Consider the following 72,089-nt stretch of genomic DNA (forward strand, 5'->3'; position numbering starts at 1 on the left):
ATAAGTACAAATTAGTTCAAGTTTGTAAATCTTTGTAACAATAAGTTAAAAATTAGTTAAAATTCAGTATAATATTAGAAAAAAATAATATAAAATTAGTTGAATTTAGTTACACTAATTCATTTTAAATTAATTATGGTTGATGAAAACAAAGAAAATTTAGTATAATTGGATTCAATTTGTTTTACTACAATTTAATTCAATTTCGGTAAATATAGGTTAAATTTGTCAAATCAATTTTGGTAAATTAAGCAAAATTTAGTTGAAAGTAGTAAAATTTAGGTAAAATTGCATTTAGGCATTTTTAATAACTTTAAGTTGTAAAAAATAGCGAGGGAACGGAACACAGGTAAGAATCCATCGGAAAAGGATTGTTTTGAGATGAAATTCAAACGCTAATCAAAAGAGTTTACAACTGACGAAACTCTTGCCGAAGCGATATCGGCCGGCCCCGTCGGCGTGGCGTCCCTGAAGTAGTGAAATCTGCTGCAGCGAGATGGACTGCTTGGTCGCGGTTGATCCGCCGGGGAACAATGTGTTGGCCACAGACTGCTGCAGTGGCCACAGAATCAACTTCCGCTGGAAGATCTTGTTGCTTCGAGTCAGTTTGGTCTTGTGAAGGCGAGGTTCCCGCAGGGATTCCTTCAGCGATTTCGTGGCCTCCGGGCTGGTCGCTTCCACGGTAGTCGCCTCAAGTCCAAAACAGCCGGCCCCGGTTGCGTGACGTCACTGAAGTTGCTAGAGGTTGAATCTGCTGCAGCGAGTTGGACTGCTCGGTCGTAGTTGATCTCCCGGGGAACAATGAGTTGGCCACAGACTGCTACGGTGGCAGCGCAGAGAATTGTTTCTCTCCGGCGACCGTTTGGCTCAGCACCGACATACTGCGCTGGATGTTGGGGCAGGACGGACTGAACAAACTGCTGGACGGCCGGATTGGCATCTTGCGCTGCAGCGAGTTGACCAGCTCGACGGCGGTCGATCCGTCGGGGAACATTGAGTTGGCCGAGGCGACGGTGCGGAGAATCAGTTCGCTCTTGCAGCCTAGAAAAACTGCCTGCCGGATTGACAGTTGCCGGTTCGACGACCTGAGGTAGCGCGTTCAGCATGATACGGATTGGGCGCCAATGTTGCCGGGAGTTGGGTCAGGCCACGGTGGCCGTTTTGGTCGTCGGAGAAGCTGTGCGCCGCTTGGAAGAGGTGGCGGAGGAGCAAGCTGCCAACTCGTCCCGGTGTTCCACAGGCTGGAAAATCATCATATCTGTTGCCGGGGAAAGAAGCGCGTCATGTAATTATGTGTAATGTGATTAATCAATATGAAAACTTACCTTCAATTTCGCAAGCAAATCGATTAAATCGAAAAAAGCGCACCAACTGTTTTATAAACACGTTTGGAAAAACAAACAAAAATGTTTGACAGCTTGGGCGTTACGATAACTGAGGCAGTGTGCGTGCTGGCGAGTGCGAGTGGTATTGGTGTGAGTGAGCAACACAAAAATTTAAATTTTTAAGGTGTGTGTCTTTGCTTAAGCGTCTTAACTGGCACTGGCGAAGCACGACAATCGCCCGCTCCCCCCCCAAAAGTTAAAGTGGGCTACTGTATAGGATTGTTTACGTTTAGGTAGGTAAGTAAGTTGTTTAGAGAATTTGTTTTTCGATAATTTGGAGCTGATCAAATTATAAGTTTCGTATTTTTTAAGGCAAAAATGAAATAACATTTAACTAAACAAAGCAAAATGGATCAATTTGTTCGATCATATCTCAAGCAGTGGGAGTTAGAAGAACTTATTCCTAGATTTGAAGGTAAGCTTTAATTGATGTTGCATTAGAAAATCAATACACTCAACCCCCGGTGGTTGGTCACTTTTTCGTTTGACACTTTTTTAGTTTGTACCCCGTTGGTTGGTCAAAGTCAAACTAAAAAGTGACGAACTGTCACTTTTTACACGGCGCTCACGCACACTATCAAAACAAACGTTTGGTAGTGTGTGTGAACTCCGTGTAAAAGGGGTGTCAAACTAAAACGTGACCCCGTTCGTTTGACAACAGTTGGTGTCAAACCATCGGGGTTTGAGTGTTATGTTTTTTTAATTAAAGGGTATTATAATTATAACTTACTTAATATTTGTTTAGATGAGGAAATTAACGAAAGAGCCTTCAAATGTCTTTCCGATGATATCATTAGAGAACTGATACCAAAGTTGGGAAAACGTGCCATTTTCAGCTCAGCTTACAAAGAATTTCTAGAAAATGTGAAAACTAAACCCGAACCAAAACCCGAATCAGTAGATTGTAAAGTAAGTTTGACTAAAAACAAGTTTTATTCTTTTTTATGAAAATTTAAAATATTAAATTGTAGATTGAATCAACTTCATCCACGAGCATCAAACAAGAACAAGAACCATCCAAACTTGACGAAACTCCTGACCCTAGCCAAAATGCACCTTCCGTACTGAGCGAAGAAGATACGGAACTTCCAGAGCCCCACTCCACCTCTCCAGAACCACCACCACTTGCGGAAACCTTCAGCATCGCCCCGCTGACGGACCTGACCGACGTGGACCACGAGACGGCACAAGCCCTGCGAAAGCTGCTGGAGCAAAGTCCAACGGCAAGCCACCTGCGAGATAAGAAGTTTCTCACTCGATCCAGCCGGAATCTGCTGAGCGAGGAAATTGTTTACTATTTGTACTTTCAAAATAACGGAGCCCTGACGGAGGAGGTGTTGGTCAACTGGGCTAGGGCGGTGGAGGTGGTCTTCAAGGATGAAGTGGCCGCCATCTACTACAGAAAGCAGCGGGAAGGTGCCTCGTTAGGAACGGGGAAGTTGTGTGAGTATTATCAGAGGATGAAGTGAACTGAAATTTGTTAAACTTTTGGAATAAATTATATTTCTTTTGAACTTAACCTGACAATTTTAAACCTTTTATTTTATTATTATTTCTAATTTGGTTAGATAAACATCAAATGATGAGTTTAAAACTATTTTCTTTTTATATAAGAGTTGCATTTTCACACAAAATCTAGCACAAAATTCTGCCAAAGACAGAAGTCCAATCATCCAAATTTCTTAAAAAATTTTGTAGGTAATTATCAGAAATAGAAATGCACAATCATTGTAACTTTTTTTAAAATACAAAAGCTGTTTTTTTTATAAAGGCCATTGCAAATTTTTAATTCAAATTTCTTTCCCGCCCCTGTCTCTTACTTCAAAATTTCCTTTCAAAAATAAGTTACAAAACAATAATTATTGACGAAAATTCAAATTCTAATAGAAAAAACATATTGTAAATTATTCAGAATGCATTGTCATGGCTTACTAATGCAAATAAATAACAACTTTACTTATAAATTAAAAATTTATAAATTAAGAATGTTGATAACATAGAAAAGTATGAGACGAAAAAAACAGTTCATTGATATTTTGCACATGTTTTGCTAGCAGCATGGCTGAAATGATGTATGAAGCATTTTCTAATGCTTTTGAGCTTGAAGCTTGAAATTTGAATTTTAAGGACCTCACGAGTGACAAAAACTTTAAATACAATTTTGACCAGCCTTAACACAAACATCTCAAAAACAGTGCACATTATTAAAATTTCTTTTAAGTTAATTTCAACTGCAAATTTAATTTTAGGGTCATTCATAACCACGTGGCCATTTTTTTTGGAAAAAGTTTGTGAAAGGCACCTTTACATTGAAAAATAAGTAAATAATTTTGTTAAAATTGGTGATCTTCATGATAATATAAAAATATGGTAATAATTTGTGAATATGCCTTTAATTTTTCATTTGAAAAAAAAAAATTAGCAAGATTTTTTCATAATATTAACATTCTTTATTAAGATCAAAACCAATTTAATTACATGACGTGACCCTAAAAACTCCCTATTATTTGTATTTTTTTAAGCTGAAAGTATAAATAAATTTTAAGATACTTTTGAAGAACTTGTTATTAGAAATTTATTTTATCTGCTGCAAGTGAAAAATTTTCGGATAGAATCCGAAAGAGCATTCATGTTTTTGAATCGAACTCATTTTCATTGAGCAAATCATTACACTTTGAGAAGATTGAACTAATCTTGTTTAACTAATCTATTTTCTAAAATTTGTTAAAACTACTTGTTGAGAAACTCTGAACACTTCTTTACTATGCTCAGTATGATTACGTTCCATTTCGTTCGTATTAAATTCGTATTTTACATTTTACACAAAAAATCTTCCCCGTTGAAATTTTTTTCCCCATTTCAGGTAGATATTTTTTTATGTAGGTAACCACAGCAAAAATCACCTATTTATTTAAAAAAATAATAATGCACTAAAACACAACACAAAATGATAAACATGCTATTAGTTAAACTGAGTTCCGTGAGTGCCTTTAGTTTCGTTACGTCAACAGAGATGGGTACTCTTTTTTCATTATTACAAAAAGCTTAGGAAACAATTTGATTTGCTAATAAAACAAATATCTTCTAGATTATGAAAATAGAGTTTCTGCTTTGGTTTCGACCCAAAATGTGACAAACCTATTTTCAGCAATATTCTACCTACTTTAGAATATAGAAAAATCTACCGGCGTTTTTGACAGCTTGGTGAGTGCACACATGTGCGGTGAGTTACTCTATAATGTAGCCTTAAACTGAGTAATGAGAGTTAAAAACATTTGTACAGTTCCGTTTAACCCTTAAGGTACCTATTGTTATATTTTTTTTTTAAATTTATGAAAATCACTTAAACTTCCTTTTTGCAATTCCGTCGTGAAACTACTAACTACTTTCATTCTTGAGCGACGTAATAGCCTACTTTTCTGTACCAGAAATAACAGAATCGAATAGCAACACTTTTCAAAATGAATGCTGAAAAGTTCTACTTTTCAGCACAGAAATGGATGCTGAAAAGTTGAACTTTTCAGCACTTGTTTCGAAAAGTAACACTTTTCAACTTTTTTTTTGATTCAAGCGATTTATTGACAAAATACATGAAAATTTGACATACAATTTCACTCAATGGGTGTTTTTCGGAATTGCAAAAATGTTGTATGGAACTCGTTGCAAAACTTGATTTTTTCAGCACTCTTCGTATTTATCCAACTCGGTGAACCTCGTTGGATAAATGTACGACTCGTTCTGAAAAAATCCTCTTTTTGCAACTTGTTGCATAAACTACTATTGAAGCTGAAAGTATTACAAAATGCTGATAACATGGTTACAGGGATGCTACCGGCGACATTTTTTCATTATGTTCTATCGAGGTTTTCAAGCGAAGATGGCGTTCGAATGGTGAACGCCCGAAATGTCAAAATCACGCAGTGGTACCAACATTACGGAAAAAGTGTGCCATGACAAGACAGCCACATTTTTTTTCTAATGTTGGTGCTACTGCGCGATTTTGACATTTCGGGCGTTCACCATTCGAACGCCATCTTCGCTTAAAAACCTGGATGTTCTGGAGCAACATTTAAAAAAGGGCGCATAAGCATTTGACAGCTGGATTTTCTTTTGCAAATTTTGGAGCAACAGGCACTTATTTTAGTTGAGTGTAGCTGAGGAGGCAAATAAATGTTTCACACTTTGAATTAAATTTAATAGTTAAAACTGTGGTTCGAGATATTATTGTTGATGAAAAATTCAAAATTTTAAATCCCCAATTTGACACAAATATGATTTTTTAAAAGAACTATTTTTTTTATGAATTCATAGATCTAAACACATCCATGCTCGTGAAAAGTAGAAAATCCATCTTTTTCACGAGCTTACACCCTTACCAAAAATCATGATTTTTTGAGTTCCAAATCCCACTTTTCATACGATTTTTTGAGTTCAGGTACAGTCATCCCACATATTCGGAACACCCACAAATTCGGAACACTTTTATGATAATTTGTCAATAGCATGCCAAAAGTAGCTTTTCTGTCGACCTTACTATTTTTAGAACCTTCATTTGGACATTATCTTGCTATTTCACTAGTAAAAGTAGTACTTTTTGAACAAAAAACTTCATTCCAAGACTATTTTGTCTAGAGCAGCAAAACACCGCCTCCAAATGGCCTGTTTCATAATTGTGGGATGTTATTATGCCTCCCACAATTGTGGAACACCTGAGTTTAACTGATATTTTCACAAAAAAGTTATCAAACCATGTATAAAACATCACTAAGCTTGAGTTTCACTGGTTTCAGTGTGAGAAGTTATTATTTGGTAATAAATATGAACTCCTGGAGAGATCCAAAGTTTGTTTACATTCGTAAGAAAAAAGTGTTCCGAATTTGTGGATTTCAAGGGTCAAAGTAATTATTCAAAAACTTCATATAAAAGTTAAAATTTGCAGATGTTCGATACAGCATTCGAAAGATCGCAAGAAAAGCTTTCAAATGAAGGTAAAAGCGAATCTTTAAGTTCAATTATCGATTTGCTATGATTTTTTAAACATTGGCCGATCTGGAAACCGTTCCGAATATGTGGGATGACTGTACTACAACCATAAAAATGGTTATATGGGTTGAACTGAAAAATCGTATGAAAAGTGGGATTTGGAACTCAAAAAGTCATGATTTTTGGTAAGGGTGTAGTAATTAAGGTGTGAATAAATTTTTCAATGTTATAAATATTTCTCTACCCTAGTAACACTAGGCCATAAAAGCCTATTTAGGCACTTTGAGGGTTTTCAGAACCATGATATAACCTGTAAGTTTGAAAATGTCACTAAGGTAGCTCAATTCTTATTCATTTGTTAACAAAACTTGTGAAAAGAAAGAATGAGTAATGGAAATTGATAAATAGGTAAAAAAGATCCTACTTAGGATCCTTTACTTTACTATTTCATTCTGGTTAATTTGTTCAATTGCCTTGATCCTTATTTTGAGTGACTGTCATAATCCTGTAATTATTGTAGGCCCGATGGAGGTCGAACCACGGGATTGAAACTCGTCTGAAAAATCTGTATCATTTTCTCATTCAGAACAGTGGCGCCACGTGGTGGTAGCTGCCCTGTTTATTACACTGTGAAATTATCCATGGCCAATCCAAGGAACCAGAAGGTGACAAAAGAAATGTCCGTCCAAAATGGGTGCTGCAAAAAAACTTATTATTTTTAACAAATTTTCGTACAAATCAGCAACGAATTACAAGTTTGACAGCCGAACTACACTTAAAAGTTGGTTTTGTTATTTGTTTTTGCAAAACCGCATATTTTTTACGAAAGTGTCAAAAATATTCGTAATCACCTTTTGTCTCTTGGTGGCGCTTTGTGTTAGTATGTGTGTGGTCTACGTTTGCGGACGTGTACTCAGAGCACAGAACAGTGAGAATTAGCGAAAATGCTTCACTTTCTTCTGATACAAGTCGCCATATTGAAATTGCTTGAAGATTCATACCCGTGGTCGAACCGTCTACATCGGCCCTACATTCCTTACTGGGTTGTGAAATGACACTCATAACTTGAATGAAGGCAGTTGAACATCATCATGTGAACATGGAAAATTAGGTATGTCTCAAAAATCAATGTTCCGATATAAAAGTCAATGAACTTTCAACAATCATTCATTTCACAAGCAACGGCCTTCAAAGGGTCAATCTCACTCCACTCTTTTTTCTCTCTTTTAACTGCTCTCTTTGCTCTTCACTCGCTAGCGCACCATGCGCGCTCGCGGTCTAGAGCTCGCCGGTCGCATTGCCAAAGCATACTTACCTGGCATAGGGGTTACCGTGATCCTGAAGGCGGTTCCCCCAGGGCGAGGCCTTTCCATTGCACTTCGGTCGGGCTGACCCCTGCGATTATTCCTCATGTGAATAACTCGTATGCGCAATTTTTGGTAGCCGGGACGTGCGTACGCGCACATCCCGATCCTAATCTTTGAAAAAAAAAAACTTAAAGTAACTTCCTAAAAAAACAGCGAAAACTAACTTAAAGAAAAACACTCAAAAGATTCAAAGAAAGAGTTGGTAACTCTCCCGGCATCATGACACAGCAGCATGAGCTCTGGGAGGGAGGGAGAGAAGATTCTAGGAATGATACGAATCTTGGGATTCACTCACAGTTGCCGGGCGGAATGAGATTGTTGGGTGGTGGAATATTTAACGCAGCAAAAATATCCCTCTGAAATGAATCATCAAAACTGAGTTTATCACGGCCCGATGTCTTTTGGATTCTGTGTTCTTTTTTGCCTTGCAGATGACGACGATGATGGGGGTTTGGATTTTCTCTCGAGTTGATAATGAATTGGGAGGGGATTGTAGAAGGATTTCTGGGAAGATTGAAAAAATCATCATATTTGAAACAAAAATCATGGCTTGTGCTTTCAAGGGAGATCACAAGTTCTCAGATTCTTTTAACATACAATAAACAAACAAAAAAAAAACACAATTCTTATATGTTTTAAATCAATGCTGTGAAAAGCCTATCTCAAAATTATTTTTCAACACACAAAGCCTCATTATTTATTTCTAACTGTATTTCTCACAATTTCATCGCACACCAGTGCGCGCACATTTCTCCGGATGCTTATTACAATCCCCCCTTTCGAATGGGAATATCGTTTGAAAACGGAAAACGTGATACATTCTCTTGATCCACTCTTCTTTGACGAACTGACTGACTTGTCTACAACAGTCTTCATCTTCATCAAGCTCAAAGTCTGGATTCAAAGTCAGATTCTTCCCTCTCCCATCCCACCACCCCCTCCTCTTATTCGCCGGTCTGACCATCGAGCTTGATTGAGAAGAAACAATTGTGAGCCTGTAAGCCGCTTAAAACTCCAACCAAGAAACTCTTTCCATCTCTCCCCATGTGGCTGCAACTTCAACTCTATACCGAGTTTCGATTACGAAGTTACGAAGTCGGTTTTCACCAGATGGTTTTCTTGAAAAGTCGGACTTTTGTACTCTCTTTTTTCTTCGCTGCTATTATGTGATGTTTGACTCGCTGTGTGTGAATATAACGATGAATAGTCCTCCACCGTGTAGTACTGAGCAACCACGAAGAGGAGAAGGGCGCTTGGAAGAGCTTGTTCAGCAAACAACTCAAAAGACTCGAGCGTCTGGAGGAAGGGGAAGGCAAGAATACCAACTTGGAAAACATAGGCTAACCGACCGAGTGGATCGGTAATTTGCATTCACATGCGATCCGGCTACGATCGTGTAGTTTCTCGTATCATGAATATCATAATCGAAATGCTCATAAAATAAACCAGCTGCAGCCAGATGGAACGCAGTACAGCACATGATTCGATGGAGGAGTTGGAATTATTGAGAAGAAGTTTGATTTTTTTGAGTTTTTACCGTTTCAAGAATGAACACATTTGATATATGCACACTACGAAAAAAACGTGTAATTTTCGGTCAAATTAGATGCACATAACTGGAGCATCAAATTAGACGCAAAGCTGGGTCATATTAAACGTAATGTTACACGACTCAATAAATGTCGATAGTAGTGTAATATTACATTAATCGTAATTTTGGGTAGAAATTTTCCTATTGGAATTATGCCATTCTTATTGGACAACATAAAACGTGTTTATATATTATTAAATCAATACGTTTTTATTGCATCACATCATAATTTATCACATAATATTCCAAACTTGTCTTCTTTGTAACTTTTCTACGTTTTTCACCGAAACCGCTCCAGTACCCGCACAGCCTTTGTTATTCCACTACCAATTTTCCGGCACGCCATTTGCACCATGTTTGCCATCCCGCTGAAAATTGCCGTTTCGGTTCACTCCGGGAACATCTCTTCTCAAACTTTTTCAGAAAGAAGAAGCCAGAACCGTATTTTGCCTCACGTTCGAAGATGTCCGCTACCTAAACAAAAACGAAACGGAAAATGACAAAAAAAAAATATGAGTGATCTGTTTCACATCGCTTCAAGAAGATTAAACTCACCTCTTACAAATATTTTTGATTCCTTTTTATAGAAAATTGTAGCAGGTTACGATCAGTAAGATGAAAAAATTAAGAGAACCTGGACAAAAATTATTTTCTCAGCGACGTAAAACGTGGTTGACGTTTTGACGTTTCTTTATTCTGACAGACGTGCAGCGACAAAGGTGCGTGATATCGGGTTTTATTTGATGTAACATTACATCAAATTTAACGCTCCAGTTATGTGCATCAGATAAGGCGTAAAATTAGATTACATTTGATGTAATTTTAGGTTTTGGGCGATACAATAAAATACCAATGGGAATTTCATCGATTTACGTCAAAATAAACCCAATTATACATCGAAAATACGTTTACATGATTAATTAATAGGATTTATCAAAGATTACGTCGAATGTAATATCCCAATTTTTTTAGTGTGTGGGTCATTCCATCTGAAGCGGAACAGCATTTGAAAATTACCATCTCCGATTCTGCTCAAATTTGGCAGAGCTGTTGAGACTATCAAAACATGCAAAAATCCCCCTCCATTTTTGTACCCTCCCAAAAAATCGACTTTTTGGCGATTTTTGAGCGAAACCCCTATATTCAAACGACGATAACTCAGGAACCACACATCTTAGAGGGTCGGTCTAAGACTCAATTTTGAAGGAAATCGGACCTAGAATCCAATTCCGTGATTTAAATTTAGATTAAAATATTTTTTCCTACCTGTATTGCGCAATTGAAAACTTTAAATGGCCGTATCTCAAAACAGCCCTATTTATTTTTTAAATTTGACCTCACCATCGTATTCCCCGTCCAATTTTACATAAGAATCACTTATCGGCAGCAAGGAATATGTTTCGTTCCAGAGATATCGAATTTTAAAGTATTGAGTATTTGAGATTACCTAAATTAGCTACACTCGCTACATATGCTAGAAGCACTCAGTCGTGCTGATCAATAATTACTACCTGGTGTTCTGTAAGATGAATTATTTTTATAATTTTATACGATTTTGAGATAATCAATACCTTGAACAATCTATTGGGTAATTTTGAATGCACTGTTTTTCCTGATCACAGTGTCATTGAACCATATTAAGTAAAATTTGAACTTTTAATATTTATCTGCAAAAAAAAAAATCATTTTTCTATTGTTTTCATATTTTTCCTAATTCTTCATTCCTTCCCACTTAATCAAATTATTTCTTTTATTTGAAGCGAGAACAAATGTAGAGCTGGCTGTAGTAGATGAAATAATTCTCATGGGTTCTAGAACTTTTGCCATGTACGGTATCGAAATAGTGCCATTCAGCAAAAACCCCAAAATCTGATTTGAAAGATTGATCATATTAAAACGATTTTTATATTGTAAGCCAGTTTCATCTGAATAACTGATGTTTTTTCAATTCTGGTACATTTAATTTCAAAAACAAAACCATATACTTCTGATTCATGTGGACAGCACCTGTATCGTCTTCCAAGATTTCGAAATGGTTGACAAACAAAAAAAAAGGTTATTGTTCGGACGGTGTCGAAATCAACACCACTGAGGTTGATCTCAATCATTTGTATTTTTGTATTTTTGTATTTTTGTATTTTTGTATTTTTGTATTTTTGTATTTTTGTATTTTTGTATTTTTGTATTTTTGTATTTTTGTATTTTTGTATTTTTGTATTTTTGTATTTTTGTATTTTTGTATTTTTGTATTTTTGTATTTTTGTATTTTTGTATTTTTGTATTTTTGTATTTTTGTATTTTTGTATTTTTGTATTTTTGTATTTTTGTATTTTTGTATTTTTGTATTTTTGTATTTTTGTATTTTTGTATTTTTGTATTTTTGTATTTTTGTATTTTTGTATTTTTGTATTTTTGTATTTTTGTATTTTTGTATTTTTGTATTTTTGTATTTTTGTATTTTTGTATTTTTGTATTTTTGTATTTTTGTATTTTTGTATTTTTGTATTTTTGTATTTTTGTATTTTTGTATTTTTGTATTTTTGTATTTTTGTATTTTTGTATTTTTGTATTTTTGTATTTTTGTATTTTTGTATTTTTGTATTTTTGTATTTTTGTATTTTTGTATTTTTGTATTTTTGTATTTTTGTATTTTTGTATTTTTGTATTTTTGTATTTTTGTATTTTTGTATTTTTGTATTTTTGTATTTTTGTATTTTTGTATTTTTGTATTTTTGTATTTTTGTATTTTTGTATTTTTGTATTTTTGTATTTTTGTATTTTTGTATTTTTGTATTTTTGTATTTTTGTATTTTTGTATTTTTGTATTTTTGTATTTTTGTATTTTTGTATTTTTGTATTTTTGTATTTTTGTATTTTTGTATTTTTGTATTTTTGTATTTTTGTATTTTTGTATTTTTGTATTTTTGTATTTTTGTATTTTTGTATTTTTGTATTTTTGTATTTTTGTATTTTTGTATTTTTGTATTTTTGTATTTTTGTATTTTTGTATTTTTGTATTTTTGTATTTTTGTATTTTTGTATTTTTGTATTTTTGTATTTTTGTATTTTTGTATTTTTGTATTTTTGTATTTTTGTATTTTTGTATTTTTGTATTTTTGTATTTTTGTATTTTTGTATTTTTGTATTTTTGTATTTTTGTATTTTTGTATTTTTGTATTTTTGTATTTTTGTATTTTTGTATTTTTGTATTTTTGTATTTTTGTATTTTTGTATTTTTGTATTTTTGTATTTTTGTATTTTTGTATTTTTGTATTTTTGTATTTTTGTATTTTTGTATTTTTGTATTTTTGTATTTTTGTATTTTTGTATTTTTGTATTTTTGTATTTTTGTATTTTTGTATTTTTGTATTTTTGTATTTTTGTATTTTTGTATTTTTGTATTTTTGTATTTTTGTATTTTTGTATTTTTGTATTTTTGTATTTTTGTATTTTTGTATTTTTGTATTTTTGTATTTTTGTATTTTTGTATTTTTGTATTTTTGTATTTTTTGTATTTTTGTATTTTTGTATTTTTGTATTTTTGTATTTTTGTATTTTTGTATTTTTGTATTTTTGTATTTTTGTATTTTTGTATTTTTGTATTTTTGTATTTTTGTATTTTTGTATTTTTGTATTTTTGTATTTTTGTATTTTTGTATTTTTGTATTTTTGTATTTTTGTATTTTTGTATTTTTGTATTTTGTATTTTTGTATTTTTGTATTTTTGTATTTTTGTATTTTTGTATTTTTGTATTTTTGTATTTTTGTATTTTTGTATTTTTGTATTTTTGTATTTTTGTATTTTTGTATTTTTGTATTTTTGTATTTTTGTATTTTTGTATTTTTGTATTTTTGTATTTTTGTATTTTTGTATTTTTGTATTTTTGTATTTTTGTATTTTTGTATTTTGTATTTTTGTATTTTTGTATTTTTGTATTTTTGTATTTTTGTATTTTTGTATTTTTGTATTTTTGTATTTTTGTATTTTTGTATTTTTGTATTTTTGTATTTTTGTATTTTTGTATTTTTGTATTTTTGTATTTTTGTATTTTTGTATTTTTGTATTTTTGTATTTTTGTATTTTTGTATTTTTGTATTTTTGTATTTTTGTATTTTTGTATTTTTGTATTTTTGTATTTTTGTATTTTTGTATTTTTGTATTTTTGTATTTTTGTATTTTTGTATTTTTGTATTTTTGTATTTTTGTATTTTTGTATTTTTGTATTTTTGTATTTTTGTATTTTTGTATTTTTGTATTTTTGTATTTTTGTATTTTTGTATTTTTGTATTTTTGTATTTTTGTATTTTTGTATTTTTGTATTTTTGTATTTTTGTATTTTTGTATTTTTGTATTTTTGTATTTTTGTATTTTTGTATTTTTGTATTTTTGTATTTTTGTATTTTTGTATTTTTGTATTTTTGTATTTTTGTATTTTTGTATTTTTTTATTTTTGTATTTTTGTGTTGCATGTGTTTTACTTTGAAATAAACTCAGTTTAGCATAACTAATCACACTTTTGTTTTCGCACGTCATCCAAACGTCATCAAATCAACTCGCAAAGCTCCCATTCCAACTCAAGTTCAAATCGATAAATTCGTTATTTGGTGCAAAAACCTTCATCGCTTGCACAACTCGCTGCTGAACTCAGCAGAACTCAAAGTGCAAAATATTATTCAAAAATTGCCCTTTCCTCGCCGCAAAACTCCGCTCACACATTTCTGTATTGACGTCAAGCTTAACCTCAACCGACTTTGGCAGGTCTTCCATACTATAATACCTACTACAGCTACTACTCTGGCTTGGAAAACTGCTTCTTAAAAGTGGCTTGCATATGAAACACGCGCGCTGCTCGTCGGTCGTGCCTACAATTTCATTTTCATAAATATTAATGGATGCATGAATATTCCGAGGTGGAATACATGGAATAAATTGAATGCCGAACACTTTTTTCCCCCTCATTCCCTCGATTACCTGCTCTGTACCAGGTGCCCTTACAAAACCATCATCGCCAACCTGTTTTAAAAAGTTTTTTGTTCAGTTGCGATTGTGTTTGTGAGTTTGTACGTGTAGTGTGTGTGTGGCCTGAATAGTTCAAACGATTTTGTTGAAGTTTTATGTAGACCATATTTCCAACCTGTGTATCACACCATCATCGTCCTCGTCATCATCATCGTTGCCATCATCGCCGGTTTGTAATCATCGTCGGAAAATCAATAGCTTGGAACGGCGAGCCGACTGGTTGGGGAACTAAATAGATCGAGTTGTGTGTATTTTAAAGTGCTTTTGATGGCAAATTGTATTTCAGGGAAAAGGGGTGGTGATTTTCCCCTGCCGAGAAAGCTTGTATGGATGCACTGGACTGAGTGGTTGTGTGCGTGAATGAGTTTGCTTAATTTTTATTCGAATATTTAATGATTGATTTGGTTTCTAGAAGCTTTTGATGAATATATTAAGTTTATATGAATTTTCCAATTTAATCCAGTAATTTCAAAAAATTTGTTCTGTTGAAAAAAAATATGATTAAAACAGTTTCAAAATTAGGAGGCATTTAAATATTACTTTTCAAAAAGAATAAAATATAGAATTAAAATTGGGATATATGAGTGTGACCATGAGTGTGGCGATTGTCCACGCTCCATACATATTACTTATTTAGAAAATAAAGTGATTTTGTATATTTTTTTAATTTGCTGGGTAACAAAAGCAGAACCTTTTATGGATTTAAAATTAAAGGCCTATGCAAAGTTTATTTCTAAAGTTTTTTTAAAAGGTTCTATACTGCCCATGATCGCATAAATGTCCCATAAGCATTTTCATCACTTTTGAGTTATTGATGCAGTTTGGTTCAAAATCGTGTGCTCTTTCAAAAGAGCCTGTAACATCCAGTACTTTGTTCTAGAAATCAGGAGGAAATCCAGTTTTTTCGTGAAAACTTAACACGTATCCTTATGTGTGGGACAAACTTCAAATGCGTTTTTCTCAGCTTGCTGTTTTTGCATATGGGACATTTATGTGAACATGGGCAGTATAGAGCTGCACAAATTTGAGATTTTAATTTTTGTCCTCGCCTCCCAAGAATATTTTTCAAAAAATCGTTTTTTTATTCTTTTAAAACAACAAAATTATTTTTTCATTGCAAAAGCTTAAAAAAAATTTAAGCTATTTTTAATACTAAAAACACACATAACGTTGAATCATGCATTTTTTACCAAATCGACGTCATTGTGCTATCTTGTCGCACCCGCCATTCCGACGTTCCGAGAAAAACGCGTTTTAATGTTTGCCCTTGAATAAACAAAAACGAAAGCGCGCAATGTAAACAATAACAAACACGTTTTGTTTGGCTTACCATTCTGTGCATTGTCCGCAAGTTTGGTTGAAGTTGGTTGGTGGAGACCCGAGTTATAATTACAAATGTTTACGGTAGTCTAACTTGTACGTGCGTCAAACGCGTTCTGACCTGAAATCCCTTAGACCAGTTGTCGTAGTTACATCAATTTTCAGGGAGTGACAAGAGAGCACGACAAGATTGGAACTGCTTTCATATGAAAAGTGACAAAAATTTTCGGAGCTTTTTAGGTTTTCATTGAACATCTCAGGATTGTAATCGAATTTTGGGGATCTGTGAAGGTCAAAAGATGAGGCATTGTGAGCTGCACCAAATGACGTTCTTAACTCAATTCCCCACGAAAACAGCAAGATTCGAACAAAAACTTTTGTTTGGAGGTTTCTGGCCAAAATAATAAGACCCGTTTTTTGCCATTAGGGTGACCTACGCCACGTTAGGGTGGTTCAAAAATTGATCATTTTCGTCTATTTTCGCAAAAAACAAATTTTTCAAAGAGTCACCATTGCAACCAATTTTAGTTGTCTTGGACGCGAAAATGAAAAAAAATAACAGCTTTTTTCACTAAAACTGCGATAGCTTTAAAAATTAGGCGATGACTACACCCAGAACTGGACATCGTCATACGAGAGCATAAAGAGCACGATTTGGGAGTAAAATGGTACTGTGTGCGGACTGAGAGGATAAATCTCAAAATTACCGAGAGTACTTCACTCATGTATATCTTAAAAAAAAATTATCTATCAAAAAAAAAAAAAGTACCGGCACCGAGACTCGAATCCAAGACCTTCGGCATATTGAACCGTGCCTTTGCCGTATGGGCCACCATGGTTCGGTGACTAAGTGGCATTCATTTGTCCATATAAGCCACTCAAAAGGATGAACTGTTCCAATGAACGAATGAACACGCGAGAAGATTATACTCTCGCAAAATAGCACTTTCCTCACGTTTCTTTTAGTGAGGACTATCCCCTCGTTCTTTAACTTTGTGCGTAGGCTTAGTGATTTGTCAGGCTCCAAGATTGATAATTTCACGGGGACCCAAATTTTAAAACACCAAATTTCACGAAAATTTCAAGGAACATGAAAAATATTAAAATAATCTTGAAATGGTAATGTAAAAATCACATAAACCAATGTTCATGCTTCGTTTTATTTTATTTCTCAATAAACTTTCAATTTAGGTTACATTTTTAAAACAACCAATGCGGCATGGGTTTCCTATGTAAATTGGATATCTTGAATAATTAAGCGAGAAATGTTCTTTACCAATTCACGTTCAACACTGAAAGCTATCTTAATTATTATTTTTTTTGCTTTTTTAAGTCACGTAAGATTGTTCTTAACAAGTACTAATACAAATCAAGAATTTTTTAAAGGGTCCAATTAGCTATTGTATTTCATATGTTTATAGGGCCTATTCAAATAACTCTAGAAAGATTAAGAATTCAGTGAATTTATTGAATTATTCTTTATTTATGTTCCGTACCTAGATTTTTTTAAAAGGTTCAATAAGCTTTTGTGCTTCATACGTTTATATGACCTTTTAAAAAAATCTTGATTTTAATACAAGATTTAAGTTTTGTCTAGCCAAAATTTTGCCCAATACAAATATTTTTATAAGTTTTCATCTTTCTTTCAAAAAGGCAAAAAATTAATAAAATAACGGCAAACATAAAATAAAATGTAACTAAACCTTTAAAAAACAAATCGAGATCGGAAAAGAATGTTCAACATTAGCTAACAAAAAAAGGTTCCATTTATTTTTACACTAAAAATTTTAAAATTCCTTGAGAACCATCAATCCAAATCATCAAATATCGTGTAATTGAACATGACTCAGAAAAAACTTCAATGTTCTAAAGGGACCTGAAATATTCTTTTAAATTTTAAATCTTTAAATTAATATAGTAGTCTTAATTCCTTTTTGTTTTTTTTATTTATTTTTATTTTTATTTTTTTATTATTTTTTTATTACATAGGGCTTTGTTACCCGTGACTCTAAAATCTATTGGAAAATGTTATTTCTCTCTGAGATACCATATTTGCAGATATTTTAAGCTGGTTGCAGACATTTTTCCATAGCAGACTTTTTTCTGATATTTTTGAAACCCAAATTTCTTTCATTTTGCTTGGGATTTTCTTGGGAAAATGTATCACAGCTGATTTTGATTTGAGGACTTTTGCAGACACGCTGAAAAAAAATTGCCAAAAAAATTAAATTTTGCTTAGGTTGACTGTCAGACGCGCCTTAATAAGGAAGCGTTATTTAATTACGTAACAAAAATGTGGGGAGGGAAGTCAAAGTTCGTGTTACGCTCCATACATTTTTTTTAATTTGTATAGAAATTTTGTTACAAGGGGGGAAGAACGCTCCCAAAGCTGTAGTGGATTCAAATTTGCCGTGGTGAATTTCTGATAATTCAAATTGACCGTTAAGATGCTGATAAATGAATTTTAAATTCGATTTCCTACATCCGTATACCTGTGCTTTAACTATGGACGTACTAGAATTTTGTAGAAATGTGGTTTTTTAGAATCAATAATCTATGATTTTATAAATTCAGTCCTTTCGTTGACAAATTGCAAGTTTCACCCCACTTGATATCAACTCACTCAAATTGCACACCGTGTTCCCATTCCCTAACCCTATTGATACCGTTGTCACCGGTAATTTCATTGCAGCCAACTTGTAATTACATCCAGTTGTCGACTATGTCGCCGCCGTCCGTCTTCCTCGGAAGTAACAACTTGGCGCGCTCAAGCTCGAGCATGGCTTGTAATTTCTCCTTTTAAGTGAATATCTACCTGTCTATTCGCTCTTAATGCCCAAAGTACCCGATTCCCGTTGGCAACCTTTTTTTTAAATTTCCTAGAAATACAGGCCGCGCTAAACCAGCTCGTCAAACTAAAAAAAACCAAGCGAAACGGGCCAAGAATTGTCGATGGAAATACTAACTGTAATCCGAGATTATGCGCATTCCCCCTCTCTCTCTGTCTCGGGTCAGACCCCGCAGCCGTCGGTGCTTTCTTCGCCAAGGGGAATATAAAAATTGAACGCTCGTTTCTTTTTCGGTGAGTTTTGAAAATATGAGCATGACTCACGGACGAGAGCGCGCGAGTGCTCACGAGCGCAAGCGCTCGCGAAAGAGCGTTCGCTCACCCTGCCATCACTGGTCTCGCTCTCTCTTTTGGACTGTGGTACGCGGGGTGCGAGCGAGACGGCAGGCAAACAATGCGATCGGGAGAGGGGCTCTCTCAGGTTTTATTCTCTCGTTTTAAGTTTGAGAGATTTTCTGTTATAAACAAAACCTAACTGCTGAAAACACTTTGCTCGCGACGCGTTTCTTCAGTTTATACCGAGAGCTCGAACTTTTCACTGTGCCGTCCGCCTGACGTTTGCTTTAGTTTTGTTTTTTTCCGCATAAATGGAGTGCTGTGAAGTGTGATTACAACCGACTGCACATAACATAACATTTTTCGGTTCTCCGTTTTGCGCTCCGCGCTCGCACTCTCTTTCTATTATTATTTTGTTTCGCACGCGGGGCCTAAGCTGTCATTTTTCGAAATTATATCAAAAAGGAAACAACTTCAAAATAATTTCCTCGTGCAAGTGTGAGTGAGCAGTGTTTGAGCGTGTGGTATTGGTGCATGTGTGCACCGTGTGCAGTGTTTTGGGTGCACACTGTAATCCGGGTGGAATTACGGAATTTTCCAGCCAATTCGCCTGTCATTCCGCCATTATGGATACGTACGTCAAAAATCTACTCAACGGGTGGAACTTGCCGGAGCTGATCAAGGTGTTTCAGGGTAGGTGGCGCAGTTCACGGTAGCGGTCAGGGACTTCCGGGAAATCCGACACGTCGTCGGAACGGTTCCCACCCTCTTGAAAAAAATACAAACAAAGCTGTTTAGGTTTACAAAACCTTCGACAAGGGTAGCGCAAATTAAATTCCACCGAAACGACCAACTCGGTTTAGCTGTGTACGGTTGACGTCTGTCAACGGCGCGTGGTTTCTATTGTTCTCGTTGGAGTTTGGCGGGGGAGCTAGCGTGTCTAGCCCCTCGTTATTACGGCATAGATTTAATGGTTGGTTTAAGCGAGTTGTTCGGTTGGTTAAGCTTACACACACACACGTGCACCGGCATTGCCCCACGTGTATGTGCGAAGTCAGTGGTAGCGAATTGAGCCAGTTCGCAGCGTTGGGTACAAATATTATGGTTTCTATATTTTTGCTCTACCTTTCCATATTCGCTGACGCTTGGACTTTGCTGTGTTGAGCTGGTTTTGGAGTTCGGTGGCCACTCCGTCGAACTGTACCGTAATATATGTATTTCAAAGCCGGAGTCGATTGCATGGAACTTTATGGTGTAAACTTGCTCGAGAGTTTCTCCCGCTTTGATGTTTCTTTTTAATTGAAAATGAATTGGTAATGTTTACCACAGACAATCGGACGAACATCGATTTTAAAATCATTCATTCAATTATTGTAGTAGCAATTTTAAAAAGGTCAAATTTGCAATGATTTTAGTCTGTCAACCACTTGAAAACTAAACATTTCTACTAAACTGAAGGATACTGTCATACTCCGTTCAAGTTCCCCTCGATCAAAACACGAAACGCTTACTAAATTCCTAATCTGAGTCGGTGCTTTTTTCTTAGAACTCACTGCACTCATATCCCTTCTTATCGATGCACCACAACGATAACAAGCGGCGCCGCCGCCTCAACTGACCCGGTCATCCAAGGGGATGTGATTCAAACTTCCGGTTTGACAACAACCACCTCCTCAACCCCCTTTCAAATTCCAACACACACACTCCCCGCGAGAGAGGGAGATTGCAAGTCATGGTGGCGAGAGACAACGCCGCGCTCTCCGAAAAACGGACGCGCGTGAATCACTCCACGTGTGGTGAACCCCCCTCTCAACACACATGGAGGACGACGCCGACGACGCAGCTGAAAACCCAAAACAAGCCAAACGTCTAGTCATCCGTGACGAAGGCGCGAGAATCCTGTTGCCGGGATGAGTCTGGTTTCGCGCGAAATTCGTCAATGGATTCTCACGGTGGAAACTAATTATTTTGCAAAACTTTTGAGAGAAATTTTCTAGCTCTTTTGCTTGATCGAATTCATATATGAATGACAGGGATTCTGTCTGAATTCCATCGAGTTATCCAATTTTCACTTTTTAAAAAACTTATTTTTTAATACTATGGAATGAAAATGGCTTGCTCACTTCCGACTGTGATAATCGATTTCAATCGAAAAAAAAAACTTTTGAAGGCTTTAATGGAACGCAAAAGTGCTGATATGCCAACATTAGGAACCCAATGTAATTACATGGGGCCATCCATAAACCACGTGGACACTTTTTCTGAAATTGTCAATCGGTCTTGGGGTTCCACAAGACCCTAGTTAATATTATGAAGTTTAGCAAAGTACTTCAAAATTAACAAAGATTTTGGCCAAAGTCCGGAAGATTGAAAAAAGGGTGGTTTTTGCAAGAATCCCCGTCTTGTAATACATTTTTAGGAAGGTATTTGAAAGACCTTTCCAATGATCCAAAAAAGTGAAGATCTGACAACCCTACAACAGGTTATGAGTACTTAAGTGATATTTTAGTACCTTTTGGAGGCCGAATCTCAGATATTCGGATACATCATGCAACCTGTCATTAGATGGATAATTGAAAGAAGACTTTCAAATGAGCCTGAAATATTGCACAGTGATCCAAATTGCAAAATTAAGCCGAAAATGGCTTTTCCGAAAAATGGTTATGTTTTGGAGCTTTGGTGTTTTGAGAAAAGTTGTAGCAAATAGAAAGGAACAACTTTTGGTTTGGTTGAAAATTAGGGTGGTTCACGATTAGGGTGATTTTCAAAATCTAACTTTTTTGAAATCCATCAAATATTTTTGGGAATTTTCGGAAACTTTCAACGGACATTTTCAAATGAAGATATCTCGATTTTAAGAAAAAAAACGTTTCTTAATCCACCATTAGGTGGGTGGTGCCTTCCTCACATTTACAAAGTAATAATGAAAATAAGTTTATGAAAAAATATATACCTGATACAGACTTTTCCAGAAAACATGCAGACTCTCATTTGAAGCAATGTGGCAACCGGGCGTTTCGCATCTGGCGCGACTCTCGCACGTAAACAAAAAGACCCGGCCTTTTGAGGTTAGGCAAAAAATCGCCCTTTTTGTATCTACAAAAATCTTTTTCTTGGCATAACTTTTTAAATACTTAACTAAACAGAATAAAATTTAATAGGGTCTTAGGGGACCCCAAAACGAACAGAATAAGGCGGATCCGGCCAAAATCGGTTCAGCCAGTTCTGAGATAATCGTGTGGAAAAAAAATCATGTCTACACACATCCCCACAGACATTTGTTCAGAATTTGATTCTGAGTCGATAGGTATACGTGAAGGTATATCTAGGAGTCGTATTTAAGAAGTTCAATTTTCGAGTGATTTTATAGCCTTGCCTCAGTGAGGTGAGGAAGGCAAATACTCAAGAGATTTTTTTATCATTTCTAATGCTAGATCTCCTCTTTCGAATGAAATGTGGCGCTTAAAATTTGGCCTACGCTTTTTAAATATATTTAAGTCTTAAATTTGCATCTTTTTTACCTTAAATTAAAATGGCTGTAACTTTTGACCTTTAAGCCCAAATTGATATGTTAAAACATACAAATGCTTATTTTAGAGCTCTCAAAGTGCCCTCAACATCACTTTTCTCTAAAACTTTATCCTGAATTGATACGTTAAAAAACATATTTTTGAAGGTTCGCTCAGATGTTTTCTCTAAATTAAAAGAACGCGATTTTGGTGTCAAAACTTTTTTTTTCGTTTGATCGCGATAACTTGTGATGGTTACAAGCAAACTCCTTATGTTTATACATAAAAAATTCAAATTGTCTGCTCACATTGTTACATTTTCAAAAATAACTCTGCAAAGTTAGAAAAAACACGAAATTTTCAAATGATTTTTTTAACTACCCTTCTGAGTTAATGTAGATTCGAAAAGTACATTAAATTTTCCTTAAAATCACATGTTCCAAAAAATGTACAGTTGAGTAACAAAAAATTGCAGAGTTAGAAAAATAATGTTTTTTTGTTCGATGAAAAATTCGTTTTTTTTTGGAAATTTTGAGTACGCCATCAAATCGGGCGTCCAATTTTTCATGAAAGTCCCTTTGACACCAAATTTCTATCCCACCACCGTCTGCAATTTTTGAAAACACCTCTTTTTCCGCATGTTCAAAAATGAAAGGGGTCGTACCGCCCCTCCGTCACGAGATATCAAAAAACGGACCTCGAATTCGTGATGAGGGACAAAAGTTACCCTGAAGGACGAAGTTTCATGCAAATCGAAGAGTGTTCGGGCAACTGCCGTGTGAGTTGACGGAGAATTACCCACCTATCCAATGCGTCAAAAAGATACATAATTATAAAGAAAGATTTTTTTTTTCAAAAAAGTGTCCACGTGGTTTATGAACGGTCCCAAAAATATTTCTAGAGTTTTTTAAAGTCCTATAAAATAATAATAATAAACACTCTAGATTTGTTTTATCGGAGTATTGATTTTTGACAGTTAAGTGTTGAGTGAGTGTTCACCTGAGAAATTAATTGTCAATTAAGCTACTTATTTAAATATTTACTAGATTTCTGAAATTCAAGATGGTGGCCAAAATTGTGGTTTTTAAATATTGAGTAAAATGCACTTTATAATTTAATAGGCAATCATCTATTTGAATTTGACTGAAGTTAAAAGTAAGCGAATAAAAAATAATCAGTTTTGAAATCACCTTAAAGCTTTAAACTTTGTAACAGATATACTGCTCATGTTCGCAATGTCCCATATGACAAAACAGCAAGCTGAGAAAAACGCATTTGAAGTTTGTCCCACACATAAGGCTACGTGTTAAGTTTTCGTGAAAAAACTGGATTACCTCATGATTTCTAGAACAAAGTACTGGATGTTATAGGCTTTTCTGAAAGCGCACACGATTTTTAACCAAACTGCATCATTAACTCAAAAACGATGTAAATGCATATGGGACATTTATGCGATCATGGGCAGTATATCAGTTTTGCTTGTCTGTGTCTGTTCTAGCCGAAACCATTCAACAATATCAAAATTTACTTTAAAAACGTTACTTAATCCACCTTAAGGTGGTTGGTGCCTTTCTCACATTCATGTTGTATTTTAGGTTGTATTTACACCCAAAACTGGCAGCGCTAGTCCGAGAGAATGATGGTCTCGAGTCGAGAGAATAGTGGTACCATTCACGGACGCAGAGAACACAGCTCGAGATGGGCGATAGAACTATTCTCTCGAGGTTCATTTGCAAAAAAAATTCATCCGTCAAACAAAAAACCAAAACTGTCGACAACGGGAATCGAACCAGAGTCCTTAGACAAACCAATCCAATGACTTAGCTGCCTCGGCCACCACAGCTTGGTGACCATGGAAAAGTCAGAAGTCGATGTATGACACTTGTTGGAGATTTATTGATTCAACTAACGAATGAACTCATTTGTTATGATGTTGTGAGTTGGTACCATTATTCTATCGATTTTGGCACTGAGCCTTCAATAAATTTTGAGAGAACGATTATCTCGATTCTGAATTTTGGGTGTACGAGTCTCTTTTTAATTTTTTTTTTTAATTTTCTTTTTCATTTAATATTTTTATAATTATTGATTTTACCAGAACAGCAATTTTCAATTCTTTTTTTACCAACTCTCGAAAATATAGAAGCAAAGGGGGGGAGGGGGGGGGGGGCTGTAATTGCATTTAAATGTGCGGATATGCCAACATTAGGTGCACGATGGAATTGCATGCTGTCCCCCTAGTCTTAGTAAACAATGTCTCATTAGATGTATATTTCAGTAAAAAGTTCGTGTAAATCTTTGTCGAGACAAAATGATGTATTAGGAACCATAATTATACAGACTTTTTCCAGAAGAGACGCAGACACTGCTTAAGCAATGTGGCAACCGGGCGATATGCATGCTGCGTAACATGGCTAAACTTGCTGTCCTTATTTACCCTACGCCCTCTTTTCATCAATTTCACAAGACAGTTTTGATTTAGCAATGTATTTTGAGTTTCATTTAAATTTCAAATCATCAGAATATACTTTAATCAAGCTTTAAGGTGAAGCCGTTGATCATTTTCGAAGAAAATTGATCATCACTATAAAATATTCTGTATTAAACTCAATTTAACGAATATCGGCACCAAAAAGAATCAGCATGTGCCGGTTGTTGCCTTCTTGAAGCCACTGAAAGAATTTTTGATCTAAATCAATTGTATTTCAAAATTTATATAATTGTGTGGCACAGTTATTGACATCTTAGTTGGCAATCATTGATTAATTACGATTTCCATAACTTTGCAAGGAATGGGATAATCGTTACCAAAATGAATCAGCATGTGTAGGGCACTATTCTTAACAATTTTTTGAAGGAATTTTGTCAAAATATTGAAAGCGACGCAAAATTTATAACTTTGAACGATGGATGGAAGTCTTCACGTTCAGCTGTAACTGAAGAAATTCTGCAAAAGTTGAGGCAAGATTTGCAAAATACTGGACAGCATTTTTTTGCAGGTTTGATGATTGAACTCATGGAAATGATAAGTTTTCATTAGTTTTTGATGAATATTCATCAGATTCCGATTTTTACACATTTTTTTTATGTAATATTACTCAAAAAAAGGTAATATTCAACCTACCAAATTTTCAAAATTCCAATATTTTTTTTTTCTGTGTTTGAAATTGAAATAAAAATCAGCCTTTCGATTTTTACACATTTTTTATGTAATATTACTCAAAAAAAGAGATAATATTCAACCTACCAAATTTTCAACACTCCAATATTCAACTTTTTCTGTGTTTGAAATTGAAATAAAAATCAGATGGATATTAGAACGCCACTTTAAAGTTTTGCCTTCCTCACCTCAATCAGGAAACGCTATAAAATCACTCGAAAAAAGAACTTCTTTATTTGACCTCGTAGAGCAACCTTCACGTATACCCATTGACTCAGAATCAAATTCTGAACAAATGTCTGTGCGTGTGTCTGGATGTGAGTCCGTGCACCGAAAAATATGCACACGATTATCTCCGGACTGGCTGGACCGATTTGGACCGTTTTGGTCTCATTCGATTCGTCTTGGAATCCGACAAGACCCTTGTTATTATTATTAAGTTTAGAAAAGAACTTCAAAAGTTATGCTAAAAAAACGATTTATCTAGAGTTTGAAATATGATAAAAAAGGGTGGTTTTTGTAAGAGCTACATATTGTTAGAAAAGTATTTGAAAGACCTTTCCAACGCGTTCAAAAGATTGAAGATCTGACAACCGCATCAAAAGTTATGAGCACTTAAGTGTTATTTATACACTTTTTTGAGGTCGGATCTCAATTATGTTGATGAAAAAGTTGTCCGGATTTATCATGCGACCCATCCTTGGATAGGTAATCAAAAGACCTTTCCAACAAGCCCAAAAAATTAAAGATCTGACAAGCCTATCAAAAGTTATAAGTACTTTAGTGTTTTTAATAAGCTTTTTTTTGAGGCCGGATCTCAGATATTTTGATAAAAATATGCAAGGAAGGCACCAACCACCTAAAGGTAGATTAAGTAACTTTTTTTTAATATCAACATGGGACATTTAAACATTTTAAAATTTGTAATTATTTTTTGTAATTGCTTAAGTTTAAAATTTTGTAATAATTTATAATTTTAGCAGTTTGTCATTAAGCTGTTTTCTATTATTTACACAGCAAAAAAAGTTGAATTTTGGAATGTTGAAAATTTGGTAGCATGAAGATTACCTCCTTCCCAGTCAAATCAATCCGAATTCTGAAACGGAATCTAACTAGAATCGTATACAAATTCCGTTTCAAACGCAACAACCGGTTCCGTGTTCGAACCGGTTGTTGCGTTTGAAACGGAATTTGTATACGATTCTAATTAGATTCCGTTTCAGAATTCGGATTGAGTAAACTGGGTTTATGAATAATATTACCTAAAAAATGTGTAAAAATGTGAACCTGATGAATATTTCGATATCTTGTGACAGTGGTTTGATACGACACCTTTCATTGATTTGGATTTTTATTAGGACATGTTTTTCAATGATTGAACTGTCAAAAATCGTGATATAATTTGTTGGGAAATTGTTGTTCTTATCGAATCTGCAATAACGCGAGGAGATTACTTTTTATAGTATACTAAAGATCTGCAAAGTTGTAACGACGAACCGCCCTAATTCTCTATACAAACATTGAAGAAAAACCATTCGGCGCAGTAATTTTTGTTTTTTTTTTGTAGGTTAGTGTAATTAATACATGAATCTAGCCGTACCCCGGATAAATGGATTAAATCCAACTTGTATTGATGAAGCTACTATCATCGAAATCAAATATAGATAAAATAGATCCCGGGACATCTGTGATCCCAAAGCTTCGAGTGTGCATTTTTGAATGATTCATCACTTTTTTTTGTTTCCAAACATAGGTATTCGCTTCCAACCCGATTCGATTAGTCAAAGTTTAATTTCACATGAATCATCAGTTCGTGATTCAATCAAATATTCCATTCCACACCAACAGATACTACGGAAGCTTCTCTCATATACTGCTCAAAGAGAATATGCCGGCCGAATACTCACTTGTTTTGACAATCTCTTGACTAAAGTGGATCTGCGCAATCGCTCTGCCATAAAAAAAATACCGCGCCATTATCACGAGGTTCAACTTTGCGATTACGAAATATTGGCAATGTCTCTAGTCTTTGATTCGCGGCGTAATTTACAGTCTCTCTTGCGTAATATCGATTGCGATTTTGGAGTTTTTTGGTGGGACAAACAGGTTCGAATATTTTAACCCAAATCTCCCCTTTCAAGCTGATGGAAAGATAACAATAAAATGGTTTCGAAAAACGAGACTCATGCTTTTCACAAAACATTTCCATGGAATTCCAGGGCCATTTCAGGCTGGGAAGAGAAGCGCGGGGGAATCGTTCTTCTTTTATATAGCCTTGGTACGTTCACATAAAAGTTTAATACCGAGGTACATTAAAACTTTGCTTTTATATTACGATTCTTTGGTATTATAGACGATATTTCCACCCTGCTGCTCCTATGTACTTTTAGAATATAAACGTTATTTTTTACGTTGATGACCTGACTTGATGATTTCAACTTTTTAACTTTTCTTTTCTCACTTTTTATTCGCATATATTCCACAACACACCAACAGAGGAAGAAATCGATGAGGGCGCATTCAAGTGTCTCAAGTACGACATGATTAAGGAGATAATCCCAAAGGTGGGCAAGCGGGCCAAGTTCGTCCAGAAGTACGAGGAGTACAAAGAGAACCTAACGGAACGGCCGGCGTTTGGCGAGCTGCAGCTGGATGAAAAGGTAACTTTGGCTAACACTTTTTTTCACGTCAAATACTACTGGTTAGGGTGACTACTCAATATGGATAAATGGTAAAAAACAGATTCTCAAATAAAATAATAAAGATTTTTTTATTAAAGAGTTTAAATGATATTAAAACCTTACTCCACAAAAATTTACGAAAAATCTAACTATTGTTGTTATTAATTTATCAAAGGAGAATGGGCAAATTTGGTCCAAGGATGTACACGAACGGGACCAACTTTTTTCGAAAGATCTCGCCGAGACATGAAAAAAAGTCTTCTGGACCAACTCTCTAAACCCCGGGGTTCAAAAGTTACAAGCTGTTGAAGTTTGAGCATTTTGGGTAAAAATGTACGAAAAATCAAATTTTTGCTATTTCTAAAATCATTCATAAAATCTCTGTTTCATTATGGATTTCGATTTTCTTGACTTCATTCGACGCGTATCAGCAAAAACTATGAGTTCTGATATGTCTTAGCATGATTGAAACATGATTTCTCTTGTTTTTATCCGTTTGAACCGTTTGTGCAAGAGGCATCCCATAGAAACAAGTCGAAACTTCAAGGTTTTGAAACCGGGTCCAACCCAGACTGCTTCAGTGAGTATGGAAGGCTTAAGTGCAATGTTGTAACAACTTATTGGGATGGTCTGAGTCATCCGAGAACTCCTTGGAGTTAAGACCGGTGAGTCTACCGCCGTAACAAGCAAGATGTCGGCGGTTTTTGACCACGGATCATACCCACATGGCTTCAGTGAGTATGGTAGACTACTATGCTGATGTGTTGGAGTGTACTGTGTTCTCCCAGGACTCCCTGGAGTTAAGATCTGTGGGTCTACTACCGTAACAAGCAAAATGTCGACCGGTTTTGACAACGGAACATACCCGCATAGCTTCAGTGAGTGTGGTAGACTACTTTGCTAATATGTTAGGATGTCCTGGCTCATCCAAGGACTCCCTGGAGTTATGATCTGTGGAGCAACAGCCGTAACAAGCAGGAGGTCGACGGTTTTTGACCCCGGAACATACCGGCATAGCTTCAGTCAGTATGGTAGACTGCTTTGTTAACGTGTTCGGATGTCTCTGGTCATCCTAGGACTCCCTGGAATGGTCCAAAACATCCCAACATAACAGCAATACAGTCTGTCATACACACTGAATCTTTGCGGTTATGATGCGCGGTTAAAAATCATCGACCTTTTTCTTGTTACAGTGACCCAAATATCTAAACTCCAGGGAGTCCTAGGATGACCAGAGACATCCGAACACATTAACAAAGCAGTCTACCATACTGTCTGAAGCTATGCGGGTATGTTCCGTGGTCAAAAACCGTCGACATCTTGCTTGTTACGGTGGTAGACTGGCAGATCATAACTCCATGGAGTTCTTGGATGACCCAGGACATCTCAATACATCTGAAATAGTCTACCATACTCACTGAAGCCATGCGGGTATGATCCGTGGTCAAAAACCGCCGACATCTTGCTTGTTACGACGGTAGACTCACCGGTCTTAACTCCAAGGAGTTCTCGGATGATTAGACCATCCCAATAAGTTGTTACAACATTGCACTGAAGCCTTTCATACTCACTGAAGCAGTCTGGGTCGGATCCGGTTTCAAAACCTTGAAGTTTCGACTTGTTTCTATGGGATGCCTCTTGCACAAACAGTTCAAACGGATAAAAACAAGAGAAATCATGTTTCAATCATGCTAAGACATATCAGAACTCATAGTTTTTGCTGATACGCATCGAATGAAGTCAAGAAAATCGAAATCCATAATGAAACAGAGATTTTATGAATGATTTTAGAAATAGCAAAAATTCGATTTTTCGTACATTTTTACCGAAAATGCTCAAACTTCAACAGCTTGTAACTTTTGAACCCCGGGGTTTAGAGAGTTGGTCCAGAAGACTTTTTTTCATGTCTCGGCGAGATCTTTCGAAAAAAGTTGGTCCCGTTCGTGTACATCCTTGGACCAGCTCCCATACAAATTTGCCCATTCTCCTTTAGAATTCTATTTACAAAAACGTGTCTTTTTAGTAATGCTTTACTCACTAAGAAAGGGCAATAACATCACTCGAAAAATAAGCTTCCTTCCTACCTTCAAGTATAAAAATCGACTCCGAATCACATTCTGAGCAAATGTCTGTGTTGGTTTGTGCAGACATGATTTTTTCCCTTAAATTTCTTGAAACTGGCTAAACGTTCTTTGGCCGGATGTGTTCCATTCGGTCCGGATTGTTGTTCCATAAGTCCATATTGAAAATTGTAATGTTTGGTAAAGTGCTTTAAAAGTTATACAAAAATTTTTTTAATGTTCTGAACGTTAATTTTCATATTTATCTTAAAAAAAAAAAGCATAAGCAGATTTCATGGTTCAAGCTTTCGTGTTATCGATTACAATCAAGCATTTCAAATCAGAAACGAGTTGCAACCCTGTTACAACCTAGGTTTTACGATCGTTGCGGGGGCTCTCTAGCGTGGTTTAGGCTCTCTAGGTTTAGCTAGTTTGGGCTTCAGGTTCTCCTCCTAAGTCAGCAAATGCAAGAAAAGAAACGGCAGCACCATTAAACGGGAAAAGGAGGGGTAATCAACTTTGTGAGGTAGTTGTCGGGGAACAGCAACCTCGGGAGAATGACCGGAGAAACTTCGAGGAATACATAATATGAGATAATACCGAAACGATGAATATCTTGGAAGAGTGGAAAAACAGACGAAAAAGACAAGAAAGAAGTTGTTGGTGAGAGAGACAGAGAGAATCTCGCTCTTTCTCACTCTCTCATCTGCTCTCTCTCTAAGCGCAAAGTAGTCTCTCCCGGAAAGGGGGAATGGAAAAACGAAATTCCTTGTATTTCTCATGAAAACGTTGTGTTGTTCACAATGAGACGACACGGTATTCCAAGTTCATTAGACCTGGAATACATAAAATGTTGTTATTCAGCGCATTTTGTTTTGCTCTCTCTCTCTCTCACTCGATGACGGATGATTTTTCGTTGATGACGATGACGGTGCTGATTTGCTCTCTAGCCTCTTTCTAGTTTCATGTGGCTTAAATGTTGCTGGTTGGTTGGCGATGGTTTGTAATTTCCGGAAATATGTTTGTGCGCTGCCTGGAATGGAATAATGTCGAAAGGAACAACCCGTATAAACTGGATTGGGTTTCTTTTATGGGACGTCGTTGAGCGACGAAGAGGAGATTTCTTCGCCGAGATACAACGGAACATTGAAATGGGGCGAAGTTTTTGTGATTTTATGATATTTTTTTTATGAAGAATTTGATCAGATTGTGATAAAAGGGAGGATGACAATCTTGTTTCACTGTTCAAATATGGAGGTAATTTTGAACATAGTTGAGTGAGTATATTTGAAAATATTTTTTATGAATTTGGTTGTAGGATAAAAAATATTCAAATGTGGGCCTTCAAACTGCATTTTTATACAAGTAGTTCTAGTTCTCTTTAGACCAAAATACTTCTTGTTTTGTGGATAATGACAAGTCGTCTCATATGCTTAACATTCGGTATTTGTACTATCGAAACAGGCAATAATCCAATTCCAATAATCCAATCCAATTCTTAAAACTCCTCTTTTTTTTACCCAAAGTTCAGCCTTTCTGCGAAATTTGCAAATAAATGTTCTGATATTTTTTCCATTCCAATTTTTTGCATCATCCGTTTGTTCCATACAAATTTGGCAGCTGTCGTCCATACAAAAATGTGGTATTAAGCTGGTACAAATTTAATTTAAAATTATTATTTTTTTATATTTTTGAAATGTTTGAAATTTTTAAAATTTTTGAAGCTTTTGAAATTTATAAAATTTTTAAAATTTTTGAAATTCTTGAAATTTATAAAAAAATTAAAATTTTTAAATGTTTTGAAAATATAGAAATTTTGAAATTTTTGAAATTTTTGAAATTTTTGAAATTTTTGAAATTTTTGAAATTTTTGAAATTTTTGAAATTTTTGAAATTTTTGAAATTTTTGAAATTTTTGAAATTTTTGAAATTTTTGAAATTTTTGAAATTTTTGAAATTTTTGAAATTTTTGAAATTTTTGAAATTTTTGAAATTTTTGAAATTTTTGAAATTTTTGAAATTTTTGAAATTTTTGAAATTTTTGAAATTTTTGAAATTTTTGAAATTTTTGAAATTTTTGAAATTTTTGAAATTTTTGAAATTTTTGAAATTTTTGAAATTTTTGAAATTTTTGAAATTTTTGAAATTTTTGAAATTTTTGAAATTTTTGAAATTTTTGAAATTTTTGAAATTTTTGAAATTTTTGAAATTTTTGAAATTTTTGAAATTTTTGAAATTTTTGAAATTTTTGAAATTTTTGAAATTTTTGAAATTTTTGAAATTTTTGAAATTTTTGAAATTTTTGAATTTTTTGAAATTTTTGAATTTTTTGAAATTTTTGAAATTTTTGAATTTTTTGAAATTTTTGAAATTTTTGAAATTTTTGAAATTTTTGAAATTTTTGAAATTTTTGAAATTTTTGAAATTTTTGAAATTTTTGAAATTTTTGAAATTTTTGAAATTTTTGAAATTTTTGAAATTTTTGAAATTTTTGAAATTTTTGAAATTTTTGAAATTTTTGAAATTTTTGAAATTTTTGAAATTTTTGAAATTTTTGAAATTTTTGAAATTTTTGAAATTTTTGAAATTTTTGAAATTTTTGAAATTTTTGAAATTTTTGAAATTTTTGAAATTTTTGAAATTTTTGAAATTTTTGAAATTTTTGAAATTTTTGAAATTTTTGAAATTTTTGAAATTTTTGAAATTTTTGAAATTTTTGAAATTTTTGAAATTTTTGAAATTTTTGAAATTTTTGAAATTTTTGAAATTTTTGAAATTTTTAAAATTTTTGAAATTTTTGAAATTTTTGAAATTTTTGAAATTTTTAAAATTTTTGAAATTTTTAAAATTTTTGAAATTTTTGAAATTTTTGAAATTTTTGAAATTTTTGAAATTTTTGAAATTTTTGAAATTTTTGAAATTTTTGAAATTTTTGAAATTTTTGAAATTTTTGAAATTTTTGAAATTTTTGAAATTTTTGAAATTTTTGAAATTTTTGAAATTTTTAAAATTTTTGAAATTTTTGAAATTTTTGAAATTTTTGAAATTTTTGAAATTTTTGAAATTTTTGAAATTTTTGAAATTTTTGAAATTTTTGAAATCTTTAAAATTTTTGAAATTTTTGAAATTTTTGAAATTTTTGAAATTTTTGATATTTTTGATATTTTTGATATTTTTTATATTTTTATTCGATAGGGAGTCGAGAAATTACTTTCGAAATATTACGATGGAATGCAATAATCAGATTTCATGTGATTGATGATTTTTGAATGAATAAAATAATTATTAATTTATTTGAATTTTAAATCACGTTTTGAGGTGGAGAAAAAAAGAGCGAATGAACCATGGTTCACAAAAAAAGAATAATTTTTAAACTTGTTATTAATATAATTTATTGATTTTCCAATGAATTGTAGTGTTAAATTTGTTTTTAAGAATTGAAAAAAACAATTTCAAATATTTCAATGCTAATAAAAAAATAATCCCAACATTGTCCCTTAGTGTACTTTTTCAAGTATTTTAGGACAAAAACGGGAAAAAGAATATTTCCTGACATTTTCAGAACGAATATGACAGAATATGACGATAAAATATTTCATTGGGGAGTCTAAAGCAACTTTCTCATCAATATATATTGAAAGACTCTTAATAGCATTGATGTCAATCTTTGAACACCACTTAATAGTAATAAATAATTGATTATTAAAACAAAATTAAAAAAAAAAAACTTTCAATTGTATTCATCGTACATTAAAGTATAACCCGAATACAAATATGAGCATTTCAAATTGCTTAACTTGAAAAATATTATCTAAAATCTACTAAATAGCTTGGAGAATTAGGAAAAAAATAAATCCTTTTGCCCGAATAAACTTCAGCTTTTATAGACTTTATCTATCAAATCAGAAAATAGTTAACAGAATATTTTGTCTTAATAAAATATCATCATTAGTTCAATTTTGGCAGAAATAAACGCCATTCAAATATTAATAGCAAATTTCTCCAAATTCCTACATTTAAGTTTGGATGCCAAGCACCAATCTGTTGCAAACACAGCGAAAACTGAGAGAAGTTTAAATTTAGTGTCTTTTTATAATTTTTTTGACAAAAAATCTATTTTTCATGTATATTTTACATTTCAACGAATTGGAAAATTTAGTTTTCCTGCGCCATTTTTCAGTTTAATATTTAATACATAAATGATAAGAATTAGTTTCAATTATAAAGAATGTTAGATTTTGAAAAAGGAAAGGTAAAATTCAAATAATACGTTAAATCAGCAACATTTTATTAGAGCAAAAAAAAAAGAAAAAAAAAAAAAACAAACAGGATGTTTCTTATTTAATTTAAGTTAAAATTTTTCTTTTAAATTTATACACTCATTTTATTAGTTGAATATTTCATGAACAGCCTTGAGTTGAGGGCCGGTGATAGAACTATTTTGAAAAGCCGTCGCGGGCCGGATGAAATGGCTTTACGGGACGGAACCGGCCCGCGGGCCGGACGTTGGGCAGGCCTGGTATAAAATATTGCTTCGATATTTTTTGCATAGGTTCTCTTTTTCTCAATACATAAATTTTAGTTTATTTTTTCTTCTATTCTTACATAACATTTGAAGTCATTCTGATGATGTTTTATTTCAACCACATTTTAACCACATTCTCAACAAAAAAACACAAACAGACACACACAAAATATAGCATTCTCCATTTTACCAGATAGCCGATCTTGGAAAAACCACACGAATTCCAGCGATAACGAGAAACCGTAATATCCTCTTGTGCCTTCACTTCCCATCCAATCGCAATCGCACAATCCCTCGCAAAACCATCTTCCATAGTAAGAGAAGGGAAAGACAGACCAAGAAGATAACACAAGTTGTTTCTTTTTCTTTTTTTACATTATTTTGTCGAAGACTCTAAAACACTCAAACCAGACTTTTAATGCTTGTCGTCATGTTCAGGAAATTGTTGTTTGTGAGTTTTCTACGAAATAGGGGAGAGCGACATGATTTCATTAATTGATAAAAAAAAAACTTTTTTTGGGCTTTTACAAGTACAAGTACAAGTAAAGTTTTATTTTAAAAATACAAAAAAATGTAAAGTTTAATAAAATGAAAAATGATGATTTTTTTTCTCTCTAAACTACGATTCACCATCGTAACCACACACACTCACCGCAGTCATCATCGTTGTCGTCACTACAAATCATCATCGTTATGGAAAAGACAATCGCTTATCGCTCAAACGATACTTCGTCGTATTTTCTCCCAGTAACTACGACCGTTATCGTCCGTATTCGTCTTTCACCAGAGTACTTCATGTTCCAATGAATTTCGACTTCAAGTGTGGGGTAATTTGTCATTTTCCGTATAATATTTCTACAAATCATTATCTTTTACCTTTCCCTCTTCCTCGTAAACACAACCCTCGTTTAGACCTACGGTTGAGTGTTTTAACTTTTTCAAAGAGTTTCACCTTTCCTTCACCAAGCTTCGCGTTTTTATCTATATCTTCGGGAACTGGAATTTGTTCGTTTTCGCTGAATATGTGCTTAATGCTCGGGTGTGCAAACGTGAATACCCCTTCGTCTGTGTGTGTGTTTCAGTATGTATTACTACTGAAAAATTGCAATCGAATTTTGCAAACGTTGCCGCTCTCCTCTCCCCCCAACCCATCGACACATTACCCACCTGAGGTGAGCTGCGCGAGCAAAAGTGTTGCACTACTTTCTGACTCTTTTGCTCGCGATTTTCTCGCGGAAATTAGTATTCGCGTGGTACAAACCAAACAGCAGCACGCGGTGGGGTAAAGAGCTGCTAGCGTTATGCAAGGCTTCTTCGCAACGGTTGCCGCAGCACTGACTGGAAGCGTACAGCGAGTGTGCCGTGGTTATTAAATAAAATATGGGAAAATGTGTATTAAACCGTTACTTCAAAAAGGTAAAAGCCAACTATTTTGAAATGAAAAAGAAACAAAAACTAAAATTTTAATGAACGAAAACTGTTGAACTTTAATTTCCATTTGTAAAAAAAAAATCATAAATGTTGATAATCTCTAGTTTGGACGAATTTCTTTTTTTTTTTTTGGAAAACTAAGGGCATTTTTTTTGCGAAACAAGTTAAAAAGAAACATTTTAAAGATCTTGAACACTATAACAATCTTTTTCAAATTAAAAATTCCAAAAATTCAAAAAAAAATCATTTTAGTCAACCCTCTACTGCCCAAATTTCTTTCGGAAATTATTATTTTTCTTGTTTAGTGAGGTCATTTTGAGAAACTTTTATTCTACGAAAAACTTCACTTCTCTTGTTTTATGTTTTTCTTGTTTTAATTATGTTTGTTTTTGGTTTTATTTGTCCTATTCTACCTCCTTCTATCATTGCATTTTTCCTTTCTCGTTTTTCATATTTTCTGTTAAAGAATGGCACCATTATCATTTAAAATTTAAAAAAGGGAATACTGCAAACTTCAAATAGGAAATGTTAGTAAAAACACAGCCAAAGTTGATCCCTAAAAAATGGCAATTTCAAAAAAATTGGCAAAGTCACATGAAACAAGTAAAATTTTCTAAAATTTAAAGAGTACTTCTAATACTTTTTAAAGATCAAAAATTTGATAAAAGATGGATTTTTGGCGATTTTTCAGATCGAAGCCCGTCTAATGGCGGGGTTAATTTGTAGAGGGGTAAATTTAATGAGTTTTCCCCCATCCTGCTCTCGGTTGATTTGGATTTGGATTTGGATTTGGATTTGGATTTGGATTTGGATTTGGATTTGGATTTGGATTTGGATTTGGATTTGGATTTGGATTTGGATTTGGATTTGGATTTGGATTTGGATTTGGATTTGGATTTGGATTTGGATTTGGATTTGGATTTGGATTTGGATTTGGATTTGGATTTGGATTTGGATTTGGATTTGGATTTGGATTTGGATTTGGATTTGGATTTGGATTTGGATTTGGATTTGGATTTGGATTTGGATTTGGATTTGGATTTGGATTTGGATTTGGATTTGGATTTGGATTTGGATTTGGATTTGGATTTGGATTTGGATTTGGATTTGGATTTGGATTTGGATTTGGATTTGGATTTGGATTTGGATTTGGATTTGGATTTGGATTTGGATTTGGATTTGGATTTGGATTTGGATTTGGATTTGGATTTGGATTTGGATTTGGATTTGGATTTGGATTTGGATTTGGATTTGGATTTGGATTTGGATTTGGATTTGGATTTGGATTTGGATTTGGATTTGGATTTGGATTTGGATTTGGATTTGGATTTGGATTTGGATTTGGATTTGGATTTGGATTTGGATTTGGATTTGGATTTGGATTTGGATTTGGATTTGGATTTGGATTTGGATTTGGATTTGGATTTGGATTTGGATTTGGATTTGGATTTGGATTTGGATTTGGATTTGGATTTGGATTTGGATTTGGATTTGGATTTGGATTTGGATTTGGATTTGGATTTGGATTTGGATTTGGATTTGGATTTGGATTTGGATTTGGATTTGGATTTGGATTTGGATTTGGATTTGGATTTGGATTTGGATTTGGATTTGGATTTGGATTTGGATTTGGATTTGAACTGAAACTTTGGAGTAGTACATTTTTATTAATTCATATTTTTTGGGTCTGCGAACACATTTTTGTAGAATTGGAATAGTTTATTGCCTATTAAATTCCAAAATGCCATTTCGGCAGTCATCTTAGATTTATAAATTCTGAATCACTTTAGAGTAGTTAATGGGCCATGTATGTTTGCTACTTTGCTCTAGGAATAATAACATTTTAAGAAGAACCAAAATTCTATTAAAAAAATGCACGAATCATCCACTAATAACAATCTTCCTTTTCCAGGACCGTTCCTCGCCCGCCACAACCAAAAAACCCTCCAACATCAACTGGCCCCGCATCGAGCGCGTCTGCGGCACCGTGCCGATCTACCTCAAGAACCTGCTCAAGATGTGCGGCTACGAGCAGGAGAGCAGCCTGCGCAGCCTCAACGACGACGACTTTGTGGACATGGAGCGGTTCGCGCGCGAGGAGCTGATCCACCTGGTGCCGCTGACGCAGTTTTACTTTCACATCTTCTGCAACGATCCGGCGCGCGAGTTCCGGCTGGTGCCCGGCCACCGGAAATTGCTGCTGCAGATGAGTGCCTACCTGAACTACACGACGGCGGCGAACGAGCTGCAGCGGATGGATCCGATGATTAACAACAACAACAATGGGAGTGTGGTGAATCATAACAACGGGGGAAGCAATCACCACATTAGCAGTAGTCGGATGGAACAACGGCCGGTGGCCGTGGAGCGGATGGAGCGAATGGAACGGGTTGAGAGGCCACCGGTGGCCGTTGCGCCTGAGAGGACTGTGGCGGACATGAGTTTGGTACGGGAGTTGAGGGAGCAGCGAGCGTTGATGCAGCAACTTCAGCTTCAGCAGCACCAGCAGCAGCAGGAACTGGCGAACCAGATGCCGGAAATGCTCCAGGAGCACATTCCGGACATCAAGACGATATCGGTGAAGAACCCGCCGTTTGCGTTTGAACAGGCCACGGTCTATCCACCGTTGAGTGACGAAGCCCGCGTCAAGAAGATCCAGAACATCATCATCAAGCTGATCGAGATGTGGAGCGACAAACAACCGATCAAGCTGCAACTCACCGAGGAGATGATCAATGTGACGTACGAACTGAACGGGTACAACGCCTTCATCAAGTGCCCGATGTGTGCCGTCCAGATCAAGGTGTCCAAACTGCCCACCAAGAAGGGCGACCGCTTCGTGATCTCCAACTTTTCCAAGCACGTCATCAAGATGCACTTCTCCCAGCAGCAGCAACAGCAACTCTCCCAATCCCAGCAGCAACAGCTCAACGACAGCAGCAGCCGGTCCAGCCTGGACAATTCCGCCTTTTACGGAGGAGAGAACTCCGACTCGAACAACTACCCCTTCGACGAGTTCCAGATCAAGCGGGCCCGGCTCGAGGATGAAGAGGACGAAGAGGGGGAAGTTCTGCCCCAGATGCTGCATCCCTACGTTAGCATAAAGGACGAAGTGATCGACCTGGACGCGTAGCTTTAGCTCCCGTGTACTGAAAGAAAGAAATAGCTAAAATTCGAAACTCACTAGGCGATAAGATGATTTATTTAATACAGGACAAAACAAACAAAAGATTCTATTAGATGTTAGGAGAGCGCGCGGTTGCGCAACATTCAAAAGACTTTACACCCACGTTTATTAGATTGTTTTTTCATCGTTTAGCTTTAGTTGGTGCACGACCCAAGACAGACATACACACAACGTGCGTGTAAATAGGCTGACTTAGTTAGTTAGTTTTTTTTTTGTATACCGATTAGCATTATACACCGATCGATTCCGACATATTTTTTTTAAAACCATTATTATCATCTTCCAATTCCAATAAATTATGCACTCCCCACATTTCATATAATGAAAGCAAATTGAACAACAGTGTTGGCCTGTTTTATTTTATATGGACAATCACAACTCCCGGAAAGATATTGATTGCTTAGTGGGGCGGCTAGTGTAGACAAACTATTAATAGTTTCTTTGACTGTGATTAGTTATTTATGAGTAACGTGATTTTAACCGAGATCGATACTTTAAAGCAGTGGTGACACATTTGTTCGCTTTGATGTCGTTCTTCATAAGGCACTGATTAGAAAATAATTCTCCGTTTGAACGCGTTTTCACTCAAATTTCACCTAAAATAAGTTAATGAAAAATCTGCATTTTAAAATGCATTTTAGAGTCGTTTAAATTTTATCATATTCCGTTTTAAACAGAACATTCTGTAAGCGGGAGTTCAAAAATATGTTGATTGATTAAAAACAAAAAAAAAAAAAAAAAATAACAGAAACTAGTGTGTTCATTACGATGTAACAAAACGGGTCAATTTTGTTGACATTTCAGGGCATAATCTCCTAGATGAGCTGAGCCCGAATCCCGAATGGTTAAATGGGATTTAACCAGTGAAATCGGTGCGGTTTGGTTTTTGCCAGTTTTAAGCCTATTAATGATTTTTGCAATTCTTAATTTATAACACCGACGCTGAAAATTTTAACTTTTTCTTCAAGCACTTGTGGCTTGAGATGAAAACTAATGTTCTTGTCCTAGAGTCAGTCTGAACTTGTTCTTTTAAATTAAGTTTCCAAATAAATTATGTTTCCTGAAATAGTTTGGTTGAATTTCATTTGATTTGTCTGTAAAAAATCAAAATAATAAGTTAAAAAGTTATTTAAAAATCTTTTTTTAACAGTTTTGCTACTATCGAAAAATTTGCAAAGTATTAAGAAATCTTTAAAAAAAAATCTGATGCCTGAAGCCTGAAGTTTTTAATACCCCTGACTCAAGGCGGTTTCAAACAAAAAAAAACTAAAAAAGCAAAAACTGGAAATATGGTTCATTGGACCTTTTCAAAAAAAAACTCCAGATTTAATAAGGGTACACAGCAATCAATGATTTTGTTGACTTCTTATTCCAAAATTGTCAAACTTACAGACCCAATCCATTGTTGTAAATAATTTTGTTGGAGATGAATAAGAAAAAAATAATCGTTAGTTCTATCGATAGCAAAAATATCGGTCCTACATATTCTGGTTGAAGTGCACTGTAAAATGATAACTGATGCATAACATATCCTTTTGCAATTCCGTCGTTAAACTATTTACTTTTCCTGTCATTCTTGAACGACGAAATAGCCTACTTTTCTGTACCAAAAATAACAGAATCGAATAGCAACACTTTTCAAAATAATGCTGAAAAGTAACACTTTTAAATTTTTTTTGAATTAAACGATTTATTGACAAAATACATGAAAATTTGACATAAAATTTCACTCAGTGTGTGTTTTTTGGAATTGCAAAAAATGTTGTATGGAACTCGTTGCAAAACATGATTTTTTCAGCACTCTTCGTATTTATCCAACTCGGTGAACCTCGTTTGATAAATGTACGACTCGTGCTGAAAAAATCCTCTTTTTGCAACTTGTTGCATAAACTACTATTATGTTTAAATACTTTCTCCAAGTTTTTTTTTTGAAATTTATAAACTATCTTCCCTTTTTCGAGAAAATCAATACTCAGTAAAATTTCTGACTTATTGAAAATAGCATTAGGTATATTTCAAGAGTTGTTTCAATAACTATTTAGTAGAAAAATCAGTAAATACAACAATAAAACAATTTTAAGTTTATTATTTACATTTTTCCATTACAAAATAACGGATTAAATGAAATGATAAAAAAAAATTATTTTGTTCGAAATCCCATTTTATGAAACACATTTTTTAAAACGCTTCTAAAAGCTTGCTAAACTGAAATGGAGTAATAATTAGCTCAGTAGAAAGTTAGCAGGTAAGTTTACATAAAAAGTTTAGCAAAATAATTTGTTTTAATTTGGAGAAACAGCTAATTTGATGAAATAAATAAAGACTTTTTTAAGCTATTGTATTTCATATGTTAATGAACTGTTTTTAAATATCTTCTTGATTCTGTGTGATCAACACAAATTAAGACAACAACAAAAAATGTTTCAAAACTGAATTGAAACTTTGTTCACACAAAATTGATTATTTTAGAGCAGTTTGAAATATTTGTGCTCGCTTTTAATCATTCCTCATCACATATTGATGAGGACTACTCGGAAAATAATTTTGTCCTAGCAAAAAAATAAAAAAAAATAAAACCGATTTTATAATCAATTTAAAAAAAAATATTTCTAATTATTCCTATTTGTTAAATTTTGTTTTTTTTTATGTGTTTAAGGAGGCAAAAAACCACAACTTTTGAGCCATAGAAAAGTATGGACAAAAATTATCAGCCAAGTTATGATTTATTTTATGATTTTTTGACTTCAGTTTTTAATGTGAAATCAAATTGTCATCGAAATGTACTTTACAGATTATTTAACAAAATTACACAAAAATTTAAGCTGAAAAGTTTCAGTTTTTCAAAAAAGTTTCCATGATTCGCCAATAAAAAAAAAACAAGTAATTCCAAAAGTTGAGAACATTTTCAATGTAATGGCTTAAGAGACATTGCATATTGGACCTCTGGTTGCTGAAATACAGCGAATAAAAGAAGAAGCAACAAGAAAAATTGAGGTTTAAGTTAAAGAATGTAACTTTTGGGAAATTTTATGACCTTTGCAAAGCAATATTTTGAAAATTTTGAAATCAAGATTAACAATTCAAACGAGCTTATTGTTGAATATTTGGCCCTTTTGAAATCGTGATTTATAAAATTTCAAAGTTATTTTTTGAAATGATCATAAAAATTCACAAATGTTTCGTTTTTAAATCAATGAAAATAGGACCATCTGTTTCTGAGATATTGGTTTTAGTAATTAAAAGTATAGACTCTATGGACAGATGCCAAATTGTGTGGAGCCTTGTTTATAAGTGATCCAATGACACAAAATGGCTTCTATGGTCATATTGAAGGCATCCACAAAGTTTAAGCAAGTTAAATATAAATAAAATCCATATCCGGTTTTGATGTAGAATTGCTCATGAGGAATTCTCTCAGATTTCGGTCATTTGTTTTTTTTTTTGTATATTTTAATACGGCTGAAACTTTTTTGGTGAATTCGGTATGCCCAAAGAAGCCATTTTGAATCATTAGTTTGTCCATATAAATTTCCATACAAATTTTTCAGCTGTCCATACAAAAATGCTGTATGAAAATTCAGAAATCGGTATCTTTTGAAGGAATTTTTTGATCGATTCGGTGTCTTCGGCAAAGTTGTAGGTATGGATAAGGACTACACTGAAAAAAATGGTACACGGTAAAAAAATTGGTGATTTTTAAATTAACTTTTTGTCGCTTAAACTTGATTTGCAAAAAACTCTATTTTTATTATTTTTTATATGTTTTAGGGGACATAAAATGCCAACTTTTCTGGAATTTCAAGGCTTTTTTAAATCAAGACTGACATTTCAAAAGGGCGTAATATTGACAGTTTCGCCCTTTTGAAATGTTAGAATTGATTTGAAAATTTTCATACATCATTTTTGTATGGGCAGTTGCCAAATTTGTATGGAAGTTTATATGGACAAACTGATGATGCAAAATGGCTTCTTTGGACATACCGAAGGCACCAAAAAAGTTTCAGCCGGATTTAAAAAATACAAAAAATAAAATTAAAAAAAGATCGATTTCGTAGAGAACTGCTCTCATATGATCTGTTGCTGGATAGATGCATTTTAATGATTTTAATTCTATGTTGAAAATAAACCTAAGCCATCAATGCAACTCTAAGGGCCTTTTGAAAACTTGATCAAACGTTTTAGTACGCCTACACACTAAAAATAATGAATATTACACTTAACGGAATTTACTATTCGACGTAAAAAATAATTATGTAAACGAGATTATGATGTAAATTTACATTTGATTTGACACAAAATGTCAAAATTTTTATTGGAAAAGTGAAGCACAACTTCTGATGTGACAATACATCTATTTTGACCTGATTTTACATTATATTTGATGCACATAACTGGAGCGTGTTTTAAGATGTAACGTTACATCAAATATAATGTAATAGCACGTGTTTTTTTCTCACGCGCCTGAAGTTGAAACGTCAAATCGTTGTGCATGTTTGGCATGGAGAATATTTTTTCCGCTGGGGAACCGCAAAATGCTTTGAATCTACCACAACAAGGCCTGGATTGCATCATTAAAAAGCTGACAGAGGTAAGTTTTAATGTGCGCGGTCCGATCCCAACGAAAAGTGCAGCTTGTTTGTTTTCTTTTTGTTTCAGGTTGCAGTTATACATTTTTATCCGGAAGAGTAGCCGCGGAACTGCTGCCGGGGAAACCAAACATTCGATGTTCTAAGCAGCCAACTTAAAACGGCTGCTACTTCAAGAAAGTGGCCTGACCCAGAATACCGAAAGTTTAGAAGAAAGAAGCAAATTAAAGAAGTGTGATGTTTGTGGTGGAATCTGATTAAAGGTGATGAATGGAACAAGCAGGAAGAGGACGGCTCAGTGTTCATGTGCTAATCGTTGAATTGGTGACTTGATAAATGTGGAAGTGTAAATAACAATGGAAACTTAATAAAATCATTCAAAACAACCAAATTTTGATTTATTACTGAGACTATCTAGAAAATGTTTTGCACCATACGTCATCATTTCTACCGATAAATGTAAAATTACACTATGATGGTTAGTTTTCAATATCGTGTAATTTTACATTCTTATGTAATATTACGTCTTTTTTGACGCTCCAGTTATGTGCATCAAATTAGAGAGAATATTACACGGGTTTTTCTTAGTGTGTAAGATAGCTCTTCAATTTTGCATATTTACATGAAAAATAAAAACCAAAATCATTGAATTCGAACTGTTCGGCTGCTTGATCGGTTTTACGATTTATAACGTTCCATAAGAGGTGAAATAACCCATTGATATTTCAAATAGTTGTAAATATTTCTCTTATTTGCTTTTATTTAATGCCTAACAGGGTGAAGCACCGCTGAAGAGCGAGTTGTGGCGCTATAACCACGGCAAATAGTGTCCAGGGCATTCGTGGAAATACAATGTCCCATCCCAGAGGGTCCCGGAGTACCAAACCTTCTTAGCATGGTGCTCCCAACGAATACAACCAAAATCTCGGAGCGTATGGTGGTGTGTCCCCACGCTTCTTCCTCCCCTGTCGATTCAGAATTGTGTTGTTGTTCGAACACTCAGTGCTCAATCTCAACCCAATTACGAATCATCTCTGCGATACGGCTTTACGCAGTAGGCCTGGCCGCTTTAACGCTTGTGATGTTTCAATGCATTTCAATGCAATGGCGCACTACAAATGTTAATAAATGACAAGAAGAGTGCTAGGCGTCATCTAACCTAAGGCACTCTCCAGGATCCCTTCGAAAGGTTGGCTGCGCTAGGGTCTGATTAGATTAGATTAGATTAGATTAGATTAGATAAAAGGGTAAAGCACCGCTGACGGTTTTACTCATAATCAAGTTATTGCCACAAAATGGTGAGTCTGCGCATTAGCGTATTTAGTTATCCTTTATTGAAACTTTGTATCCTTTTTTCACCTCCTTTATCTAAAAGCTTTCAACTTATCCCTTCTTCTAATGTTTCTATGATGATTTTTCAGACAATTCCGTAAGATGTCTCTACCTATCAAACTTCCAGGTTTCAAGTATCTGCATGGTACCCATGACTTGGCCCGTGAAATATTCCTTAAACTGCGTCATTTTTCGTAATTAACGTTTGTAGAACCCCACTGATAACACGCCCATCGAACTTCTTGACACGTCACAGTTTCAAGTAGCACGTGTAAACTTTTCAAGTATTTTCACTTTCACCGCCCAGCCATGATGTTAGAACACCGTTACTATAAAACCTTCCAACTTTTGCCAAACTCGTCCACTATCGTTCCCCATCGAAGTCGGTTCAGTACCTGCCCGGATCATCATGAAGAAGTTCGCGATCGTTTGCCTCTTCCTAGGAACCCTCGTTGGTCCCAGTTTCGCTCGTCGGATCTTTGGAGGCCAGTTCGCAGAGGATCGCCAATTTCCCTACCAGGTGGCGCTCTTCCACAACGGACACTTTGACTGCGGGGGATCGATCATCGACAACCGGTGGATCTTGACGGCGGCGCACTGCGTTCTGGAACTGAATGGATCGTAAGTACCGCAATGTTTAAAAATACCATAATTTCAATTATTACTCTCTTCTAGGGTTGCCGCGAACCTCTCCGTCCTTGTAGGTTCCCAGCACCTGGTTGAGGGTGGCCGCCGCTTCGAGCCGGAAGCGATCTTCGCGCACGAATCGTACGGGGACTTCCAGAACGACATCGCGCTGATCAAGCTGGGCGAGTCGATCGAGTACGACGAGCTGAGCCAACCGATCGCGCTGTACGAGGGCGATGATCTGCCCAAGGACTCCGTGGTGGTCATTTCCGGGCACGGTCGTACCGAGGATCGTGACTTCTCCGAGCTGCTCAAGTTCAACCGGATGTTGGTGGACACGCAGGAGTCTTGCGGGAAGGACCGGGAGGGGCTGATCTGCTTCAACGAAAAGGTTGGGAACGGAGCTTGCCACGGGGATTCCGGTGGTCCGGCGGTGTTCGAGGGACGCCAGGTTGGGGTGGCCAATTTTGTGCAGGGATCCTGTGGGACGAAGTATGCCGATGGATATGCCAAGGTGACGCACTATCGGGAGTGGATCGATAGGACGAAGAGAAATTAGGAGTTGTGATAGCAAAATAGATGTCTGGAAATGATCGTGAAATAAATGTCAGCTCAGCGAAATCCTTGTTTGAATTTAAAAATTAAAATCAACATGAACATTGGGGTGGTCCAAATCAGCTACCCCCTGAATTCAAAGATTGACCATCACTAGGCTATATTCCAAATTTGATCTTGTTCTGACCAGGTAACCCGCCGCAATAACTATTCTCTTCGAGCACTTCAAGGCCCAAGCAATAAAAAAACTTCAAACCCGAACAGACGGTAATAACTAAATTCATGCCATTTCAATAACAAATACTGTTAAAATAACAGAAAGTGTTATGGAATAATCTTGAAAAATCCATTTTTGCATAAGAGTTCAATAACAGTTTATGTTATCATAACAAAAATTGTTATTGGTCTGATATTGATTGACAGCAAAAACAACTTGAGAATAACATTTTTTGTTATGGAAGAATAACTCCAAACGTTATTGGGATGATCGGATTAGTTGTTAAAATAACAAAAAATAATAACAAAGATTTGTTCGAAAAATAACGTAAAATGTTATTAGTCTGTTATTACAATAACAAACCAATAACAAAAAAATCATAACGACGAATAACAAATCTGGTTATTAATAACATAAAATGTTATTGGCCTAGTCTTTTCAAATAACAAAGAATGTTATTCCCAAGTTATTTCCGTCTACTCGGGAAGTTTATTTCCGTTGACCTACGCCAAAATCGAGTGATTAGGGGCAAAAATGAACCATGGAACCAAAAAAAAAATAATAAAAATAAAACAGACATTTCATTTGAGTAGATTATGAATGAAGTTATTCTGCAATCATTAGTTAATATAAATCTTAGTTTTGGCTTCCGATTTATTTTGCAAGATTTTTTGGTTTCCAAGATTCTGGTTTCTATCAATTCCTTAAAACAGGGGTGACCAAAGTATAGCCCGCGAGCCGAATGTGGCTCACGAGGTGATTTTTAGAGGCCCGCGGATCCATTTTGAATGATTACGTAAAATGGCCCGTTGGCCCAACTGTAAAGTTGTTTGATGATAATCAAAAATTATAGTTAGGTTTAATTTTTGTTATTTATGATTTTATTTCATGTATGACACAAAGATCTTGTCCAGAAATCTTTGCGAAAAAAATAAACCATTTATTGTGAGTTATAAAACTTTTTTTAAGGTTTGTTATCAAATACAGTATTAATGACAAAAGAAAGCTTTTAAATAGAGCAAAAATAACGTCATGATTCGAAACCCGGACACTTAGTACCATATTATTTTTATTATAGCTGGCAAAAAATCATGTAATAAGTTTTAAATGTAGAAATATCGTCATGATTTAGTATAAACAGTCAGTTTTAAGAGAATGCATGCAAAATATGTCTTTCCTAACAATTTGCAATCAGAATTTTAAAATTAAAATGACTTGTTGTGCTTCGAATCCCGGACACTGTTCAAAGCTGATTCGAAATCCGGACACTTTTGCTTCGAATTCCGGACACTCGATTTTGCTTATGAATCGCACAAATTTTAACTAAAATGTTAGTGAATGGCATTCTTTAGGTCTCAAATAAGCTGTTAACATCAAAACAATCGATAGTTTATATAAAAATGGCTAGAATTTAAGAAAATCAAAACCATAAATTTCTGCTTTGCCTTCCCGGTGCTTCGGATGTCTATGAAATATTTCCGTTGAAATGTTTCGCATTTTTGGTAAACTTATAATTTTATTTTATTTAATTGTTTTGGCATTAACTACAGCGATCAAACAAATTTTAAATGAAAGTTGATGTTAGAATCCATCATATAACACAGTTTTGACATTCATAATGCGAACTTATATCCAAATAATTGATAAAACAGGTTGAAGTGTCCGGGTTTCGAAGCGTCCGGGAATTCGAATCATGACGTTATATGGATTCCTTGTTAATTGTTGAACATTTTATCAAAAATAATATAACTTCCTTTTTTTAAACTAGTTTATTTAAAAAAAAATTGATATTTTTAATTGAATTTATTTATTGATGGAATGACGAAAATGGCCAACTAGAAATTTGCAAAAAATAAAAAATAAAAACAGCTGATGGAATTTAGTTTTGTTTTATAGGTAAAAATAGCGTAATTTCATTTTTTTTTAAATTTTCCACAATTTACCCGTAAGTTCATACTAGCTGCAAATTTGGCCCGCCAATCAAAAACTCACAACAAATAATTTCATGCGTTTTATTTTTTGGGTGGTTGTTAAAAAAAACATTTAAGGTGAAAATGGCTGTATCTCGAAAATTACATCCGCAAACTTTCTGAAACTTAGCCCAGAGATACCTGACAATTATATGAAGCAAAATACATCATTGTCTCGAAATGCATATTCATTTAAATGCTGAATTTTTTACGATTGTTGCAAAATCTCTGAAATCCCCAATTAAAAGCACTCCAACAAAGTGCACACCTTAAACTACAGCAGAAAAAAAAACTATCTAAGACACACTCCCCAGTGTGAAACTGGTCTAAAGTGCTCGAAGCATAAAAGCTCAGTCGAGACCCACACCAATCTAGACGAGCGGAGAGGAGAAGGGGTATGATTTTTAAGTGTGCAAATATTTTGTGTGCATTTATTATCTGCACAGGCGGAGAATTTGGTGGAAGCTTTGCAAAAATGATTGCTTGCAAGAAAATGCAGTTTCAATTGTTTTAAGTTGATTGCATATTGTGAAATTTCTAAAAAAAAAAATAATTTCCGCTGGATTTTCAAGCCAACATTGATTTAAGATTTTATATACGTTTCTGAATAATAAATTATGAAAAGCATTATTTAATTTCAAACTAAGTGACATTTTTTTCTTTTTTTTTTATTTTTGGGTCAAATTTGTTGGGTATTTGTCCCTTAAAACATGTTAAAATTCCTAAAGTTTTAATGTATGAATTTTAGGAAATTCATGTGAAATGTCGTTTTTTGCGATAAAAATGCATGAAATTGATTGATTTGTTGTGAATTGCTCAGCTATTAAAACTAGAAATGCTAATAAAACCACTGAATACTCTTTATTTAATGCACACATATTAATAATTATGCAATTCGCAATATGCAAACGACGTGAAATTCAAAGTTTATTTAACTGCTTGACAAAAAAATCGTTAAAAAAAATCTATACAAGTTTGGTGCCCACGTGAAAATTAAAAGAAATTGGGACTACCAAGGAAAAAATAATGATTTCATTTTTTTAAGTTAGCTTAAAGGCTTGAAAAGGCATTATATTACATTTTTTAGGAATTCAAATGATTTGATAACATTAGTTTTTTTAAACCAATTTTTAAGTAGCAAAAAGATTTTTTTCAAATCAGTATAAACAATTTACTCTGAGAATTTTCACAAAAAACTGTATTTTTTATTTTTTTGAATGAACCATTTTTGTTTAAGGGGTTACACACATGTAGAAAATCACAAAATTTCATATTACAGAAAAATTATTAAATCCACCTTAATGATGATTTTCAAACACTCCTGAAAGTTTCATGAAGATATTTCAAGTTTAAACTGAGTAGGAAACGATTTAAGCTCAAAATTTTGCCATGCGCAAAGCGAACTGTCAAACTTTGTGAGCGTTTTTCTCTGAACACCGAGTTGATTTACGGGTGCCACGATATCTTGAGATGGAATGGACCAAATTTTGGGTAAAGACACCCAAGACATATCCCGTGTGCACGACGAAGCCCGATTTTGAAATTTTGTAATTAAAAAAATTACAAAAATCTGAAACTGGCGATTTTAAATGAAAAACTTAAAAATATGTTTATCTTTTTTTTTCAAATAAACTTTTTGAAAATCGGCCTTCGTACTGCAAACCGGACCGGTTTAGCGAGGCTTCACCAAAATTTTGAGCCGATTCGGTCAAGGCAGTGTTGAGATATCGTGGCACCCGTTTTTTAAACTGCTAACTTGAAATTGCTGTATCTCGGCAATGATGCAACCAAATATCTTCAAATTTGTTTTGTTAGTAGGTGAAAATGTATACTTCAATGCTCTCCCGGGCAGACGGTAATAACAAAATTAATAATTTTTCAATAACAAATCCTGTTAAAATAACAAAAAGTGTTATTATTTTATCCTGAAGTTCAACATAAAGAAGAACAAATAATAACAGTTTCTGATAAAATAACAAAATTTGGTTTTGAAGAGATATTATATTGAAAATGTTTAATAACACGCTAATAAGAGGAAATGTTATACATTTCAAAAACTCTCCTAATAAGAAAATTTGTTATTCGTTCGGTATACTGACTTAGAAATAAAATTACCATAAATCGCACAAATGGAAAAGTTTCTAAGTGTCCATAACACAATATGTTATTATTTTTTCTTTTGTTAAATATGTTTAGATCTTTGGGATAATTTTGTCTAATTTCGTCGGGGTCATTATTTTGGCCATAAAATGGGGTCCTTAAGCTAAAATTATTTTAAAAAATTGAAATTTTGAAAGTTGATTTTTTTAATTATTTGATATACCCCCTACAGGACTTTGTTTGAAATGGTTAGAACTACGGGAATAATTTTGACCAATTTCGTCAGGGTCATTATTTTGTCCATGAAATGGGGTCCTTAAGCTAAAATTTTTCTAAAAAGTTGAAATTTTGAAAGTTGATTTTTTTTAATTATTTGATATACCCCCTAAGGGACTTTGCTAAAATTGGCTAGAACTATGAATTAACTTATTTATTGAGAATTTTTGAAGTGTGAATAACAAAAACTGTTATTATTTTCACAGAGCCAGGAAGTCGGAGCTGACGTTGAAGTTCGAGCTGGAATGAGACCTCGGAGACTGCATCGGATGCATCTAATTTTCAGCAACTTTTACTTGGAGTTGGAATCTGTGAAGTCGGGTATTTTTGGAGAGCTGAAGTCGTCGTTGACGTCATATCCTGCATCCAGAGTCGGAGTTGTCTTCAAAGTATGGATTCAAAGTCGCTTGGAGGTACCCGACTCTGCAGCCCTGACTAGTACAGAGGAGTTATGGCAACTGCAGGTTTATTTGCAAATTACAAATATACCAAAAAAATAACTTTTTTTGTTATGGAGACATACCAGTTCAATAACATTTTTTGTTATTATGCTGCTCCACCTCTCCGCACTAAATAACAAATCTTGTTATTCCTTCATGATTCCTTCTGTGTTATTGGTTTGTTATTGCAATAACAACATAATAACAGTTTAAGTTATTCTTCGAACAAATCTTTGTTATTGATTTTTGTTATTTTAACAACTAATCAGATCATCCCAATAACATATTTTGATCTTCTCACAATATCAAAAACTGACCTTTCCAAGTTATTTCCGTCTGCTCGGGCTGAAAACAGGTTAAAAAAAAGTTTAATCGTGTGCTCAAACCAACCACTGCTATTTTTGTCGATTTACATGTATGTAACCCCTTAATAAAATCCCTTTTTTATTTGAAATATCTAACGAAGTATGTAATATTTTGTACAAAAATTTAAGGGTTTTACAAAAGCTATTGTGCGTGAAAAGCTAAATTTCCTTCAAAGTACCTTATTTTTAAATATTCATAAAAATGTAAAATGCACAAATTATGTAAGAAAAAATCATTAAACTTAAAGTATGCTTAAATCACCTTTGAAATTCTTGCCTCATGAACCACTAAATTCACATTCTTCCGAAGTTCCCCCTACTTCAAACGCTAAATCATGGATTAAACTTCCAGCAGTTTGAAGTACCTTTTCTGATATAAATACACACCCAAAGACCTAAACAATCCATTCAGTCCTACCTACCAACGATGAAGTGCGCTACAATCCTCCTGGCTGTGGCCGTGGCCACATTCGCCCCTTCGATCGCCGAGTCTCGCCGCATCGTCGGTGGCCAGTTCGCCGAGGAGCACCAGTTCCCGTACCAGATTGGGCTGTTCCTGGATGGGAACTTCCGGTGCGGTGGCTCCATCATCGATTCCCAGTGGATTCTGACCGCGTCCCACTGCGTGCTGGACGGCGTTGATAAGTGAGTTTTTGTACAGTGAGTCAAATATTTGTCCGTACCCCCCCGTACGGGAAATGTTTGTGATATAAAAGTACACAAAATTCGACTAAAGTGCCATGTTTTATACATCAATCGACGCGGCAAAATGTCCTCTTTAAGACATTGTCATTGGATTTGCAAAAAACTTTTTCTTGAAAAATACAAAAATTGTTTACTGAAAAAAGTTAAAAAAAGAGGTCAAATAATTGTCCGTACCCCCTAGTAAAAGTACAAAATCTGATCGATTTAAGTGAATTCATTTATGAAATGTTGTTTCAGTGTCAAATACTAGTACCTTTAGCCAGTTTGTGACAACTTTGAACTTCTGATAAGTTTGTTTAGTTAATTTATATTAAAAATTGGATTAAATTTAGTTTTTTAAAGTAAAAGTAAAATAGTTGTTTATAAACTAATGTTTTGACAAGTTTTTTGCAAATCCAATGAAAGTGTCTTAAAGAGGACATTCTGCCGCGTCGATTGATGTATAAAACATGGCACTTTAGTCGAATTTTATGTACTTTTATATCACAAACATTTCCCGTACGGGGGGGTACGGACAAATATTTGACTCACTGTAGATAAGTTGAAGTAGTTCAGATGGTAACAGTTGGGCTTATTTTCTTTCAAATAGAATCCCGGCCAAGGGTTTCAAGGTGCACGTTGGTTCGGCCAACCTCGAGCAGGGTCAGCTGTACGCCGTGGCCGAAACGTTTGCTCACGAGAAGTACGGAAGCTTCCAGAACGATATCGCCCTGATCAAGCTGCAGGACAAGCTCGAGTACAGCGAAGGCGTTCAACCGATCGAGCTGAATACGGTGGAATTGCCGGTGGACACTCCGGTCATCATCTCCGGCTACGGGCGCATTGGAGACGGCCAACCGATCTCGGAACAGCTCAAGTACAACACGGCGTTCGTCGAGTCGAAGGAAATTTGCCGCAGCATGACGGGACTTTCTGGGAAGGGATTGATCTGTTTCAAATCTCCGGCTGATAATGGTGCCTGCAACGGAGATTCCGGTGGTCCGGCGGCTCACAACGATAAGCTTGTCGGGGTGGCCAACTTTGTGCTGCAGGGATGTGGAACTCAGTATCCGGATGGGTACGCCGAGGTGGCGTACTATGTGGACTGGATCAACGAGATTAAGCAGAAGAACTAGATGTTTCGGAATGTAAACACTTGAGGATGAACCTTCCCCAGGTAACAAAAACTATACAAAGCAGTTTTTTAACAACTATTTTAATAAAAATAGCAAAAAAAAAAACAGGTATGTTACTAAGGTTTACTTGAGTTTCAATGTATAAGTAAATCTTCCAACACCTTTTTTAACATTTGAAATTGTCAAACATTTTGGTCAGAAAATAAAAAAAGTATTTATTAAGATTTGAAAGATTTGTCTTTGAAAATTATCGACTACATGAAAAACATTACAAAAATTACTTTCAATGAATATAATAAATATTGAGCCATTTTGGGAAAGGGAGCGATCCCTAAACCATGTGAAAAATGTTGGGTTGACAGCTGCCCTCTTTCGTCTTTTCGACTTTTCATAATTCTGTATTTTCGTCTTTTCGTCTCGTTCGTCTCGTTCGTCTCGTTCGTCTTTTTGTCTTTTCGTCTCTTTCGTCATTTCGTCTTTTCATCTTTTCGTCTTTTCGTCTTTTCGTCTTTTCGTCTTTTCGTCTCTTTTCTTCTTTTCATCTTTTCGTCTTTTCGTCTTTTCGTCTTTTCGTCTTTTCATCTGTTCGTCTGTTCGTCTTTTCGTCTCTTTTCTTCTTTTCATCTTTTCGTCTTTTCGTCTTTTCGTCTTTTCATCTGTTCGTCTGTTCGTCTTTTCGTCTTTTCGTCTTTTCGTCTTTTCGTCTTTTCATCTGTTCGTCTGTTTGGGAAAGGGAGCAATCCCTAAACCATGTGAAAAATGTTGGGTTGACAGCTGACCTCTTTCGTCTTTTCGACTTTTCATAATTCTGTATTTTCGTCTTTTCGTCTTTTCGTCTCGTTCGTCTTTTTGTCTCGTTCGTCTTTTTGTCTTTTCGTCTCTTTTCTTCTTTTCATCTTTTCGTCTTTTCGTCTTTTCGTCTTTTCATCTGTTCGTCTGTTCGTCTTTTCGTCTCTTTTCATCTTTTCGTCTTTTCGTCTTTTCGTCTTTTCATCTGTTCGTCTGTTCGTCTTTTCGTCTTTTCGTCTTTTCATCTGTTCGTCTGTTCGTCTGTTCGTCTTTTCGTCTTTTCGTCTTTTCGTCTTTTCGTCTTTTCGTCTTTTCGTCTTTTCGTCTTTTCGTCTATTCGTCTTTTCGTCTTTTCGTCTTTTCGTCTTTTCGTCTATTCGTCTATTCGTCTATTCGTCTTTTCGTCTTTTCGTCTTTTCGTCTTTTCGTCTTTTCGTCTTTTCGTCTTTTCGTCTTTTCGTCTTTTCGTCTTTTCGTCTTTTCGTCTTTTCGTCTTTTCGTCTTTTCGTCTTTTCGTCTTTTCGTCTTTTCGTCTTTTCGTCTTTTCGTCTTTTCGTCTTTTCGTCTTTTCGTCTTTTCGTCTTTTCGTCTTTTCGTCTTTTCGTCTTTTCGTCTTTTCGTCTTTTCGTCTTTTCATCTGTTCGTCTTTTCGTCTTTTCGTCTTTTCGTCTTTTCGTCTTTTCGTCTTTTCGTCTTTTCGTCTTTTCGTCTTTTCGTCTTTTCGTCTTTTCGTCTTTTCGTCTTTTCGTCTTTTCGTCTTTTCGTCTTTTCGTCTTTTCGTCTTTTCGTCTTTTCGTCTTTTCGTCTTTTCGTCTTTTCGTCTTTTCGTCTCGTTCGTCTCTTTCGTCTTTTCGTCTTTTCGTCTTTTCAACTTTTTGTCTTTTCGTCTTTGAGTTTTCCGTTTTTTCGCTTATTCGTTTTTTGTTTTTTCGTTTTTTCTTTTTTTTTCATTTTTTCGTTTTTTCGTATTTTCGTTTTTTAGTAACTTTGGTTTTCGGAGTATTTAGTTTCAAATTTTAAGTTTTAAGTTTTAAGTTTTAAGTTTTAAGTTTAAAGTTTAAAGTTTAAAGTTTAAAGTTTAAAGTTTTAAGTTTTAAGTTTTAAGTTTTAAGTTTTAAGTTTTAAGTTTTAAGTTTTAAGTTTTAAGTTTTAAGTTTTAAGTTTTAAGTTTTTAGTTTTTAGTTTTTAGTTTTTAGTTTTTAGTTTTTAGTTTTTAGTTTTTAGTTTTTAGTTTTTAGTTTTTAGTTTTTAGTTTTTAGTTTTTAGTTTTTAGTTTTTAGTTTTTAGTTTTTAGTTTTTAGTTTTTAGTTTTTAGTTTTTAGTTTTTAGTTTTTAGTTTTTAGTTTTTAGTTTTTAGTTTTTAGTTTTTAGTTTTTAGTTTTTAGTTTTTAGTTTTTAGTTTTTAGTTTTTAGTTTTTAGTTTTTAGTTTTTAGTTTTTAGTTTTTAGTTTTTAGTTTTTAGTTTTTAGTTTTTAGTTTTTAGTTTTTAGTTTTTAGTTTTTAGTTTTTAGTTTTAGTTTTTAGTTTTTAGTTTTTAGTTTTTAGTTTTTAGTTTTTAGTTTTTAGTTTTTAGTTTTTAGTTTTTAGTTTTTAGTTTTTAGTTTTTAGTTTTTAGTTTTTAGTTTTAGTTTTTAGTTTTTAGTTTTTAGTTTTTAGTTTTTAGTTTTTAGTTTTTAGTTTTTAGTTTTTAGTTTTTAGTTTTTAGTTTTTAGTTTTTAGTTTTTAGTTTTTAGTTTTTAGTTTTTAGTTTTTAGTTTTTAGTTTTTAGTTTTTAGTTTTTAGTTTTTAGTTTTTAGTTTTTAGTTTTTAGTTTTTAGTTTTTTAGTTTTTAGTTTTTAGTTTTTAGTTTTTAGTTTTTAGTTTTTAGTTTTTAGTTTTTAGTTTTTAGTTTTTTAGTTTTTAGTTTTTAGTTTTTAGTTTTTAGTTTTTAGTTTTTAGTTTTTAGTTTTTAGTTTTTAGTTTTTAGTTTTTAGTTTTTAGTTTTTAGTTTTTAGTTTTAGTTTTTAGTTTTTAGTTTTTAGTTTTTAGTTTTTAGTTTTTAGTTTTTAGTTTTTAGTTTTAGTTTTTAGTTTTTAGTTTTTAGTTTTTTAGTTTTTAGTTTTTAGTTTTTAGTTTTTAGTTTTTAGTTTTTAGTTTTTAGTTTTTAGTTTTTAGTTTTTAGTTTTTAGTTTTTAGTTTTTAGTTTTTAGTTTTTAGTTTTTAGTTTTTAGTTTTTAGTTTTTAGTTTTTAGTTTTTAGTTTTAGTTTTTAGTTTTTAGTTTTTAGTTTTTAGTTTTTAGTTTTTAGTTTTTAGTTTTTAGTTTTTAGTTTTTAGTTTTTAGTTTTTAGTTTTTAGTTTTTAGTTTTTAGTTTTTAGTTTTTAGTTTTTAGTTTTTAGTTTTAAGTTTTAAGTTTTAAGTTTTAAGTTTTAAGTTTTAAGTTTTAAGTTTTAAGTTTTTAGTTTTTAGTTTTTAGTTTTTAGTTTTTAGTTTTTAGTTTTTAGTTTTTAGTTTTTAGTTTTTAGTTTTTAGTTTTTAGTTTTTAGTTTTTAGTTTTTAGTTTTTAGTTTTTAGTTTTTAGTTTTTAGTTTTTAGTTTTTAGTTTTTAGTTTTTAGTTTTTAGTTTTTAGTTTTTAGTTTTTAGTTTTTAGTTTTTAGTTTTTAGTTTTTAGTTTTTAGTTTTTAGTTTTTAGTTTTTAGTTTTTAGTTTTTAGTTTTTAGTTTTTAGTTTTTAGTTTTAGTTTTTAGTTTTTAGTTTTTAGTTTTTAGTTTTTAGTTTTTAGTTTTTAGTTTTTAGTTTTTAGTTTTTAGTTTTTAGTTTTTAGTTTTTAGTTTTTAGTTTTTAGTTTTTAGTTTTTAGTTTTAGTTTTTAGTTTTTAGTTTTTAGTTTTTAGTTTTTAGTTTTTAGTTTTTAGTTTTTAGTTTTTAGTTTTTAGTTTTTAGTTTTTAGTTTTTAGTTTTTAGTTTTTAGTTTTTAGTTTTTAGTTTTTAGTTTTTAGTTTTTAGTTTTTAGTTTTTAGTTTTTAGTTTTTAGTTTTTAGTTTTTCGTTTTTAGTTTTAATTTTTAGTTTTTCAACATGATGCATTTTTTGAGAAGCAGGAATTTTCTGTGTATGTTACAAGTAGAATAAGCCGCAAATGTTCCATGACTTAAATCATCTTTTTATAAGATTTTAGATGTTTATCAAATTTCTGAAAGCAACAATTTCCCAATAACTTAGCATGATGGACAACCCATTTCCCCTGGAAGGAAATAAGAGCTCTCAAACCTTTTTGCAACATCACTTCAGACCCTCCGGAGGCGATCCGCAAGTTATCTTAATAATCGAGATGAATCGCCACCCTCGGCCGTCCATCCGAGCACCATAAGTCTCCAGCTGGTGTGATGGCTTAACTCACTCTTCAGTAAAGCTGCACTGCCTTTCGGTCCAAATCAAGTGGTCTTGACAAATGGTGGCTGCCTTGGGGCGATATGTGCCATTATTTCTCACATTTGTTCTAATCAATTTCTTTTCATCTGGAAAAGTGTCGGGACCAAGTTCGCATCCTCCTACGCCTCCTTCCCCCGGGGTGATTTGGCACAATTTTCCTCTCGTGATGATGGTGCGAAAATGCGTCGGAAGAGGGCGTGGTAGAGCGTTCTTCAAGTTAATGATTTCCTATAAATTGAAATGAAGCACCTTAAGGTTATTAACTGCTGGTTTGTGGGATGTGGGAAATTTACTGGGCTTTTATGGCTCAATCAACAAATGATTTTGGGATGGATCACCATGTTTTACTTTTTATTCAAATGTTTTTGACTTCCTTATTGAGGCTATCAAATTACTTGCGAATATTTTTATTTAAAAAAAATGAACAATGATTTTTTATTCTGATTACTCTTTCAATCATCTCTTGAAAAAGAAGTTAGTTGCACAATACTTTTCGGGGAAAAGTTTTTCAACCTCAAAGACTTTGCTTGTAGTGCTCGTAGCACATGAACGGTAACAACGGTAACAACGTGTTGCATTGATAACGACACCGAAGGTGTTCTCAACCGTTGTCAGAGGAAACGGCACGATTGATGATTCTGACAAGGATGGATTGACCGTTGCTCATGTGTTCAAGATTGAACAGTAGAAAGGTATTTTCATCATTTTGAAAATTTTCAAATTACAATTTCTCAAAAACGATGTCTGCTTTTTAGTTCTTGTCTTCTTCTACGGACAAATTTGAACGAAAATTTTTAACTGTTCCTCCAAACCGTGTCACTCTTGAATCCGACCCGGTCCTGTTGACATGGTCGTCCTTCCGAAAAACCAGGACACAACCAAAAGTACTACACGAGCAGACAAAGCGCAAACAACTCATCAGCCCGTTGCCATCAGCAATCAAACCCTGGCCGGATGGATGGACAGCAGCGCGAACGAACCGGTTTCCTAAGCTTGGAGCTTGGTGAGAAACACAAACCACGTGTCAGGTGTACACATCGCAACCGTCGCCGTGATCGGGCCCCGTGACAGCGAGAGGATGGGAGGTCCTGATTCGTCCAACTGTGGCTGGGTAGTTGGTTTTTTTTTTGGGAGGGGAATTAGAGTTATAGACTGTGATTTTTATTAAGTGTTCTTATTACACCTCAGATTCCAATGTTTAGGATATTTTAATTATCAAAACTTGTATCATAACAAAAATCAAACCTAAACTTATTTCCACCAGACTATAACAAAATGGACCGTATATTTACTGTGGTTGACAGACAACCTTCCGGAAACAAAAAACTATTCCAACTCTCATCGTGACATGGATGACAAATTAGGGGTTGGTGTTTCCGTTGAAGGAAAATCAGCTTACAAAAGCTTGGAAAATACAATCTTGGTGCTAAAATGGAACGTAGAAACTTGTCAGAAACATGTTAACGACAAAATTATCGAGGTTCAATAACGATAGTTCTATCGTTATCGTTGAGAAGATTGCGGGCGATAACTCATTTTCAAAATATTTCTAAAATTCATTCAATCCAACCAGATAATGTTAATTTTTGATTTTTTTTCGATAATATCGTAAAGCCATTGCGAATAATTTTTTGAAGTTTATTTCCCTCTGCTCTGACCAAAGTCTAGCGGGGGCGGTGGTATCACCATTTGAATGAAAAAGTGTTTTAAAATGCATTTTACACCACCCCAGATAATTTGCAATCAAAATATTTTCAATCGAGGCCAAACATGCTTAATATGATTTTAATGGAGGAAAATTCATTTATTTTTTTTTTAAATTATTTTTTTCCCTTCTTGTTTAAAAATTCACCATGTACTTCCGAGTGCTGCGCAAAATCAAACTTTTTTCAGTTAAATCGCTGTTTCTCGCCAATAGTTCATTTTAGTTTGAGGTTCGCATTGACTATTATGTAAAATTGTCCGGGGAATACGATGATGGTAAAATAAAACAATTAAAAATATAAAGAATTGGTCAATACTCCATTTTAGTACCTAAAACAATAAAATATAATATAAGGGGTCATATAAGGGTCAAAATTTTATTTTAATCGAATTTCTTGGACAAATGCAACCTCTAGAAAGTCTTCTGCTTAAAAAATTGCAAAGTTATGATTAAAAGAAAAAAAAAAGTTTTTCAGAAAATCGTCATAAAGGGGGTGGTGCCAAAATAAAGGGATGGTACAATCAGGGCCAAACTTGGGATTTCTGTCAACTATCGATAGAATATCGTTCCCTCCAAGTTGGGTCCAAATTGGTGAAGGTCGAGTCCAAAAGTGTACCCAGTTGAGCTGGAATGATCCATATTCTTTATTTACAGTATGGGCATCAAACGAAGCCCAATTTTGCATGCATTTTCACTGTATTGGAGTATTTTTAATTACTAAAGTTTTCACAAAGAACCACATTTTAGATGAATTACTCTAATTTTCTTAGCGAAATTTTGTGTTTTTTTTTTGTAAAATACTTAAATTTTTGTAAAGCATCTCATTTTTTTCCAGATTCTAAAATTTTTATGGTTTGTATTATGGGTTTCAAACGAAGCCAATTTTTCATGCAACGCGGTACAGTCGACTCTCTGGTTGTCAATATCCAAGGGACCGTCGAGGAAGAGAATCATCAGTTTACAGAACGGTGCAAAGTGAAGACTCGATTGAAATATTTTTTTTTTAATACCCTGCTATGGGAGAGAATCATGGCAACGTCCATCAAACAAAAACAAACTAATGTCAAACACCCTTCAAAACTTTGTTTTGCCAAGAAAAAAGTGTATGCAAGCCATGAGAAAGTGAAATTATTGACAACCGGAAGAGATTTTTAATGCAAACAGAATCCAAGCGACCGTCGAAGAAGAAATCCTTCAAGCAAGGGAAAATATCGAGGAATGAAGATAATTGAAGTATGCAGATTGAAGGGACTGAAGAATTCATCGATAGATGGAGAATTATTGATATCGAGAAGATCGACAGCCAGAGAGTCGACTGTATTTGTGTAAATTTCACCTAAAAAACGAACTTAATCCACCTATGTGGTTGGTGCCTTCCTCACTCTTTACAAACAGTGAGAGCAATTCCATGTCAAGTAGGGAAACGGTTGAACCCGACCCTCTCCGATTTCAATGAAACTTTGTAGACATGTTATCCTAGGCATATATAAGCCATTTTTGTGTAAATGGAGTCAGTTACACTCGATAATGACATTTTAGAAGGGCGTAAGTGTTTTTAATATTTGTGTATTTCGTAATCTAAATATTGCTGTATCTCGAAGCCGTTGCGTCGTATCAAAAAGTGGTCAAAGACAAACTTGTAGGAAATTTGACGGGCTTTCCGAAAAAAATACACTGAAATAAAAAAAACACTCCACTTTTATGAGATTTTTTGATTTCTAAGTTTAAAAGTCAAATTTGAAGGCGAGCCCATGATTTTTTTTCATTCAAAATTTTTGTGAAAATAGCCTAAGATGTTTAAAAAAGACTCACGAAAAATGCAGGATTGCTCCATCCATCCATCCACTACTTTTTGATACGATGCAACGGCTTCGAGATACAGAAATATTTAAATTACGAAATACAAAAATATTTAAAACACTTACGCCCTTCTCAAATGTCATTATCGAGTGTAACTGACTCCATATACACAAAAATGGCTTATATATTCCTAGAATAACATATCTACAAAGCTTCATTAAAATCGGAGAGGGTCGAGAAAAAAGTACCTAAAAAATTTCTGTTTTGGGCTGGAATTGCTCGTGAGTGACATGATGGGACACATACATTTGAACACAAATTTCATCTTTTTTTAGATCTGGAATTAAAAAGTACACAAATATCACTGAAGTGGTCATAACTTGAGACAGGGTTGCCAGATCATCAAAGGTCTTTCAATTACCTAACCAACGATGGGTCGGTGGATAGATTCGGACATAGTTTACATACATTAAAGTGAGATCCGGATATATGTGAAAACACATTTTTGTACATAACTTTTGAACTACTTATCGAAACTTCAAATAATTTAATTGCGACGTATGGGACCCTAAACCGAGTCTAATGCGACCGGTTTGACCTAAATCGGTTAAGCCAGTGCTGAGAAAACTGAGTAAGAATTTTGGTCACACACGTATACACACACACAGACATTTGTTCAGTTTTCGATTCTGAGTCGATAGGTATACATGGAAGTGGGTCTACGACGTTTCTGAAAGAAGTTCATTTTCCGAGCAGGATTATAGCCTTACCTCAGGTGAGGAAGGCAAAATCTCTATTGAAGCAAAAATGCCACTCCAAATTTCGCTTCGTTCGATATCAATATTGCAAATTATGAAAATTTTAGTACTTTTGAAAAAAACGGTATTTTGTGAAAATTTTGTATTTTACCAAAAAACTCTATTCAAACACAAATACACACACAAGTTCGTTTCGTTTGATACCAAATTGCAAATCATGAAAATAATTTGTGAAAATTTGAACACTTTACAAATAAAATTCTCCTAAAGTGAAAATGCACACTGAATTTCATTTGGTTTGATACTCATATTTAAAATTATAAAAATTTTAGTATTTGAAAGCTTTGATAATTTAACAAGCTACGGTAAAAAACGTAATAAAAAATTGAGGACACAAAAAGGATAAAAATAATTGACTTTGTTATGAATTTTTGAAAAAGGTTTGAATAAAAACGACACTGCGACACAATATTTTTTTTATTTTTTTATGTAAACTCGAATTCACAATTGAAAAAAAAATTGCATTCCCGCTATAAAACTGTTAACTTTTCCTGTCCTTCTGGATTAACGAAACGGCCTACTTGTATCTACCAATAGATTTTAAAATCAACACCTTTTAATACCAGTGCTGAATAGTCCTACTTTCCAACACTTATATTGAAAAGTAACATTTTTCAATATGTTTTGTTTTGAACGGTGAATTTACTGACTTTGTAAGAATTCCAACAAAGTGTCCACATCGTTTATGGATGGTCACATTAACGATGAAGATAGATTATCGTTATCTTAACTCGCTAATATTATCGAGTGGCAGCCTTGAGTTGAGTTAAGCTTTAGAATTATGTTAGTCAAGAATAAAACAAACAAACAATTTCCACATTTCTAACGAACCATGCATGGTCATGGTTTTATAAAAAAAATTATATTAACTATTACACTAATATCAAAATTATTGAATACAAAAAGAAAAAAAAGCAACTCAACTGATTTGAACTGTCTGAAGAAAATGCTCATTGATTCTTTGTTATTACAATTATAACCAAATTATTATTTATTTGATTTCAAATGTAAAGTTCTCGAGTAAAAATTTCACTGGAGAAATCAATTCATGAATGACTGAAACATCGGACTCACCCCCTTTAATCAACTTCTCCCTGAACTAAACTAAATTTCCTGAGCGTTTAACAGCCAGAACCCTCTCAATCACAATTTGGGGCTGAGGAACGACAAAGACGACAACACCGGCAAAAGATGCGAAGAAAAAGTTGATGACGGGGAGAGGTTTGCGATGGCTTGTTTATTGTTGACTTGTAATGAAAAAGGGATCCCTGTTCTTTTACTACCCCCGCCAAATGCCACGCCAAGTGCTGCCAAGTGTAATTAAAAGGATTCGCTGGAGTCTATCTACGTAACTGGATGTGACTTGATTTTTTTTTAATGCCTGTTATATTTCATGAAACAATATGAATACTCAATAATTTCAATACTTCACCACGGCGCAAAAGAACTTAAAAACCAGACGGTTTGTACTTTTAATTAGAATTTCATTATTTCCACTTGTTGATGTTTCGGTTTCACTTTACGAGGAGGGCGTATTCCCACACAGTCTGTTTTGAAGAGGTTTGTACGCGAGCTTTTTTTTGGGCAATAACTTTCAATCCTGGCTTCCATTTCAGAAGATTGAAATGTTCCTGCCGTTAATGATCATCACTTTGGATTTTTTTTTTGGTTTAGGTTGAAGCACTCTCAAAAGCTAACTGTAGATAGATAAACTGGAAAAAAATACTTTTCTATGATGCATTTGACACCATGCTTTCAAAGGTACTTGAGTGAGGTGATTGGAAAGCACTTGAGTGATTGAAATGACTTTTTTCTCGAGTAACAGCTATTTTATTCATTTTTGTTCGTAACCACGACCTAGAGCTTCTAAACGGACTCATATTTGTGTTGCTCTATATTATTATTAAATATTCAAAAGCAAGTAAAAATGTCGAAATCAACTTCTTTTTAGGTTGAAAATAGACTCATTCATAACATTTATCAACCACATTGCTGAACAATTGAAATAATCCTCTTTCACCATAAAGCTTTTCCTGGAACACGCGCACCCACAATCACTATCGTCGTGTTAAACACTGAAAAAAAAGCTAAAGTAGATTCTATATTTGTACCTCCTAAATGGACCACTCAAGCGATCAGTGCTCCCTTCCGGGCCTTTTCGTGTTTTTTTATCTCTCTTTTGCATGAACTCTTGAATGATGGTCCTCGTGGGGGAACAAAAAGCTTTCCCTCACACACACACGTACACACACACAGCCAGCCAACAACTGTGTCAATGAGCAGCCCATGAATGAATTATGACGCCCTGGCAGAACATCGAGGACCTCATCGTCGGAGGCATGCTCACCAGTGCAGCGTTTCATAATTACAGCTAAAGGTGGGTTCAATCGAGAGTGAGGGGTTACCTTTTTTCAATCTTTGAGTCCTCATTCTATTAAAATGTATTTTTATGAAACTTCTGTTCTGTTGTACCGGATAAGGAAAGATGATTTTCAAGGCAATTCGATGGATCTTTCTTTTAATTTTAAAAGTTGATGATTTCGACGGCGATGTTATAAATGCTATATCATTCCTAATAGTTGACGAATCTTTTCGCACTCTTTGGCAAAGTTGTTCCAAAAATCGTTAAAGGGCACCGATCTTATGGGTTGAATCCCATTTTAATTTCAAAGTCAAAGCGCCAGGTCCTGGCGCAACCGATTAAGGTGATATTTGGGACTTGGGACTCGGGATCGTGCCCTGAAATGCCCCAATCACCCCTTTCAAAAAGTGAATAAATATATTTCCACGGGAAAAAATCGTTAGCATGTGCCAGATAATTTCAATTCCTTCTGACATATTTACATATCTCTAGGAAAATTACTTTCTAATCGAATTTAGTCGATTGCCTTTTCAATTTTATTTCTGTGTTGACTTTCTTGAAATATATTAATTGCTCTATCAATTTTAGAATGTTTCAAAAGATGGTGCTTCTAGAATAAACTTAAGCAAATATTTGAACCATATAGGTCTTAAAAATCTATCTCGCCAACCTTGCTGAATATTTACGTACGTAATTTCAAATTAAGGTGGTAGATGGAGTCTTTCACTTTTGGGGCAATGACTGTCAAAGATGATTCCGAATTCAGGGTCCAGAAATAGTGAAATGAAAAGAATGATTAATCACTATATGTAAAACGCATCTGCAAAAAACACAAAAAAAAAGTTTTTGTTAATGATACAATCTGAATCAAGATTTTAATGTTTTATAAAACAAAGATGGTCTTCAATAGGCTGATCGGAAATGATGCCTTTTGGAGTCTTAAAATCATAGATAAAATGTTTGTTGAAATCTATGCTTTTAGCAAAAAAATAAATATTTTTATTTATTCGCTGCATTTTTAAAAATGTATCATTATTTTTTCTGGAAAGTTTGTCAAATGAGTTTTTGTAAAGTAAATGCCCAAATTTGTACATCAACTTTTGTTATAACCATGACCTCCAAAAAGCCAAATAAACATGTGTAAAAAGTGAAAAGGGAAAAGTGTGAAAAAATATCGGAAACTGGTTGAAGTTTTTCTTTGTACAAAGACAATTAAATAAAATATAAAAAAATCTAAACAATTTACATCCAGGTTGGCACTTTTCATTGATGCAGCGCGTCATCATTTAATTCAACATAGTTTACAAACATTTAAATGAGTTTTTTTAAATGAAGTTTTTAAAAAAACTTGTTGTGGTCAATTTGGCGTAATCAATTCAATTTGCATTACTTTAAGCTGTTATTGAAAAAAAAACACGATGAATGTCAACTGTCGTCCCAGCTGAAAAAAAAATTTACAACGAAAATATAATTCACGGCAATTGTGAAAAAAAAAACACCATAACTTACATGTTTTAAATATAAATCTTGAGACAAGTCTGACTTTTTCAAAATATTTGAAATAAAAAATCCAATCCTATCAATGTCATCCCAGTTAAAGGTATCAATCAAGAACACAAAAAAAAAATCATTTAACAAAACATGAGCATGAGCATGAGCATGAGAGACCACCCATGGTTGTCCTTCTCCGTTGCTGAACAGGACCATAATATCCCATCAGCACAACCGGTCACACGCTTCAACGATCAAATGATGTTTCCCTTATCAACAGCATGCATGAATGCGCTGAAAAGATAAAACATCACGATCATCAAAACTAGAGCCGGTGCGAATAGGAAACAGTCGTTGGCCACCAACGGTGCCCGCCATGTCAGTTTGTAGATCTCGAGGGAATGGGACGGGAATGTTAGTTAGCACAGACTGCTACCAAGGGTGGGTTCTATACGATATCCACACCCCCGCGTGTGCCGGAAAACTACTTCTACTTGGGATTTTGTTAGTGGGTAAGGGTAATGCCCAGGATTCAACATAGAGGATGATGATGCGACCCAATAATCAATAAATTTTGTTTAATGGTGTGATGTATTATGCATTCTCAAGGCAATCAGTCGGAGTATGCGGATGAGACTATTCCCGGTTATTTGGTGTTGAGTTTAGCATAAATAATTTAATCTTAGACGGCCGGCTGTGGAAAGATAAAACCAACTAAAATGCGAAAACGCGAAACCGCCCGGATCGAAATACACGCACAATCGGAGGGACAACAAAGACGGAAACGGCAACGAAAATCCTGCGCGAGGACCGCGACGCACACCGTTCAAATTCTCCAACGCAACTGTCAAACATCCCGAAACCGCCCGGATCGAAATACACACACAATCGGGGGAACAACAAAGACGGAAACGGCAACGAAAATCCTGCGCGAGGACCGCGACGCACACCGTTCAAATTCTCCAACTCAACTCAATAAATCATTTAACAAAACATGAATAATAACTAAAACCAAAGAAAAAATACTTTTGAAATCATATGATTATTAAAATAATAAATATTTGGATAAACCCGAGCAGACCAGAATAAGTTGAAAATATCATTTGGTTTGTTCTGGGGCAGAGTTCGGAAACTCACTCACAAGTTACTCAACCATGAGGAAAAACTAAGTTACCTGCGAGTAAATTACTCATCACTCTCGGTGAGTGTGAGGGCCTTCCTCATTTACTCACAAAGAGGGCTTTGAGCGCTCACGAGGGCTATTTTAGAAAACAAATTTTGAGATGTCAAACTCTACATTGGTGAATTTCTTGCTCATTCAACAGCGGAAAAGTAGTCCCGATGGTAGAGGCGCAGTGCTATCAATAAGAAGTTTTTTTTATCACAGTGGTTCAAATCCTGATTTATATCTGTTTTTTTTCAGCGAGTTTTGTCCTACCGATTGATAGGTCGAAGGTTGTTTAGACGGGGGATGCCTCTGCGGGTGGATTTTAACAGCTTTACCAGCAGTGGATGGCCGTGTTGCTGAAAGTTGTACAAATGTGTTTTGCTTCAGAATCGGGACATGCCGAAGAAGTTGCAGTAGCCGCCGGTGGCTCTGGCTTGGAGGTTCACTGAAAATAAAAAAAAAACCGATCCAGTGCTTTGGACAGCTTTAGGCTTGGGCCACCGGCGGCTGCTGATGTTCCACCGGCGTGTCCTGGTTCTTAGGCAAGAAATATTGGTACAACTGTCAACGACCGGGGGTGGCCAGTTACGTCAGCAACACGGTCATTCATCCGTACACAGTTATCGAAGGCCGGTAGTGACCATTACCCACAGCAACAAGTCCATATCCTTTTGGTATGGCTGCCAACATCCACTTGCAGAAGCTGCCCCTCGGCTGTGCGGCCTCCGATTTACCCTGCGGTAAGTCAATCTACAACGGAATCAACCGACCACCGACCGCTGGACTTTGACAATCCAAGGTTTCTTTTGCAGCAATTCAAAAAAAAAAATCCAGACTGATGCCAAAAAAATATATATATTTATAGCACACCAACACAGAACCTTCGGATTTGTAGACATTGACGCTACCTCGAATGTACAACCGATTGATAAAAATACTTGATTTTTGATTGATGTGGTCATTGATTTGGTAAATAACAAATGGTTGGAAACGGCCTACTCACGCCCTCATTTTACTCAAATATGAGTAAATTTACTCAGCCCTCATACTCACGGTGAGTATCGAGAGTGTTTGCTGTGAGGAAGCCTACTCGATTTGTGAGTGTGAGTGGTTTTCCGAACTCTGGTTCTGGCCAATAAACTAATTTAAAATTCCAGGCTTATTTTTATTTATTAATGCAAAATGCTTTATATATCATCACACTTATGCTGCAAACTAAAATATTCTAAATATTAATGAATTGGGGTGAATATTATTTACATACATCTAACGATTCAAAAATACACTGGAATAATAATTAAAAACTAACCGTTAAACAATATACTTCGAAAAGTTTACAATAAATTTCACAAGTTTTTCAATGAAAAACTCAATTTCAATCAAAAAACTTGAATTAACATTTGCAATAGCCTAAACTCTTTTTATAAATAGGGAGGAATGGTTTTAAAATAACCATAAATTCAATTTTTTTCAGGGGACAAAAACAAATTTGATTTTTTGCCGTATTTCTGGAGCAGAACACGAATAAGCCAAAAAAACAAATTGGTTAGCTATATAAAAAAATATTCTGTTTGAAAAAAAAACTGCAAATACACATAACATTGTTATAAACCTCTCCCTCCCCTCCTTCGAAATCGCCTCAAAAAACACAATCGGCTAAACAAAACAAAATCAAAAAAGTTAATAAATTTTAGTAAAAAATCTAGTTGAATCAACTGAAATCAATTTAAAATGCATTCCCCTCCGTTGGGAATCAATTAAAGCTTGTTTGGGATAGCTAAAAAAGCTGCCCCTCCTCGTCCTCAACCAGAGTCGAGGAACAAAAACTTTGAAAAATCCGGCTGAACCTTTTTTTGGTGCCTTCGGTACACCGTTTTCAAGTAATAGCAATTTTTAGGAAACTTTTTTGAAAATAGTCGTGAAATTTAGTGGCCATGATTGCCCATCATAATAAAATTTTTTTTTTTTTCAAAAGGGACATACATTCAAAATTACGCCCTCTTGAAATGTTAATATAGGCACTAATTAAAAAAAAATGAATGACTTCGACTATTTTCAAAAAAGTTATCTAAAAATGGCTATAATTTGAAAACGATGCACTTTCTGGAAATTTCTCTGAAATACTTTTTGATTGCAAAATCGATTTTATATCGAAAAATAAAGTTGAAACATTGTTGCGTCCAATATTTCGATTAAAAAAAACCCAAAACTTGGTCAAAGATTTTTTTTTACATTCTGGTAATTTCTTAAAAGTTGGCAGTTGATGTTCCCTCAAACATAACAGAAATAAAAAAAATAAAAAGGTTTTTTTTTTGCAAAAAATGTTGTAGTGACTACGAGAAGAAATTGTAAATCATTATATTTTTTTTACCCTTACCTGCAACTTTTCCCAAGACATTTAATTGATCAAAAAAAAAATGCTTTAAAAGATACAAATTTTTCAGCAGGATTGAAAAATAAATAAAAACGTTACTTAATCCACCCTTAGGTGGTTGGCGCCTTCCTCACATTTAAAGGGTGCTATCCAAAATGCAAAAGCGCGTAAATAACACTTAAGTGCTTATAACTTTTGATAGGGTTGTCAGATCTTCAATGTTTTGGACGCGTTGGAAAGGTCTTTTGAATACCTGTCCAACGATAGGCTGCACGAGAGATCCGGACAGCATTTTCATCAAAATATCTGAGATCCGGCCTCGAAAAAGTGCTTAAATAACACTTAAGTGCTTATAACTTTTGATAGGGTTGTCAGATCTTTAATGTTATGGACGCATTAGAAAGCTCTTTTGAATACCTATCCAACGATAGGTCGCATGAGAGATCCGGACAACGTTTTCATCAACATATTTGAGATCCGGCCTCCAAAAAGCGTATAAATTACACTTAAGTGCTTATAACTTTTGATAGGATGGTCAGATCTTCAATGTCTTGGACGCGTTGGAAAGGTCTTTTAAATACCTTTCTGAAAATATATAGCATGACGGGTTTTCTTACAAAAACCACCCTTTTTACAATCTTCCAAACTTTTGCTAAAATCGTTTTTTTAGCATAACTTTTGAAGTACTTAACTAAACTGCATAATTTTTAATAGCGACTTATGGGACCTCAAGACGGATCGAATGACGCCAAAACGGACAAAATCGGTTCAGCCAATGTCGAGATAATCGAGTGACAATTTTTTGATCAACATCCCACCACACACACAGACATTTGCTCAGAATTTGATTCTGAGTCGATAGGTATACATGAAGGTGGGTCTAGGAGGTCTAATTGAGAAGTTCATTTTTCGAGTGATTTTATAGCCTTTCCTCAGTAACGTGAGGAAGGCAAAAAACGAATGATCGAATTCTCTGAGAATTGCTCTTCTACTTTATGAAAATAACTGAGAGGCAACCCAAAATTACAATAACTACTGTAACTGTTGCTTGTTCTTAGCATTTTTGGGATATTTTTATCAGATTCTTTCAGTTATATTCCTGTAATGAAAATTACTTATCTTTTTCAGGATAAATAAATTTAAAAAAAAATACTCATTCTACCCAACCCCTCAAACTGAAAGCGATGCACAGGCCATTATGGTTACTGTCATTATGGGCCCTGCATGTTCCTCTGGGTGACGTCTCATTTTCCTACGGTGCCTTTTGGGGTCGCCACGAAATGGCACAACCCGACTCTGGATGATGGGGTGCCGCCGATGTGGAAACGCGCTCTGATGGTGGCCCTGAAAGGAGTAGGAAAAAACCCCGCCAATGGCATTTGTGCAAATTTTTCAAAAGGAAATGCGTCTGATTCGAACCCACTCGGTTGGAAAGGAGTATTTGTGGACGTTTGTGTGTGTGTGTAACGTTCGGGAAACATCGGATCTCGTCATCATTTGTCGAGCATAGATGCTTTTACTTTGAATTTGCATACGCTATCAGGATGTTCAATTGATTTTTTTTTGATCATGCAAAGTCAGCTTTTTGTGTGAGCTTTATTTAAAACATACATTTTATTTTTGCTTTGTAGTGGCGAATTAGAATTAATATTTTAAAAAATAAAATCAGCTGAAAAAATTATGATTTTTTGAACAGTGCACATTTTTACAACCTTTTTTTCCCTAACACATGTTCCATCACCAGTCCAATCGAAAATCGAGTACCGTGTCACATACCGTCTAGGGTTTCGTTTTTCGACCGATTTTTGCCACTCTGGGACTCATCTGCAAGCAGCAGGATTTATTCGCAACCGGAATGGCCATACTGGTCAAACGAACATGGTTTGGCTAGCGAACCGGAGTTTGACTGGTAGACCGATTTGAAAAATTCAAGAGTTAGTCTTCTCTGGGCCAGACTTTTTGATGGTTCTCTCGATGGAATATGTTTGGCAGTGGTGAATTTGAGCTCTTGAAAATTGTTTTTTTTTGTAATTTAGTCAATTCCTTGCTTTCAAAATTTTTTTGCAGGTATATTGATCATTTCTTCATAGTTGCACACGGACTACATCCCTGACAATTTGGAGCCTCACTCAATCGTCCGCAACCGCCATCAATCCAACTTTACAAGAGGAGGGTTCTAAAAAAAAAAAGCTTCAATTGAGAATGGTGAGCTTTTTTTACCCCCACTTCACAGAACTGATTCCGGCCGTGGCTCGTTTTCGAACCGCTCGGGGTTAAATATTTGAAGACGCATTCCGGAATCCGGATCTTGGATTTATTCCGGCCCATCGAGTCGAGTGCCCACACACAGTTCAGGTAGAGCTGTCCAAGTCAATCGACGAGAAATAAGCACATCCAAAAGATGCTTCCAACGAATTTTTGATATTTCGATGCCAGTGGCAGTTGAGAACCGGGTGGCCAGATTGCGGGCTCCGGAGAAGGGGCTTTACGACCGTTTGATGGTTGCCTTTTTATTGGGAATGAATTGCGGGCAGTCGGTTTC

General features: G+C 34.4%; 4 protein-coding genes and 1 non-coding gene across 5 annotated transcripts; all 5 read left to right on the forward strand.

The window, feature by feature from the left end:
* Positions 1-1,627: 1,627 nt before the first annotated feature.
* On the forward strand, positions 1,628-2,919 carry LOC120420695 (uncharacterized). The gene is made up of 3 exons (XM_039583789.2): positions 1,628-1,800; positions 2,131-2,294; positions 2,357-2,919. The coding sequence occupies exons 1-3, from the start codon at positions 1,734-1,736 to the stop codon at positions 2,852-2,854; spliced, it is 729 nt and encodes a 242-aa protein (XP_039439723.1). The 5' UTR covers positions 1,628-1,733; the 3' UTR covers positions 2,855-2,919.
* Positions 2,920-7,675: 4,756 nt separating this feature from the next.
* LOC120420704 (U1 spliceosomal RNA) lies at positions 7,676-7,839 on the forward strand. The gene has a single exon (XR_005605885.1). It is a non-coding gene; the product is annotated as a U1 spliceosomal RNA (small nuclear RNA).
* Positions 7,840-19,004: 11,165 nt separating this feature from the next.
* Positions 19,005-39,688, forward strand: LOC120420696 (uncharacterized). Its single transcript, XM_039583790.2, has 3 exons — positions 19,005-19,483; positions 27,956-28,119; positions 38,069-39,688. The coding sequence occupies exons 1-3, from the start codon at positions 19,417-19,419 to the stop codon at positions 39,287-39,289; spliced, it is 1,452 nt and encodes a 483-aa protein (XP_039439724.1). The 5' UTR covers positions 19,005-19,416; the 3' UTR covers positions 39,290-39,688.
* A 5,925-nt stretch (positions 39,689-45,613) lies between these two features.
* On the forward strand, positions 45,614-46,509 carry LOC120420699 (serine protease SP24D-like). Its single transcript, XM_039583796.2, has 2 exons — positions 45,614-45,882; positions 45,937-46,509. The coding sequence occupies exons 1-2, from the start codon at positions 45,671-45,673 to the stop codon at positions 46,445-46,447; spliced, it is 723 nt and encodes a 240-aa protein (XP_039439730.1). The 5' UTR covers positions 45,614-45,670; the 3' UTR covers positions 46,448-46,509.
* A 5,697-nt stretch (positions 46,510-52,206) lies between these two features.
* On the forward strand, positions 52,207-53,862 carry LOC120420702 (serine protease SP24D-like). The gene is made up of 2 exons (XM_039583800.1): positions 52,207-52,456; positions 53,106-53,862. Exons 1-2 carry the CDS (start codon positions 52,239-52,241, stop codon positions 53,629-53,631), a joined length of 744 nt encoding a protein of 247 aa, XP_039439734.1. The 5' UTR covers positions 52,207-52,238; the 3' UTR covers positions 53,632-53,862.
* Positions 53,863-72,089: the final 18,227 nt, after the last annotated feature.

Source organism: Culex pipiens, chromosome 3 (assembly GCF_016801865.2).
Source record: "Culex pipiens pallens isolate TS chromosome 3, TS_CPP_V2, whole genome shotgun sequence".
NCBI classification, from domain to species: domain Eukaryota; kingdom Metazoa; phylum Arthropoda; class Insecta; order Diptera; family Culicidae; genus Culex; species Culex pipiens.

Excerpts from the sequence above, each read along its gene's own strand:
- LOC120420695 (XM_039583789.2), top strand. The coding sequence starts at position 1,734 with ATGGATCAATTTGTTCGATCATATCTCAAGCAGTGGGAGTTAGAAGAA. Across the intron at positions 1,801-2,130 it reads ACTTATTCCTAGATTTGAAG|ATGAGGAAATTAACGAAAGA; the intron begins GTAAGCTTTAAT and ends ATATTTGTTTAG. Across the intron at positions 2,295-2,356 it reads CCGAATCAGTAGATTGTAAA|ATTGAATCAACTTCATCCAC; the intron begins GTAAGTTTGACT and ends ATTAAATTGTAG.
- LOC120420696 (XM_039583790.2), top strand. The coding sequence starts at position 19,417 with ATGGATACGTACGTCAAAAATCTACTCAACGGGTGGAACTTGCCGGAG. Across the intron at positions 19,484-27,955 it reads GCTGATCAAGGTGTTTCAGG|AGGAAGAAATCGATGAGGGC; the intron begins GTAGGTGGCGCA and ends ACACACCAACAG. Across the intron at positions 28,120-38,068 it reads AGCTGCAGCTGGATGAAAAG|GACCGTTCCTCGCCCGCCAC; the intron begins GTAACTTTGGCT and ends TTCCTTTTCCAG.
- LOC120420699 (XM_039583796.2), top strand. The coding sequence starts at position 45,671 with ATGAAGAAGTTCGCGATCGTTTGCCTCTTCCTAGGAACCCTCGTTGGT. Across the intron at positions 45,883-45,936 it reads GTTCTGGAACTGAATGGATC|GGTTGCCGCGAACCTCTCCG; the intron begins GTAAGTACCGCA and ends ACTCTCTTCTAG.
- LOC120420702 (XM_039583800.1), top strand. The coding sequence starts at position 52,239 with ATGAAGTGCGCTACAATCCTCCTGGCTGTGGCCGTGGCCACATTCGCC. Across the intron at positions 52,457-53,105 it reads GTGCTGGACGGCGTTGATAA|AATCCCGGCCAAGGGTTTCA; the intron begins GTGAGTTTTTGT and ends TCTTTCAAATAG.